Genomic DNA, 72,089 nt, shown 5'->3' with positions numbered 1-72,089 from the left:
GGCGTTCAAACGCCAGGATAGTGGGGAGGAGGTAAAAATCATTCTTCTTCATATTTTTTCATTCTAATTTTAAAATTCCATGTTTTTAATTCATGATTTTTTGCATAAACATGTTAAGAACCTTGATTTCGAAAATCCCTCTTTAAAAAAATATCAAATGTATCTTAATCCATAAGCACCAAGCCTCTTTGCAAATTCAATCCAACTCTTTTCAAATCCTATTTTCAAAACAAATCAAATTTTTTTCCAACTAATATCTTTTTCAAATCTTCACATTATCTTTTTCAAAATCTAGATTTATCTTTTTCAAAAATTTTTCATATATTTTCAATTTTAAACTATATCCTCTCTTATCATATCTTCTATCTTATCTTTTCCAAATCAATCTTTTTATCATATCTTTATCTCTTTTTTCGAAAACCCACCCTCCCTCCCTTTAAATTTGGGTTCGGCCTCCCTCCCCTTCCATCAACAATTGCACCTAGCTCTCCTTCTATCCCTCTCCTTTCTTTTCTTTTGCTTGAGGACAAGCAAACCTCTAAGTTTGGTGTATTTATCCGCGATTACTAAGATCATGGCTCCTAAAGGAAAACAACCCACTCCAAGAGGCAAGAAAGAGAGCATTCCAAAACCACTTTGGAATCAAGAGAAGTTCTTATCTAAAGAACATTCAGACCATTATAACAAAATAATGGGTCTGAGATCAGTGATCCCAGAAGTTAGATTCGATCTGAAAGAAGATGAATATCCGGAGATCCAGGAGCAAATTCAAATCAGGAACTGGGAAGTCCTAGCTAATCCTGAAACGAAAGTAGGGAGGAACATGGTTCAGGAGTTCTATGCTAATATGTGGCAAATTGACAAGCAGAAACTATCTGGGAATGCTTTCTATGACTATCGAACCGTGGTCAGAGGAAAGATTGTTCATACCCACCCTGACAGGATCAGGGAGATCTTAAAGCTACCTCAGCTGAAAGATGATCCAGACTCCTTCAACAGGAGAATGATGAGAACAGACAAGGGCCTGGATAAGATTCTAGAGGACATATGTATCCCTGGAGCCAGGTGGACCACCAACACAAAGGGTGTCCCAAATCAACTCAAGAGAGAAGATCTCAAACCAGTCGCCAGAGGATGGCTGGACTTCATTGGGCATTCTCTGTTGCCCACTAGCAACCGTTCTGAAGTCACCATTAAAAGAGCAGTGATGATCCATTGCATTATGATGGGAAAAGAAGTGGAAGTTCATCAGCTAATCTCAGCTGAACTCTACAAAATTGCTAACAAAAACTCTAAAGAGGCCAGGTTGGCTTATCCAAGCGTGATTTCTCTGCTCTGCAAGGACGCCGGAGTAAGGATGGGAATAACTGAGTATATCTCAGTTGAGAAACCAATCACCAAAGCATCAATGGAAAAACAACAAGCACAGGATGACCCCACCAAGAAGAAAACACAGGAATTTCTCCCAGAAATCCCTCAATCTGAATACTGGGAGTATCTTGAGACGTTTGTTACCAAGATACGGGAAGCTATGGAACAAATAATAAAAGAACAGAAAGAACACAGTCAAATTCTTACCTATATGTTTAAAGAACAAGAGGAGCAAGGGCGTGACTTAAGGGAATTGAAGCGCCAGAAGTTATCTCTTGAAAGACCAAGCACCCCAAGCACCCCACGGATTAGAGGAACATCCACTTCCCAGAACAAAGGTTGTTAAATTCCAGTTTCTGCTTTAACTCTGTGATAGTGTCATTATAGAAGTTCACCTTAGGAGTCATATAGTAGTAATTAGTATCTATTTTGATTTTATCTCCAATTAAGCCATAGTTTATTTTTCTCATCATCAGTAAACATGAATAAAATAGTAGATCTTTTAAATAAGAGGCAATAAAATTTCGAGTTTTTAAGGAGAAATTCTAATTAGTTACATGTGGTGGCAATACTTTCTGTCTTCTGAATGAATGCTTGAACAGTGCATATGTCTTTTGAATTTGTTGTTCAAGACTGTTAAATATGTTGGCTCTTGAAAGAATGATGAACATGAGACATGTTATTGATAATCTGAAAAATCATAAAAATGATTCTTGAAGCAAGAAAAAGCAGCAAAAAAAAAAGCCAATAACCCTTAAAACCAAAAGGCAAGGGTAATAAAAAGGATCCCAAGGCTTTGAGCATCAGTGGATAGGAGGGCCTAAGGGAATAGAATCCTGGCCTAAGCGGCTAAATCAAGCTGTCCCTAAACATGTGCTTATGGCGTGAAGGTGTCAAGTGAAAACTTGAAACTGAGCGGTTAAAGTCAAGGTCCAAAGCAGAAAGAAGAGTTTGCTTAAGAACTCTGGACACCTCTAATTGGGGACTTTAGCAAAGCTGAGTCACAATCTAAAAGGTTCACCCAATTATATGTCTGTGGCATTTATGTATCCGGTGGTAATACTGGAAAACAAAGTGCTTAGGGCCACGGCCAAGACTCATGAAATAGTTGTGTTCAAGAATCATCATACTAAAATAGGAGAATCAATAACACTATCTGAATTCTAAGTTCCTATAGATGCCAATCACTCTAAGCTTCAATGGATAAAGTGAGATGCCAAAACTGTTCGGAAGCAAAAAGCTACTAGTCCCGCTCATCTAATTAGAATCTGAGCTTCACTCAAAACTCTGAGATATTATTGCTTCTCAACCTATTAGTCTTCTATTTTATTTGTCTAGTTGCTTGAGGACAAGCAACAGTTTAAGTTTGGTGTTGTGATGAGCGGATATTTTATACGCTTTTTGGGGTTAATTTCATATAGTTTTTAGTATATTCTAGTTAGTTTTTAGTTTATTTCCATTAGATTTTAGGAAAAATTCATATTTCTGGACTTTACTATGAGTTGTGTGTTTTTCTATAATTTCAGGTATTTTTCTGGCTGGAATTGAGGGAGCTGAGCAAAAATCTGATTCAGGCTGAAAAAGGACTGCTGATGCTGTTGGATTGTGACCTCTCTGCACTCAAAGTGAATTTTCTGGAGCTACAAAACTCGAAATGGCGCGCTTCCAATTGCTTTGGAAAGTAGCCATCCAGGGCTTTCCAGCAATATATAATAGTCCATACTTTGCTCAAGGATAGACGACGTAAACTGGCGTTCAACGCCAATTCTCTGCCCAATTCTGGCGTCCAGCGCCAGAAAAGGATTAAAAGTTGGAGTTCAACGCCAGAAATGGATCCAAACCTGGTGTTGAACGCCCAAAACAGCCTTATGCACGTGAATTGTTTAAGTCTCAGCCCAGCACACACCAAGTGGGCCCCAGAAGTGGATCTCTGCACCATCTGTCATAGTCTACTCACTTTTTGTAAACCTAGGCTACTAGTTTAGTATTTAAACAACTTTTAGAAACTTATTTAGCATCTCATGACATTTTTAGACCTGAACTTTGTACTCTTTGACGGCATGAGTCTCTAAACTCCATTGTTGGGGGTGAGGAGCTCTGCTGTGTCTCAATGAATTAATGCAAGTATTTCTGTTCTCTATTCAAACATGCGTGTTCCTATCTAAGATATCCATTCGCGCCTAACTATGGAGAAGGTGATGATTATTGACACTCATCACCTTTCTCAATCCACGAATGTGTGTCTGACAATCACCTCCGTATTGAATGAATATCTCTTAGATTCCTTAATTAGAATCTCCGTGGTATAAGCTAGATTGATGGCGGCATTCATGAGAATCCGGAAAGTCTAAACCTTGTCTGTGGTATTCAGAGTAGGATTCAGGGATTGAATGACTGTGACGAGCTTCAAACTCGCGAGTGCTGGGCGTAGTGACAGACGCAAAAGGAGGGTGAATCCTATTCCAGCATGATCGGGAACCTCAGATGATTAGCCGTGCTGTGACAGAGCATTTGGACCATTTTCGCAAGAGGAGGGGATGTAACCATTGACAACGGTGATGCCCCAACACAGCTTGCCATAGAAGGACGTGCGTGCGTGAATCAGAGGACAGAGGAAAGCAGAGATTCAGAAGACAAAGCATCTCCAAAACTCAAACATATTCTCCATTACTGCATAACAAGTAACCTTTAACCCATGCTCTCTTGTTTATTCGCAATTCAACTGATAAATACAATTGACTTCCTGACTAAGAATTGCAAGATAACCATAGATTGCTTCAAACCAACAATCTCCGTGGGATTCGACCCTTACTCACGTAAGGTATTACTTGGACGACCCAGTGCACTTGCTGGTTAGTGGTACGAGTTGTGAAAAGTGTGATTCACAATTTGTGCACTAGTATGAAAGGCTTAGTGCCTTCTTGTTGAAAAATCAATTTCAAAGGGGAACCAACCGATACAACTTTATTTTTAAAAGTATAAAATGATGATATTCTTCTTGTTCAAGTTTATGTGGATGATATAGTGTTTGGATCGGCCAATGAATCTTTGTGTGAAGAGTTTGGAAAACTCATGACTAGTGAGTTTGAAATGAGTTTAATGGGAGAACTAACATTCTTTCTTGGTCTCCAAATTAAACAAACTCCTAGTGACATTTTTATTCACCAAAGAAAATATGCTAAAGAATTAATCAAGAAATTTGGCCTAGAAAATTCCAAACCTATGGGAACTCCAATGCATCCAAATACTAAACTTGAAAAAGATGAGAACGATAAAGATGTGGATGAAACACGGTATAGAGGAATGATTGGCTCACTCATGTATCTTACATCCTCTAGACCGGATATTGTTCAAAGTGTGGGTGTATGTTCAAGATTTCAATTTCACCCAAAAGAATTCCATCTTTCAACCGTAAAAAGAATCATTAGATACATTAAGGAAACTTGTGATTATGGCTTATGGTATCCTAAAACTGATGACTTTTGTGCAGTAGGGTTTTGTGATGCAGATTACGCGGGAGATCGGGTGGATAGAAGGAGCACATCTAGAATGTGTTGCTTCCTTGGAAGCTCACTTAACATGTGGTCAAGAAAGAAACAAGCCATAGTTGCTCTATCCACAGCCGAAGCTGAATATATATCTGCCTCTGCATGTTGTTCACAGTTAATTTGGTTAAAAACTCAGTTGGAGGATTACAAATTGAAAATCAATAGCATACCCTTATTTTGTGACAATATGAGTGCAATAAACATTTCAAAAAATCCTGTTTTACACTCTAGAACCTAGCACATTGAGGTGAGATATCATTTTATTAGAGAAGATGTGCAAAAGGGAACTATTGATATTCAATTTGTAAAATCCGAAGAACAGCTTGCAGACATTTTTTCTAAACCCTTGTGTGAAGATAGATTCTGCTCTCTAAGAAACAGTTTGGGAATGTTAAAATTAAATTCTGTTGATAATTTGTGATTTTTCTGATTCTGTGTGGTTTTGTCTCGTAGGTAAGGAGGAGGCAAATTTGAGGACGTGATGAGCAGGCCATGATACAGGGGGAGATTGAACTGATGTTTATGATCTTGGGCCCCACCAAATCTTCTTTGACCTTATCCATGACTCTGGCCATTTTGAATTCCTCTTTGTTTTAAAAATAATACTTTTTGGGAAGTTGTCATATCATATCTTGTAGGAAGGAGTTCTTGTGAAATCATAATCTTTTCTTCCACCTTTTTCCTTGATTCTAGGAATTAATTTTTTTTAATTTTAAAATCTTTCCTTGTTGATAACCGCACCATTTAATAGTCCAGTACTCACTTAACCATCTCTCTCCATTCAGCATTAAATGCTCCTATAACCTCCCACCTCTCTCCAATCTCGTCAGCCACTCCTTCGTCTTCCCTCTCCTCACGCCACTCTCATAATATGAAAAAGAAGGTGGCTCCTAAAAGAAGTAGCCGAATTTCACTCCCCAAAAATCCTCCATTTTCTTCTTCTCCTCAAACACATACTCACATTCACATACACTCTACTTTTTCTTCATTTCCTTCATCCTCTTCTAAGCAAACCAAAACCATGAGGAGAATGATTATTGCCCAGAAAACTTCATCTCGAAAGAAGATTGGAAAGGATAAAGAACCGGTTGTAGAAGAAGAAGAGGAGTCCCAATATTCTCTACCTCATTCACCACCAAGGAAATCAACCCCTCACCCCTCTGGCCGCAATTCTCAACGCTCAAAAGGGTTCTCTCTGCGCAACACACGGGAACCGCCAAACTTGGAATCTCTGGATTTCAAAAACAAGTTCAACAAGGGTCATTCTCATTTTGATTCGGGCAGATTTAACTCATGTGCTGCGTATGAGTTTCACAATCAAGTTCTGGCTAAACGTCACCTATGTGACTCTTACATAGTAAATTTGGAAGCACTGACTGCAAAAGGCATCAACTTTGCCACTCTGTTTGATAACCTGAAGTGGACTCCTTTATTCCATATTCAGAAGCCTGTTTATCCATCCCTGGTTTGCGAATTCTATGTGAACATGGTATATCTTGACGGAGCAATCCACTCATATGTCAAGAGGGTTCACTTATCTCTGAACAGAGAAACCATAAGCGCTGCATTGGGATACACTGATGAAGGAGCAAATGCCTACATGACTGGAAAGTGAGATTCACAGGTTGGGATCACAAATCAGATTGCTCTAAATCGAACCCGTGAAAATTTCTCTGTTCTGGATGGGACAATTTTGATGCATAAAGCTCTTGGACCTGTAAGAGCGCTCCTTCACAGAATCATCAATCATATCTTAATGCCTCAAAGTGGTTCCTTCCAAAGAGTAACTGTTTGTGATACTTTAGTTCTTTTTGCAATCCTTACTTCCTCTCTTATTTCATTTGCTTATTTGATGGTGCGACACATGTGAGATTGTGTGCGTAGTGACAAAATGGCTAATCTGCCTTATGGCATTTTTCTTACATGCATATTTGAACATTTTCATGTTGATTTAACTAATGAGCATGTAGAAAATAAGGTTTCCACTATCAAAGGAGAAGGAGTCTCTGGATCCGTGAAAAGTACCAAAGGAAAACGCTCCATGCCCTCTGAACCATCAGAAAGTGATCTTGAAAGTCGTCCCACTGAGCCTACAAAGGTTGCTGATTCCATCAAGAACGTTCTAACTGAATTTTCAAACATTTCAAATCTGATGGTTCGCTCATACAAAGAAGCCCGCAAACAAGCATATGAGAATGAGAAGGCTTGGAGAAAGTGCCATGAGCGAATTAATCTGCTGCTTGATAGCTTTAAAAAAGGACTTGGGTGATGCAGATGACGACAACCAATCCCTCGACTCTGACATTAATCTTTCTGGTGCTTGATTCAGTTGAACTGCTAGTTTCTATAAACTCTGTTTCTTTTTTATGTTTTCTTGTTTTGAGTACTGTATAACTGTTAAGTTGAATACTCTGGACCTTTATGTTTTAGTTTAAACAAATATTATGCATTTTGGTATACTGTTCTTCACTGTTCTGCAAGTTTTTCCATTGATGATAAAAGGGGAAGGAAAGTTGGAAAAAATTGAAAAACAGGGGCTGAAATCAATTTGATTCATGATTACCCTTGTGCATATGTTCCAATTATGTTTTATGATATATGCTTGATCATGTTTTGAATTTGGCTGTGACATTTTGATTTATCATGTGCTGATTTTTTGGCTGTGATAGTTTGATTAAAGCTCTGATAATTTTTTGAATCTACCAATTTTATGAAGTTTGGATGTTGACTGTTTATCTTAGAAAAGGCTTCATAGATCTTGAATTATTATTTTATTTGGCAAAATTTTTCTTGGCAGGAAATAGTTTTTACAAGAATTAATTTGTTTGAAGTATGTTGAGTCTTGATTATATGTAGAAATGTATTCTGAAGGTACTCAAGCATGCTTTACTTTATTTGTTTTTATTGAGCAGAAAATCATTAGATGATAACAAATCAGATTGTGATTATCATGTTACTTCTGCTAAAAAATCAAGCAGTTCAACACTTTTAACATTCCATATGTTGAATAAATTGTAGCTTTAAGCTTGATTTAAGAATGTTACATGTAATGCTTCCTTTAATAAAATGACACATATTAAAGGGGAGCTTTGTAACAATTAAAAAGGGGGAGGATTCAAAATTTTCAAAGGGAGTACTCTTAATCCTTACTCTTTTCAATTCAATTTTTAATAATGTTTGTCATCAAGGGGGAAATTGATGAGTTTGGAGAACTCCAAATTAATTTGATGATGATCAAACATTATTAAAATAATTAATTACAAAATTATTAATTTAAATTTCAATTCATATTTGTTAATTAATAATTTTGTTACTTGTAGAATTTGTAACTGGGCATAAAGAAAAATGACAAGCCCAATGTGAAGTCAAAATTCAGCCTTTGGTATAAAATATTTTAAAAATGTGGCTGAATTATTATTGTGTTATTTAGGCCAGATCTTGTTGAACAAGCCCAAATCAAATTTTTGGTGAAAGACCAACAAGCTTGGTCCGAAATTGGAAAAGAGAGAAAGCAAAGGTTGCATGCTTTCAACGGATCCCACTTTCATCATTTGATGAATTTTAAATATTGATTAAATGAATTTAATGCAGACATTGAAAATAGGAAAGAGAAAGTGAAAATTGATTTGATGGCCTTTAATGTATTACACGTTACTAGACATGGGTTTTGGAAACTTAATTCATTTTAATTTCCTTTCTTAATTCCTTTGAAATCTTTTCTACATTCTCTCTCTTCTCTTTCTTCTCTATTCGGTTGTCACTTCACAGGAAAGATAGAAGCAAAAGCAAGCTATCAGAAGAAGGAAGAAAAAGCTAGGCACAAGCAAGAAGCCATTGTGATGATGGCATTAAGAAAAAGAAGATCCATAGTAGGGTGTAGCTGAGATCTTTGTCACTTATAATAAGAAGTGGTGAGGAAGTCTCAAACTCTCCATACCTGAAAATGAAAGAGATCCAACTCGGTCAGAGAAGAAGATCTCAGAGGCGTGGCTCGTCTCTACTTTGTGGTTACCCATCACAGAAGGTAGCTAGAGAGGCTACGTGAAGGAGGAAGCAAAAGTGGAGAAGGAGGAGCTGTCAAGCATCAAGGACTCATCAAGGGTCAGGAATCCTTCTTGGGGAGCAAGTCAAGATGGAAGGCCCAGATTGATGAAGCTTGGTGAGATGGTATGAGAAAGAGGTATTTGCATGATGAATTTTACATTCGGTTCTCTCTTTTCTCTCTCTAGCTGAACCGGTTTGTTGTTGAAAAAGAAGAAGTTTAACTCAGTTCAACCGTTTCAACATTGTAGGCTTCTCCTTCTATAATAAGGGTGAACAGCCAAGGCTTGAAGTAAGGAGAAAAGAGTGAAAACACAGAGTTTTCATAACTACCCAAACTAACAGAAGTTCTTCTCCTTCAATATTTTTCATGTTGTATTTTTCTGTTTAGTTTTGTCTGTCTTGAGTCTCATGGAAAAAGGCAAACAGTGAGGTTTGTATGAAAAATCCATAAAGCGGAAAAAGGCAGAGTATAAAAAATTAAAAGAAAAAGTCATAAATGTCCAAGAGGTCCTTTGTACATCTGTGTTGTGTTTCATGATTCTGTGGGAATCTCTTTGCAAGTTGGGTTAGCACTTAGCAGTTGAAAGCTTGATAGGTGACCAAGTTAAGTTCAAGATTGGGAATAAATTCTGGACTTGTCCCGGATAGAAAGGGTAGTTCTTAGGGAGAATTGGTATCTATAATCTGTTTGATTATAATAAAATTCCATCATTGTTGTGATAGAGACTAGATGTAGATTACACTGCACTTAGCAGCTGAACCAGGATACTTCTGAGTGTGATTCTCTCTTTCTCTTCTACTCAATTTCTGATTCTATTCGAAGGAGACAAAATTAAAAAATATCTCCTCATTGATTACGAGACAAAAAAAATATATCTTTTAACTAATAACGAGACAAAAAATAAAAATATCTCCTAAAACAATTTAAAAAAATAACAAGAATTACTCAACCAAAAAAAAACTAAAATTCAACTAAAAAAAAACTAAAATTCAATCCTCTTCTCTTAGGTACTGATAAACTATCACTTTATAATATCAAATCACTTTATAATATCAAATGATAAATACTTTATATTTCTGAATCAATAATAAAATTTAACAATTCATTATGCAAAATTTAACAACAGTACTCGTGTACTATTAACTATATAATGATGTATTTATCTATAAAAAAATCGCAGAAATAACATTTAAACTAAATTTCATTTTAAACTAAATTTCTCCTGCTTCGTTAACTATTAATATTCGAAAAGACATGGCGTATTTATCGATTACTGTTATAGAAAATCTATTTAGTACTGGTTGTTTTTTCAAAATGATTGGAACCTAACTATCACTTTTCCTTATCACTTTATTCTATGGTGAAAATTCAGTCGACACTCAAATCAAATCATCTAACGACTCTCAAGTATCAACTTTACGAGGTCAAGTTTACCTGAATTTTCACCTAATTCTATATATTTTATTGATGTTGTTTTCCCTCCACTAAGGGTGTCGCAAAACAATGTGTACCAAACAAACGACATTGACCCAAAACTCCATTCATACTCCATAGTGTATAGAACAACATACTCAATAAGGGATAAGCCATTAGCTACTTTTACAATTTACAAACAAAAGCCTACCAAAGCAAAAAGGTTGGATTTAAGTTAGCAGAAAATGTTGCAAATACCTAAGACCATCTTGAACACTAATATACCTCCAATCCACAACACTCAAAATCCCCACACTCACCTTATTCACCTTCACCTTCCCATTACTCCTCTTTTCACCGCACGTTAATCCCACGTTCATATCCGCCACCACTGCGCTCCCCACCGCACTCGAGCAACACCCTGGAGCTGGAAGCTCCTTCGAGAACCACCCCTCCGCACCAGCCACAAAATTAATTTTCCCCTTACAGCTCATCATGGTGAAAACCTCTCTCCACCCTTTCAATATCACGTTCCACGTGATCTTCACCTCCTTCACGCTTTCCTCAACCGCCGCACCATCGGAGCCAAAGCCAACAGCGAAGCGAAACACGCCCGGGGGATCCATAACCAGCGACTCGCCGGGTTTTGTCACGGAGAAGACGCTGGAATCGGCCGAGGAAATTGAGACGGCGAAAACGAGGTCTGCGAGGGAGAGCTTCAGCTTTGTGGGATTCTTGCGGCGGCGCTTGACAGCGGAGTGGCCTATTCCGAACAGACGGCGGCATGAAACGGCATCTGCAGAAGAAGACGGAAGGTTCGAGAGAGAAGGAAAATGGGCGGTGAGGAATGGTATCCAGAGGTGGTCGGAAGACATTGAAGACGACCATGAGTTTGAGACGCAGGAAGCTATGGCGAGGGTTTTGGGGTCAAGGTATTGAGCGACGAGAACAAGGACCTCCCATGGCGGTGGTGATAGCGTTGCAGAAGGAGGATTATCCATTTGGGGTTCTGAAGGGATGAGTTCCTGAATTTACATAGATGGAATGTTATATATTTGGTAAGCAAAGGGCTGAGTTACGGTGGCACGTGGCAGGCGTGGGTGCTACGCATGGCTCTGTTGTGCCACGACAGACTGGGTGTCGGGCCTTTCATGCCGTCGCCGAAACACACGTTCCTAAGTGAGCTTTTTCGGTGGTTCCCACTACGTTTTTCACCGAATTGCTGAAACATTGGAAATTTGCATATTGACCCCAAACCATATTTAACTTATTTGCGAAATGTACCACCAGAAGGCGCTGCGTGATGGAGAAGATATCTGCGTCGCCTGCGTGGTAAGACTGGGAATTACATTGTTGCTGGACTCGGTTACATTATCATTATATCATTATATCATTGTCATTATGTCAATATGATCTTTGCTTTCAAGTTTTAACAAGTTTTCCCAGGCATGTTATCTGAAAGGTGTAGGAGGTTAGTGCGTGCAATGTATTATATCTTCGGGGTTGGTTTGGGGATTTTTTTTATTTTAATAAATTAAATAAATATAATAATTATTACCAAAATCCGTCAATCTCTCGTATCTCGTTTATACTGTAAATGAAATAGTTTTGCACATATCTCGTTTACCATGTAAACGAGATAAGACACGTGAACGTGATACGTGTATATCTTTTTTATACTGTAAATGAGATACATGCAAGCTTATCTCGTTTACACTGTAAACTAGAAAAGACTGGAAAACGGCTTTAAATACATGTTGTTCACAGCGTTGACTGTGTCACAATTTAAACTTTTCAACTACTTTCTCCTCTCTGTTGTCCCTTTCTAATCATATTATCGATAAATACGACGATGGTGCGCACAATTAGTCACTACAAGGTTTTTGTTTATTTGTGGCAGTTTTTTTTTCTTATTTGTGGAGGTTTATAACTCCCACCAAATGATTTGTGGGAGTTTTTAAAACCCCTAAAATTTGAGGTGCCACGAGATCTTTTGTGGGAGTTTTGTGTTTGTTTAGTGGGGGTTTTATATTGGACTTTTGTGGCAGTTTTAAATCACTTTTGTGGCACTTTAAAACCTCCACAAATTAATTTTTTAATTTAACAAAAATTAACTATTTTGTGAGATTTTCAAAAAAATTCTATAATTATTTATTTATTTTTAATTTCAAATATTCATTAATCTCATTTCATTTATATATTCTCAAATTAGTAATTTATTTTTTAATATCAAAATTTAAAATTATAAATTAAAACAAAAAAAAACTTTAATATATGTCATCTGTACTTATTTTATATATTTATTTAATCATTAATTAAATAAAAATTTTTAAAATAAGTCTTTGTTCAGCATGAATATCCCAGAATTTCATTCTACTATTAAATTATATTCAAAAGATATCCCAGAATTTCATTCTACTATTAAATTATATTCAAAAGACAAGAAGAAAAATTTAGTTAAATATGACTAACATAACAAGTATGAAAAGAGGTTCAGTTTAGTTCTTCGTTAATGGATATTCTGATCTAACTCCAAAGTCTATGTTACATGAACTAAGCCATAGCAATTTTAGAAGAACTGAATTAGAGTTAGAATCATAGAAAAATGATAATTGATATTGAAATTATTAAGTAAATAACAACTATAGAGTAAACCATATTACTCCAATTAGCTGTAACTGAACAAATCTAAAAATTGTTCTTGAGAAGAGAATATAGAAAAAAGAATGAAAAATACTGAACCAAAACTTTTAGTACTTTTTTGGATCAATAACAACCAAGATAATCATTATAATCATCGTGAAAAAAAAAACTTTCATCTAGGAAAAACCTTCACCGAATTCACAAACTCTGCATCGGAAATCGCGGAATCCTCGAATTGGTTCGCATCATCTTGTTCGGCTGGGGCAGGGAGGTTAAGATCTATGAAACTCTCTCTTCCAAGTTTTGAGGAACTAGTGGTGGCAACTAAAAACAAGTCCAACGAGGACCACCAATGCTGTTCCCTCCAACAAAGCAGAGGAAATTATAAGAGATAATCATTGGTTAACATTTATATGCATAAGAAAAATTGGTGAAGAGTGAATTGCAACAAATTTTTTATTTCAGCATTTTTCGAGTAACTAAATATTTTAATCATAGATAAGCCTAACAATATTTAATAAATTAAATAATATATCTCAGGATTAAATTTTGTTAATGACGAACAAACCCATTTCATATTCTAAATTAAGTCACAATCTATAGTTATGTGGCAGGTATTAGTATAAAAAGGGAAAAATTGTGAACAATTGAATGATTTTCAAAGAGTATCCAAAAGAAACTCTAATAATTAAGACAGCAAAAAAATTATACACTTTTCCATGAGTTCCCTGATATAATGTCCAGCATTACTAGTTGGCTTATTTACCGTCCATCATTTAGGATTCAAGTTTCACAAAAAGTTAAATCCCATGTATGATATGCATATGGTTAACTTATCCTATTAATAGGCGACCAGGGTCAACGGATTCGAACATTGTTGGTAATATTATTTCTAGATCTATGTAAATAATGCATTTGGTGGAGCTCAAATGCTTGGGCAGCCCTTAATTTTTGGGTATAACTTCCCTCAAAATTTTATTTTAACATGTAAACTTGGCATCTTTCATTCTTCTCCCTACTGATTACACACAGAAGATATTAAAATCTTAAAGGTACTTTAGAGGGATGAGGCAAGCAAGCAGCACCGAAAATTAAGCAAAACTCTGCTGTGGAACTTTTTCTCCTGTTCACATGCAAGTATCCAAAACAAATGATGATGAAACCTAGAAAAAATCACATCTATACTGGTTTCTACTTTCAAATAAAATGTCAAGCATTCACAATCGTTGTATTTCATTAATTTACAAAACTGAAGGGAGAATATAGTTTACATACCTATGACTAGCTGTCTCAACATAATGTGTCTCTGGTACAGTAGGAAGTGAAGGGTTTTCATAACCATTTCTTCCCATACTTTCCACATCTGCTTTGTTTACCAAATCCGGTGTTGCAACCAAGTCATGTAACTAACACAAAATAAACACAAATCTTATATTCATATTAGAACCAATAGCACATTAACTTATAAAAAATAAACACAAATCTTATATTCATACTAGACAGCTAAATGCACTAAAAGAAATCAAATCCAAAGCAAATGTTAATTTAGCTTTTGGAAAGAAGATTATAAAGACTAACCGTGACTGATTTTTCCTAAAGAAGTGGACATTGATATCACAATCATATTCTGAAAAAATAGGACCAAAATTGATATATTAAACAAATAAACCACTATTAGTCTTCTTGAGACAGATACCAAAGAAGAAGAATATGGTGGTACCTACCGCATGAGCAATTCTTAATAGGACTTCATGTGAAGCTCTGCCAGTAAGAACTTTCTTCAAAGCATAAAAATGGTACAACAAGATGAATTCACCAAAGCATAAAAATGGTACAACAAGACTGAAATGCCAAATGAATATCCATAATTCTCACTATAATACAGGACTAAACAGTTAACAGAGAAAGCCAAAGAACAATACCATTCCAGAATGCACTGAAAATGAAACTCATGCTTGCAACTTGTCACCTGCAGGAAGGGTGAAAGAAACCAGCATGATCAAAAGATTCAAACAAAAGTCATCCAAAGAAATGAACACATGATAAAAAAATTAGGGTCATACGGTAGAAGGATCACTGTCACAGAAGGCTTCAAGACAGATGCTGCAAGAATTGTCACAAGCATCCTGAATTTAACCCTCTACAAAAGCAGCAGCTGAAGTCAAATGCGCCTCAGACTTGCCGCTATCTTCAATTCCAGGAGATCCCTACAAAAACAACACCATCCAAAAAATCCCCAAAATCAGAACACAACTAATAAAAAAATGACACATAAAGCTACCCCTCCCTCAAAACAGATTAAACATCAGATAAGAATTATGAATAAGCAACAGCAACAGCACACAACATAGCAATCTCAAATTCAAATGAATCAAATAATCCTCAGAAGTAATCGAATCAAATTGAGGATCGGAGCTGAATTCTAAACAGTAAAGTTGTTAAGACAAGTAACAAATGTTCTTCTTTTTGTTTGCAACCAAATAATCAGGGAAATCAGGAAAATCTAATATGGTGTTACCTCCATAACAAATTTCGAGCAAGATTATTGGATGCCAATGCTGCTAAATCGATATGCAAGTAAGAGAAACCCTAGCTGCTTCCACCGAATTACAAAGAGAGAGAGTATTATTTTGCCAAAACTTAAAATCTACTGGCATGAAACAAAACAGCTTCAATGATCAATCATCGTGTCTTCCCTGCCTCGTTTCCAATACTCCTTTATCAACACAAATGAAAAAGAATTAAAAAAAATACAGAACAAGAGGGGATACCAGTGAAAAAGTTGTAACAGAACTGAGGAGAAGAGACAGAAAAAAATTTATTGTTAACAAAGAAGAAATATCATCAAATTAATAGGGAAGAAGAAGAAAAAGAAGTACCAGTGGCAGTTCAAAGGAGAAATTGGAGTGAGAGAAAGCGCAGTTGAAGAAGAAGCTCGGGAGTGAACAGATCTGAAAATGCGTTGTACTACGGCAAATACGGTGGCATCGACACGAGAAACTATTGCGGCAACGGCGGCAAAAACTGCAGTGGCAACCGTGATAGCAACGAAAATATAGAGAGACAGATCTGAAAACACGTTGATAAAATAGGTGGCTCAATCCAGAAAGTTTCTACTACGACGGACACGACAATGGTAATGGCGGCGGCGGCGAAAACGGCAGCAGGAACGGCGGCAAAAATGGTGGTAGAGAATTTAGGGTTTCAGCCGTTCTCTCCTCCACTAACCAGTCTCTCGTTTATGCGAAAATAGGAAATGATGTTTTTGGAGAGAATTTTGTATTTTAATTTTATATTAATTATTAGTGGAGGTTTTTTAAATTGCCATAAATAAATTATATTGTAGAGATTTTTAAAAACCTCCACTAAAATACTCCCAAAATTATATATTAATTTTGTAGTGGGTAACGAGGAGACATCATCAGGCTAAACGAGACTTCGCATTACGCCGAGATAATCGACTTTACGGTTAGTTCTGTTATGTTGAATTTTATGCAATTCCATATAGATATATGTGTGTATGTAGTCGCCAAGAACTAGAATATAGTTTGTATCGTTAAGAATAGGTCACTGGTGAAAATTTGAAACTCTATTTTATTTCACTTGTGTTAAGTTGTTACTACATAATTATTAGTTTGGAACTCTATTTTATTTCTTATAGTTTCGCTAAATTTATAATTAGATTTTTATATTTTTTTTTAATTTAGTTGTTATACTACTTTTATTTTTATAATTAGATTTTTTTATATCAAATATATTAAAATTAACAGAATAATATTTTTCTCAAAAATATGTAATTAAAGATCTAATTATGTTCTTATTTATAAGGAAAATTTACCATAATAAATAAAGTGGCTTTCAATATTACCAATATACACAATTTGTAAAACGGATACCAAAATGTAATTTTTCCGTAAACTATGTAAACCGGGACAGGGGACCCGCAGTTTACAAATACACGTAAACCGCTACAGGGGTGTTGCGGTTTACGTTCTAGGCCAAAATAAACATAATCCGTGATAAGGGTGTCGCAGTTTATGTGTGAATGAGTAGTGTGCATAAACCACGATAGAAATCCAGCGGTTTATGCGTTAGTATAAATACGCTTCAGGGTATCGCGGATTATTCATTTGTGGTTGTTTCAAGGTTTTTAGAGAGAGAAGGAGAGGCTTTCTAAAGAGAGAAAGAGAGAAAAGTGTAGGTTGGTTGAGCTTGTTCAGGCCGGGACAATGGCGGAGGAACGCAGTCTTTACAGGCTCAACGATGTTGCGCACGCTGCTGGCAGCATAAACGAAGAGGTTAGTTTGGTTATTTTTAGTTAATGTATTTCGTATAATATTTTTCCAAGGCTTGTGATTTAGGTATTATTAATTTAAATTAAAGTCTTGAATCATTTATGCAGGTTTTGTTGAATTTTGTGATTAGAAAGTAGGAACTGTATATTACTATTTAGACTTTAATATTGTATTTTTTGTGTTAGATTACTTTAAATTAGTGTTGGATTTTTTATTTGTTTGGTTTCTTCTGTCACATGCTCCAGCCGACTAGGTGTATTTATAGTGTCCGGAGGCAGCAGAACATGCCTCTGCATGACAGGATCATACCCTATCTGGAGAGGGCTGGTTTGTATTACCTGGCGAGACTCAACACGAGGTGGTTCTGGTTGGACGACCCCTTAGTCAATGCTTTCATTGAGAGGTAGCGTCCTGAGACGCATACCTTTCATATGCCTTTTGGAGAGTGCACTATCACGCTGTAGGATGTAGCATACCAGCTGGGGCTGCCTGTGTATGGTTTACCTGTATCCGGGTGCCTTACAGATTTTGAGAAGCTTATGGAAGAAGGCAAACCGGCGTGGGAGTGGTTTCAGGAATTGTTTGGCGAGCTTCCACCACAGAATAAGGTAAAGCAGTATACAGTCCACTTCACCTGGTTTCATGAGAGGTTCAGGGTGCTGCCGGATGATGCTACAGAGGACACCGTACGCATATATGCACGGGCTTATATTATGATGCTACTTTCCACTCAATTGTTCAGTGACAAGAGCGAAAATTGGGTTCATATACGGTGGTTGCCCTTTCTGGCGAGACTTGATGATATGGGCAGTTATAGTTGGGGGTCGGCAGCATTGGCTTGGCTATATCGTTGCATGTGTCGGGTGGCCAACAGAAATGTGACAAACTTGGCAGGCCCCCTACATCTACTGTAGTCATAGATTTTCTGGCGGTTTCCTAGCTTCAGGCCACTGGGATTCGATGCCTATTGGCTTCCAGGTATACATATATGCACAGTTAGACTTGAACTGTAACTTTTTTTTATTATGGTGTTAACTAGGTCATTAGCAATTTATACATGTGTATAACATTGTATTCGTTCAGGTGGGCCACCTACTTACTGACATCCGACCGCAATGAGGAGAAAGTTATCTAGTGTCGCCTTTCGTTGGACCGCTTAGGTGATCGAGATGTAAGTTTATTCATTTTGTTTCCATTTTTATCTAGTAATTAACTATATATTTATTAGTTAATGGACTAACGGAGTGTTCTGTCAATGTTTGTAGATTGTTTGGAAGCCTTATGCTTCTCTCGACGTGATGGTTGTTATTCATCCAGAGATTCTTATAGAGGAGCAAAGTCGGTTATGGCGCACATGTACTTGCTTGATATACTTCGTCGTCATTGAGTGGCACCAGGTGGATAGGATGCTGCCACAACTGGGTGGCGTTTAGCACGAGCCTGAGCCGGCCTCGAATATAGACTGGCTCTATGCCAAGGATGGGAGGGGTGGGGACAGATGGTTCTCGACCTACTATCAGGTATGGCACCTTAGTTGGCAGAACAGGGTTGATTCTATTCTGAGTATCCCCTGGGTGCCTGATCCTGGGCCGTCGGCAGACTTTCTAATATGGTGGTACAGAGTGGCCCATAGGTTTCTGTCACCGGATTCCTTAATTGCCGATCCTAGGGCGGAGGAGATAAGTCAGGATGTTGTTTAGAGAGGTTCGTCACAGGCGCCTTCTAGGGTTCCGATGCCGGACGTGCCTGATAACATGCGCGTGGAGAGGCGACGACACATTGGTACCCGGGCTACAGACCGGGAGTGGCGATGGCTGGATGAGATGATTCAGGATGACACAGCTGGTGGCAACGGAGTAGGACATGCCGATCACCGTGCCCGGCGTGGCCGTCCTCAGCGTCGGGGTAGTGCATCAGGGGTTGCATCTGGTGGTCCTGGTGATAGACATACTGAGCAGGCAGGGGCGGGGTCCCAGGAGGTTCCTTTTACACATGTTTCGAGCTTGCAGATATACCATGAGATCCATGGACAGATGTATGATGACCTGACGGGGCCGACTTTCACAATGGATATGGACGATCAGGTCGGCAGTTCACAGTTCTATTCTGACTTTGCATATCTCATCCGGGATGACGACCCTCTGCATTTTCAGCACCAGACCCCACAGAATCAGGTGCCGGAGTACCAGCCCCAGATGGACGTTGTGCAGCGGTACTGCCCAGATATGGAGCAGATTCAGCGGTACCAGTCACAGATGTCTGACCCTCAGGGGTACCAGCTCCAACCACAGTTTCATGTAGACCTGAATGAGCTTGCTAGCAGCCCATATGACAGTTGGTTCAGCATGGGAGGGACTGATGTCACGAAAACTTGTCTCTCAACAAATTTTCACCGGTAAGTGCACCAGATTGTCGTCAAGTAAAAACTCACTATAGAGTGAGGTCGAATCCCACAGGGATTGGTTGGTTGATCAACGTTAATCGGAAAAATGTTCTAGTTGAGCTAAATCAGATTTGAAATTGGAATTGCAGAAAGTAAAATTGGCGGGAAACTTAAATTGCAAGAAATGTAAATGAACAAAATATAAATGATTGAATTAAATGACAGAAAGTAAATTGCAAGTAATTAAAGTGCAGAAACTTAAATTGCAAGAAATTAAAAGGGAATGGGGATTGACCATCAAAATAAAAGGCAAAATGTAAAGAGAATGGGTGGATCAAAGTAGGAAATTCATTGGGTTTCAGGAGATATTGAATTCTCCGGATCACATCATTTTCATCTCTCCCTCAATCAATGCATTCATTGACTTTGCTTGGCAATCTTAGATGATTGGATTCCAATGTCTTGGGTCACCAATCTCTCTAAGCTTGAACAATTGTCCAATGTCTTGATTTAATTGCTTATGAGAAGAGATAAAATTTGGTCACTGATTATACCACACAAATTCATAGATCAAAGTATTGGTAGGATTACATGTCACGATATCCATCCAACCCCCAATCTAATCCAATGTGAGAAAGCATTTCTAGCATGAATTCTTCATCCCTCTCTCAAGGATCAGAGGAATTCCAATTATGAATAGCTTCTCTGTCAAGACAATTATCCAATTGAATTAAGATCGAAAGCTTTCTAACAAAATCAAGAGAAAAGATAGAAGAAGAAGATGAAAACTATTATTGATCCATTGAATTACAATAGAGCTCCCTAACCCAACGAAGGGGGTTTAGTTGTTCATAACTCTTAGAATGGAAAGTGAAATAAAAAAGTACAATGCAGAATTGAAAAGTGAAAAAGTGCAGAGAAAAGTAAAATTGGGCAGAGTTTCAGTACTCTCTGTGTCAACCCCCCGTCTAACTTAAACACTAAGCTATTTATACACTTTCTTTAATTCATCTTCAAGTCATCTGAATTGGGCTTTTGGCCATTGTTGAAGTTGATTGGATTGGCTCCTAATGCTGTTGAGGATAGAAAGGTGCTCAATTGTGCAATTCTGATATCAAAGTTGGGGTTAACGTTTGAGAGCAAATGTTGAGTCAAACGTTCTTTAGAAAAAAATGGATTCTGGTTGCTGCAATCAACGTTTGACTCAACATTGGGTGCCAATGTTCGCTTGTCCATGCGTACGCGTGGTATACGCGTACGCGTGGATGAGCCACTTTACCCCTTCACGCGTTTGCGTGGCCTATGCGTGTGCGAGTTTGGGACCAGAATGCACATCCATGCGTGCGCGTCACCTATTCGTGCGCGTGGATGCAAATTCCCCAATTCTAATTTTTGAAAGGCTATCGAAGACGTTGGCCCCAGCGTTGGAGTGGCAACATTCCCTCCAACGCTGGCCTATCCATGCGTACACGACACCTACGCGTGCGCGTGGATTGTCAAAATTCACGCTCACGCGTACGCATCATGTACGCATGCGCGTCGATGCACCTTTCCAAATTCAAGAATTGGACCACATATCGCGAACATTGGACTTGACGTTGGACTACAAATGCTCCCTCCAACGTTGGCCTATCCACGCGTGTGCGTGGATACCGTTTTCTAAAATCCCAAATTTGACTGCTATAATGCGTACGTTTGCCCCAACGTTGGAGTGGCAACGTTCCCTCCAACGTTAGTCTATCCACGCATACGCGTCGCACTCAATTTTTCTAATTTCCAAAAAGCTCTTTGTATCAGATAGCGTTGGATGTAACGTTGGTTCACCAACGTTCCCTCCAACGTGGGTATCAGAATTATACAGCAGATTCCCCTGCTTCTTTTCTCTTCATCGTTTGAGACAACGTTGGTGGTCCAACTTGGCCACCAATGTTGCTTTCTCTTTTTCCTTCAATGGCCATTTCTTCAACTTCTTTTCATGCTTTTCTTCACCTATCATCAACCAATACATGCATCAAAGCCTTGCTAAAATCATGAGGGATTATATCATTCTTAGCACACAAACAATTAAGGCATAAACCTCATGAAACTGTATCAAATTAATCATGTTTGAATGAATTAAGGTGTAGATGAACTTTTAATCCAAATGCTTACTTATAGCTCAAGAAAGTGCATAAAATCTACTAAAAACAAAAGAAAAAGGCTAGTGAAACTAGCCTAAGATGCCTTGGCATCACAACACCAAACTTTAATCTTGATTGTACCCAAGCAAGCAATGAATTATGGAAAGCATGAATGAAACAGAATGTAATACATGTTCAGATTAGCAAATAATAGAAGATGATTCATGGGGTTTTATGCAGAAAATGTTGTAGCTCACTTTTATTGATTCCTAGGTGAGAATTGTCTCTTTTAGTGCCAACTATCATACTGCTATGACTTCTTATTATTCACTCAGCCTTTGTAATTAATTTCTTTGTTTTTCTTTTTGCTGTGAACTTATTCTTTAATTGCAGCAGCTCAGTATCATATTTTTGAGGCAACTCTTTAAGGTAGGCTTTCAGTCAACAATCCTGAACCAGTTGGTTCAAAGTGCTACGTGTTGAAACACTCCTAAGGTCTTAATTACCCAAGTCTCTCCTCAGCACATATCCACTACAGGCACATGGTTTGCTTATCCACTCTTTAGGCCTTGGTGTCCAGCACCTCTTTGGGTTGCTAAATGTTTTGTGACAAGGTTACTCTTGACTGTGAATTTCCAATTGACAATCCCAGGTTAGTTAACCCAAGTTGTCAAGTGATGAAGCACTCCTATGAACTTACTCATTTAAGCATATCCTTGCACAAAAACACCACAGACACATGCCTTAAGATCAAACTATTGGTGCCTAGCTTTTGTCCTTTATTTCTTTCTTTTTTGTTCTTTCTTCCAAGGGTTTTAATTGCTAAGCTTCATAGACAGCAACCAAGTTTACACTAAAGAGAGACACTCTACCTTTCATTAGTTATTAGTGAGCTAGCTACACCATTATACATACATACCACCACTCAATCTTGTTCTGTTCCTTACTAAACTAACAAATTCACTTCCTGTTTCAATATTTCTTATATTTAATTAAAACAAGGAGACAAACATACATTCAAGCATGTTGCAATTAACCCAAGCACTTAAACTAAAGCACTTATTTGAATTTTAAAGAAATCAGACGCAGGTATGCTATTCTGCAGGGGTACATTCAAACTTCCAATTTAAGCAATTCAAAGTGAAAGCAGTTAAGTGACAATACAACCTCTTGGAATCTTTTTTCTTGTTCATCATCTTCTCTTTGTCCTTAGATGATGGTGCATAGCCTTCCCAAAAGCTTGATTGTCTTCCTGCAAAACTATTGGAAGTTGCTTGTTCCCCAAGCACTTGAGAAATGGTAAGTCTGTATGTATACTTGTGAAATTCTGGACCTAAGTTGGTGTGTGAACACCAAACTTAGTTCCTTTCTTACTTCTATATGTAGCAAAGTGAATACATTCATGCAACATCAAGTGCTTTTATTAGAAAGTAAACTATGAACTGAAAATAAAAAATTTGTCAAGTAATTTCTCTGATTGTTTGGACTTCTGCTGAGAGATGTAATGTGCTCTTAGTGAGATCTATGGTGGATCACTAAACTTAGAATTGAACTTCACCCTTTGAATACCTTTGGTGTGCAACACCAAACTTAACTCCTTACAATGCAGAGAAATCTTCTTGGCTCTTTTATTGACAAGCTATGAAAAGAAAATTACCTTCGGTTGGGTTGCCTCCCAACAAGCGCTCTTTTAACGTCACTAGCTTGACAATTGGCTCTCTCAGTTGAGTCTGTACTTCATCTTGGGCCTTTCCCTCATGTCACCCAAATAGTGCTTGAGCCTTTGTCCATTTATAGTGAAGTTTCCTGTGATTTCTCATCCATGATTTCTATATGTCCATAAGGAGAAACCTTGGTGACAAGGAAAGGTCCTGACCACCTTGACTTTAGCTTTCCAGGAAATAGCTTTAGCTTGGAATTGTAGAGGAGTACTCTCTGCCCTTCTTCAAAGCTTCTTGGTGCCACCTTGAGGTCATGTCTTTCTTTTGCCTTTTCCTTGTAAATTTTTGCATTTTCATAGGCCTGGGATCTGAACTCTTCTAGTTCTTGCAGTTGCAAAAACCTTCTTTCACCAGCATCATTATTATTGAAGTTCAGTAACTTGAGAGCCCAGAATACTTTGTGCTCAAGCTCCAATGGCAAATGACAAGCTGATGAGCGGACAATTTATACACTTTTTGGCATTATTTTTACATAGTTTTCAGTATGATTTAGTTAGTTTTTAATATATTTTTATTAGTTTTTAAATAAAAATCACATTTCTGGACTTTACTATGAGTTTGTATGTTTTTCTGTGATTTCAGGTAATTTTTGGCTGAAATTGAGGGACCTGAGCAAATATATGATTCTGAGGCTGAAAAAAGATTGCAGATGCTGTTGGATTCTGACCTCCCTGCACTCAAAGTGAATTTTCTGGAGCTACAGAAACCCAAATGGCGCGCAATCAATTGCGTTGGAAAGTAGACATCTAGGGCTTTCCAGAAATATATAATAGTTTATACTTGCCCAAGTTTAGATGATGCAAACTGGCGTTTAATGCCAGTTTTCTGCCCTATTCTGGCGTTAAACGCCAGAAACAAGTTGCAAAGCAGAGTTAAATGCTAGAAACAAGTTACAAACTGGCGTTCAACTCCAAGAAAGACCTCTACATGTGAAAGTTTCAATGCTCAGCCCAAGCACACACTAAGTGGGCCTGAAAGTAGATTTCTGCATCATTTACTCATTTCTGTAAACCCTAGTAACTAGTTTAGTATAAATAGGAATTTTTACTATTGTATTTATATCTCTGGATAGTCTTTGAATAATTTTGTGTTCTGAGATCATGTTTAGGGGGCTGGCCATTCGGCCATACCTGGACCTTGTTCTTATGTATTTTCAACGGTAGAGTTTCTACACACCATAGATTAAGGTGTGGAGCTCTGCTGTTCCTCATGAATTAATGCAAAGTACTATTATTTTTCTATTCAACACAAGCCTATTTCTTCTCTAAGATATTCATTCACACACAAGAACATAATGAATCTGATGATTATGTGGCGCTCATCACCATTCTCACTTATGAACGTGTGCCTGACAAACACTTCCATTCTACATGAAAGCAAGCTTGAATGCATATCTCTTAGCCTCTTGATCTACGATCAGAGTCTTCGTGGTATAGACTAGAATTATTGGCGGCCATTCCTGAGATCCGGAAAGTCTAAACCTTGTCTGTGGTATTCCGAGTAGGATCTGGAAAGGGATGGCTGTGACGAGCTTCAAACTCGCAAGTGCTAGGCGTAGTGACAGACGCAAAAGGATTACTAGATCCTATTCTATCATGATCGAGAACCGATAGATGATTAGCCGTGCAGTGACAGCGCATTTGGACCATTTTCACTGAGAGGACGGGATGTAGCCATTGACAACGGTGATGCCCAATATACAGCTTGCCATGGAAAGGAGTATGAATGATTGGATGACGACAGTAGGAAAGCAAAGATTCAGAGGGAGCAAAGCATCTCTATACGCTTATCTGAAACTCTCACCAATGAATTACATAAGTATCTCTATCCTATTCTATATTTTATTTATATTTTAATTATCTTAAATCCCATAAACATTTGAATCTGCCTGACTGAGATTTGCAAGATGACCATAGCTTGCTTCAAGCCGACAATCTCCGTGGGATCAACCCTTACTCACGTAAGGTATTACTTGGACGACCCAGTGCACTTGCTGGTTAGTTGTGCGGAGTTGTGAAAAGTGTGAATCACAATTTCATGCACCAAGTTTTTGGTGCCGTTGCCGGGGATTGTTCGAGTTTGAACAACTGACGGTTTATCTTGTTGCATAGATTAGGTAATTTTATTTTAATTTTAAGCCTTTTATTTTTGTTCTTTTTATTTTCAAAAAATTTTCAAAAAAAATAAATTATTCTATGTTCTTCAGAATTTTTAAGAATGAATTCTAGAGTTTCAGATGATGCTTTTATCATCACAGGGGTCTGTTGATTCCCATCAATTTGGCTGTTGTATGTAATGTCCTGCTGAAGCTTGTTTTGCCCTGTCTAATCTCTTTAGACTGAAGCTTTAGACTAACATTGCATGATTCCTAGAATCTTTATTAAAAATTTTGAGTTTCTTATTTTATTTTTCCAAATATTTTTCGAAAAATTCAAAAAAATTTTAACAAAATCATAAAACCAAAAATATTTTGTGTTTCTTGTTTGAGTCTAGTGTCAAATTTTAAGTTTGGTGTCAATTGCATTCTTCTTATTTTCGAAAATTCATCATATGTTCTTCATGATCTTCAAGTTGTTCTTGATGAATTTCCTTGTTTGATCTTTGCATTTTCATGTTTTGTGTCTTTTCTTGTTTTTCATATGCATTTTCAATTTGTTAGTGTCTAAAGTTTGAAAATTTCTAATTTTGGTGTCTTGCATGTTTTTCTTTTCTTAAAAATTTTTAAAAATAAGTCTTGATGTTCATCTTGATCTTCAAAGTGTTCTTGGTATTCATCTTGGCATTCAAAGTGTTCTTGCATGCATTAGTTGTTTTGATTCATAATTTTCATGTTTTGTTTCAATTTTGTGTTTTTCTCTTTCTTCATTAAAAATTCAAAAATAAAAAAATATCTTTCCCTTATTTTGCTCATAATTTTCAAAAATTTGAATTGATTTAGTCATAAAGTTTTAAAATTCAATTGTTTCTTATTTGTCAAGTCAATTTTCAATTTAAAAATTCTATTTTTTTCAAATCTTTTTCAAAAATCAAATCTTTTTCATTTTTTTCCAATATTTTCGAAAATTTTAAATTTTGATTTTCAAAATCTTTTTCTTAACTTTATTTCATATTTTCGAAAATCTCACTGACATTTAATGTTTTAATTCAAAAATTTTTCAAGTTGTTACTTGCCTATTAAGAAAGGTTCAATCTTTAAATTCTAGAATCATATCTTTTAATTTCTTATTAGTCAAGTAATCAACTTTAATTTCAAAAATCAAATCTTTTTAAATTTCTTTTCAAATTTTTTCTTTCAAATTAAATTTTCAATCATATCTTTTTCAAAATCAATTTCAAAATCCTTTCTAACTTCTTATCTTTTCAAAAATTGATTTTCAAATCTTTTTCAATTAACTACTTGACTTTTTGTTTGATTTTAAAAGTTTTCTATTTCAATCATATCTTTTTCAAAACTCCTAACTACTTTTCTCTCTCCAATTTTCGAAAATCACTAACCTTTTTTTAATTCTTTTTAATTAACTAATTGTTTTAAATTTCAATTTTATTTTATTTCTTTTTATATTTTCGAATTTTAATTAATTAATTTAATAAAAACAAAAATATTTTCCTTTTATTTTAATTTGAGATTCGAATTCTTCATCTTCTCTCTTCTCCATTCTACTCTCCTATTCTTCTTCTCTTCTACTTACATAAAGGAATCTCTATACTGTGACATAGAGGATTCCTCTTCTTTCTGTTCTCTTCTTTTTCATATGAGAAGGAACATGGATAAAGACATTTTTATTGAAGTTGATCTTGAACCTGAAAGGATTCTTAAGAGGAAACTAAGAGAAGCTAAGGCACAACCCTCTGGAGAGGACCTGACAGAAATTTTCGAACAAGAAGGAGACATGGCTGAACCTAATAACAATGGTGGAGATGTTAGGAAGATGCTTGGTGACTTTATTGCACTCTCTTCTAACTTCTATGGAAGAAGCATCTCACTTCCTGCAATTGGAGCAAACAACTTTGAGCTTAAGCCTCAATTAGTTTCTCTAATGCAGGAGAACTGCAAGTTTTATGGACTTCCAATGGAAGATCCTTATCAGTTTTTAGCTAAATTCTTGCAAATCTGTGACACTGTCAAGACCAATGGAATTGATCCCGAGGTCTACAGGCTTATGCTTTTCCCTTTTTCTGTAGGAGACAGAGCTAGAACATGGTTGGATTCACAACCTAAGGAAAGCCTGAACTCTTGGAAAAAGCTGGTCGGTGCTTTCCTGGCCAAATTCTTTCCACCTCAAAAGATGAGCAAGGTTAGAGTGAAAATCCAAACCTTCAAACAGAAGGAAGGTGAGTCCTTCTATGAAGCTTGGGAAAGATATAAGCAATTGATCAAAAGGTGTCCTACTGACATGCTTCCAGAATGGAGCATCATATGTATATTCTATGATGGTCTATCTGAGTTGTCAAAAATGTCATTGGACCATTCTGCAGGAGAATCTCTTCATCTGAAAACCCCTGTAGGAGCTCAGGAACTCATTAAAATGGTTGCAAATAACCAGTTCACGTACACCTCTGAGAGGAGTCCTGTGAACCATGGGACGCCTCAGAAGAAGGGAGTTCTTGAAATTGATACTCTGAATGCCATATTGGCTCAGAACAAAATATTGACTCAGCAAGTCAATATGATTTCTCAGAGTCTGAATGGATTGCAAGCTGCATTCAATAGTACTAAAGAAGCATCTTCTGAAGAAGAAGCTTATGATCCTGAGAACCCTGCAATGGCAGAGGTGAATTACATGGGAGAACCCTATGGAAACACATATAATCCTTCATGGAGAAATCATTCAAATTTCTCATGGAAGGACCAACAGAAGCCTCAACAAGGCTTTAACAATAATGGTGGAAGAAATAGGTTTAGCAATAGCAAGCCTTTTCCATCATCTTCTCAGCAACAGACAGAGAATTCTGAACAGAGCCATTCTGACCTGGCAATCATGGTCTCTGATCTATCCAAGACCATACTAATTTTCATGAATGAAATAAGGTCCTCCATTAGAAATTTGGAGGCACATGTGGGTCAGCTGAGTAAGAAGATTACTGAAGCTCCTCCCAGTACTCTCCCAAGCAATATAGAAGAAAATCCCAAGAGAGAGTGCAAGGCCATAACCATGACCAACATGGCCGAACCTGGAGAGAGTGAGGAGGACGTGAGTCCCAGTGAGAAAAGCCTCATGGGACGTCCTCTGGACAGAGGAGAGTTGGTCCTTCAGTTGAATGAGGACTACCTTGTATTCAAGACTCAAGGTTCTCCTTCTATAACCATGGAGAGGAAGCATGAAAAGCTTCTCTCAATCCAGAGTCAAACAAAACCCCCACATTCAAACTCTAAGTTTGGTGTTAGAAGGGCACAACCAAACTCTAAGTTTGGTGTTGAGAGGCCCCAACCATGCTCTGATTATCTGTGAGACTCCATGAGAGCTCACTGTCAAGCTATTGACATTAAAGAAGTGCTTATTGGGAGGCAACCCAATGTTATTTAATTATATCTATTTATTTTCTATTGTTATTTTATGTCTTCTGTAGGTTGATGATCATGTGAAGTCACAAAAACAACTAAAAAATCAAAAACAGAATGAAAAACAACATTAAAAATAGCTCACCCTGGAGGAAGAGCTTACTGGCGTTTAAACGCCAGTAAGAAGCATCAGACTGGCGTTTAACGCCAGAAAGAAGCATCAAGCTGGCGTTAAACGCCAGAAACAAGCTACAGACTGGCGTTCAACGCCAGAAACAAGCATCAAGTTGGCGTTTAACGCCAAGAAAGGGAGAAAAGCTGGTGTTAAACGCCAGAAACAAGCAGCAATCTGGTGTTAAACGCCAGGATTGCACTCTAAGGGCATTTACACCCCTAAATGGAGCAGGGATGATAAGTCCTTGACCCCTTAGGATCTGTGGACCCCACAGAATCCCCACCTACCCCACCTCTCTTCTTCTCTCCTCCTCACACATTTCCATAACACTCTTCCCCAAAATAACCTCCACCAATCATCTCCATTACTCCTCCAAAACCATCATACAACCCACCTACACCCACCCACTCAAATTCAAACCATCACTCCTTCCTTTTCACACATCATAACCACCTACAACCCCCTTGGCTGAACCACTCACACCTCTCCATCTCATCTATTTTCTTCTTCTTCTACTCCCTCTTCTCTTCTTTTGCTCGAGGATGAGCAAACTTTCTAAGTTTGGTGTGGTAAAAGCGTTGCTTTTTGTTTTTCCATAACCATTTATGACACCTAAGGCCAGAGAAACCTCTAGAAAGAGGAAAGGGAAGGCAAAAGCTTCCACCTCTGAGTCATGGAAGATGGAGAGATTCATCTCAAAAGCTCATCACTAAGAAAAGGATGGAGCAAACAAGAGAACCCACTTATGGACCTCAACAAAAGCATGAGCAAATTCCCCATCATGAAATCCCTGAGATACCTCAAGGGATGCACTTTCCTCCACAAAACTATTGGGAGCAAATTAACACCTCCCTAGGATAATTAAGTTCCAACATGGGACAACTAAGGGTGGAGCACCAAGAGCATTCCATCCTCCTTCATGAAATTAGAGAAGACCAAAGAGCCATGAGGGAGGAGCAACAAAGGCAAGGAAGAGACATAGAGGAGCTCAAGCGTTCCATTGGATCTTCAAGAGGAAGAACTAGCCGCCATCACTAAGGTGGACCCGTTCCTTAATCTCCTTGTCTATTTATTTTTCTGTTTTTTGAAAATTATGCTTTATGTTTTATTTATGTTTGTGTTTTATTACATGATCATTATTGTCTAGTGTCTATGTCTTAAAGCTATGAATGTCCTATGAATCCATCACCTTTCTTAAATGAAAAATGTTTTAGCCACAAAAGAACAAGAAGTACATGATTTCGAATTCATCCTTGAAATTAGTTTAATTATTTCGATGTGGTGGCAATACTTTTTGTTTTCTGAATGAATGCTTGAACAGTGCATATGTCTTTTGAATTTGTTGTTTATGAATGTTAAAATTGTTGGCTCTTGAAAGAATGAGGAAAAAGGAGAAATGTTATTGATAATCTGAAAAATCATAAAATTGATTCTTGAAGCAAGAAAAAGTAGTGAATACAAAAGCTTGCGAAAAAAAATGGGAGAAAAGAAAAATGGCAAAAAAAAAAGAAAGAAAAAGAAAAAGCAAGCAGAAAAAGCCAAAAGCTCTTAAAACCAAAAGGCAAGAGCAAAAAGCCAATAACCCTTTCAACCAAAAGGCAAGGGTAAAAAGGATCTAAGGCTTTGAGCATCAGTGGATAGGAGGGCCCAAGGGAATAAAATCCTGGCCTAAGCGGCTAAACCAAGCTGTCCCTAACCATGTGCTTGTGGCGTGAAGGTGTCAAGTGAAAACTTGAGACTGAGCGGTTAAAGTCGAGGTCCAAAGCAAAACGAGTGTGCTTAAGAACCCTGGACACCTCTAACTGGGGACTCTAACAAAGCTGAGTCACAATCTGAAAAGGTTCACCCAGTTATGTGTTTGTGGCATTTATGTATCCGGTGGTAATACTTGAAAACAAAGTGCTTAGGGCCACGGCCAAGACTCATAAAATAGCTATGTTCAAGAATCAACATACTGAACTAGGAGAATCAATAACACTATCTAAATTCTGAGTTCCTATAGATGCCAATCATTCTGAACTTCAAGGGATAAAGTGAGATGCCAAAACTGTTCAAAGGCAAAAAACTACTAGTCCCACTCATTTAATTGGAGCTAAGTTTCATTGATATTTTGGAATTTATAGTATATTCTCTTCTTTTTATCCTATTTGATTTTTAGTTGCTTGGGGACAAGCAACAATTTAAGTTTGGTGTTGTGATGAGCGGATAATTTATACGCTTTTTGGCATTATTTTTACATAGTTTTCAGTATGATTTAGTTAGTTTTTAATATATTTTTATTATTTTTTAAATAAAAATTACATTTCTAGACTTTACTATGAGTTTGTGTGTTTTTCTATGATTTCAGGTAATTTCTGGCTGAAATTGAGGGACCTGAGCAAAAATCTGATTCTGAGGCTGAAAAAGGACTGCAGATGCTGTTGGATTCTGACCTCCCTGCACTCAAAGTGGATTTTCTGGAGTTACAAAAACCCAAATGGTGCGCTCTCAATTACGTTGGAAAGTAGACATCCAAGGCTTTCCAGAAATATATAATAGTCCATACTTTGCTCAAGTTTAGACGATGCAAACTGGCGTTTAACGCCAGCTTTCTGCCCTATTCTGGCGTTAAACGCCAGAAACAAGTTGCAAAGTAGAGTTAAACGCTAGAAACAAGTTACAAACTGGCATTCAACTCCAAAGAAGACCTCTACATGTGAAAGCTTCAATGCTCAGCCCAAGCACACACCAAGTGGGCCCGGAAGTAGATTTCTGCATCATTTACTCATTTCTGTAAACCCTAGTAACTAGTTTAGTATAAATAGGACTTTTTACTATTGTATTTACATCTCTGGATAGTCTTTGAATAATTTTGTGTTCTGAGATCACGTTTAGGGGGCTGGCCATTCGGCCATGCCTGGACCTTGTTCTTATGTATTTTCAACGGTAGAGTTTCTACACACCATAGATTAAGGTGTGGAGCTCTGCTGTTCCTCATGAATTAATGTAAAGTACTATTATTTTTCTATTCAACTCAAGCCTATTTCTTTTCTAAGATATTCATTCGCACACAAGAACATGATGAATGTGATGATTATGTGACGCTCATCACCATTCTCACTTATGAACGCGTGCTTGACAAACATTTCCGTTCTACGTGAAAGCAAGCTTGAATGCATATCTCTTAGCCTCCTGATCTACGATCAGAGTCTTCGTGGTATAGGCTAGAATTATTGGCGGCCATTCCTGAGATCCAGAAAGTCTAAACCTTGTCTGTGGTATTCTGAGTAGGATCTGGGAAGGGATGGCTGTGACGAGTTTCAAACTCGCAAGTGCTAGGCATAGTGACAGACGCAAAAGGATTACTGGATCCTATTCTAGCATGATCGAGAACCGACAGATGATTAGCCGTGCGGTGACAGTTCATTTGGACCATTTTCACTGAGAGGACAGGATGTAGCCATTGACAATGGTGATGCCCAATATACAGCTTGCCATGGAAAGGAGTATGAATGATTGGATGACGACAGTAGGAAAGCAGAGATTCAGAGGGAGCAAAGCATCTCCATACGCTTATCTAAAACTCTCACCAATGAATTGCATAAGTATCTCTATCCTATTCTATATTTTATTTATATTTTAATTATCTTAAATTCCATAACCATTTGAATCTGCCTGACTGAGATTTGCAAGATGACAATAGCTTGCTTCAAGCCGACAATCTCCGTGGGATCGACCCTTACTCACGTAAGGTATTACTTGGACGACCCAGTGCACTTGCTGGTTAGTTGTGCGGAGTTGTGAAAAGTGTGAATCACAATTTCGTGCACCACAAGCCTTCCCAAACACCAATTGATATGGAGACATCCCAATTGGTGTTTTGAAGGCTGTCTTATAGGCCCAAAGAGCATCGTCCAACTTTTTGGACCAATCTTTTCTTGAAGCTCCCACAATCTTTTCCAAGATTCTTTTTAACTCTCTGTTGGATATCTCTGTCTGTCCACTTGTTTAGGGATGGTAAGGTGTGGCAACTTTGTGCTTTACTCCATAGCTCAGGAGGAGACTTTTTAATGGTCTGTTACAAAAATGGTTTCCTCCATCACTGATAAGCGCTCTAGGCACCCTAAATCGACTAAAGATGTTCTTTTTGAGAAAGTTCATCACTACCTTATTATCATTTGTTGGAGTTGCAATGGCTTCTACCCATTTTGATACATGATCCACTGCCACCAAGATATATTTATTTGAGTATGAAGTTGGGAATGGTCCCATGAAATCAATTCCCCACACATCAAATAATTCAAGTTCTAAGATGAATTGCTGTGGCATTTCATTTCTTTTGGGTAGGTTCCCTGCTCTTTGGCATTCATTGTAGTGCTGTACCAATTCTTTTGCATCCTTGAAGATAGTGAGCCAAAAGAATCCATATTGTAGTACTTTGGTTGCATTCCTTTCTCCTCCAAAATGTCCTCCATAGCAAGAACCATGACAATTCCATAAGACTTCCCTTCCCTCTTCCTCTGAAATGCATTTTCTAAGTATTCCATCTGAACATTTCTTGAAGAGGTATGGTTCATCCCAAATGAAATACTTGGCATCATTAATAAGCTTTCTCTTCTGATGTTTGTTAAATTCTGGAGGCACTTCCCCAGTGGCCTTAAAATTTGCAATATCTGCAAACCATGGTGCCTTGTGAACCAACATTAGTTGCTCATCAGGAAAACACTCATTTATATTCAAGCTCTGTGTGCTTCGTTCTTCACAGGGAATCCTTGACAAGTGATCTGCCACCTTGTTCTCCACTCCTTTCTTGTCTTTAATCTCAATGTTAAACTCCTGCAGCAACAAGACCCACCTTATCAGCCTTGGTTTTGATTATTGCTTGGCAAGTAAATATTTCAATGCTGCATGATCAGTAAAAACAATCACTTTAGATCCAATGAGATATGATCTAAACTTATCAAATGCAAATACTATTGCTAATAGTTCCTTTTCAGTAGTTGTGTAGTTCATTTGGGTTTCATTTAGAACCTTGATGGCATAGTATATAACATGAACTAAGTTGCATTTCCTCTGTCCTAACACTGCCCCAATAGCAATATCTGATGTATCACACATCAGTTCAAAGGGTAAATCCCAGTTAGGTGGGGCAATGATAGGTGCTGAGGAAAGCTTTTTCTTCAAAGTTTCAAAAGCCAGCATGCAATCCTGATCAAATACAAAAGGTGTATCAGAGACAAGTAAGTTACTCAAAGGCTTGGCTATTTTTGAAAAATCTCTGATAAACCTTTTGTAAAATCCAACATGTCCTAAAAAATTCCTAATTGCCTTGACATTACTAGGTGGAGGTAACTTCTCAATTAATTCCACCTTAGCTCTGTCTACCTCAATGCCTTTGTTAGAGACTTTATGACCAAGGACTATTCCCTCTGTCACCATAAAATGGCATTTCTTTCAGTTTAAAACCAAGTTGGTCTCTTGGCATCTCTTTAGCACCAAGGCGAGGTGATGTAGGCAATTAGGAAAGGAATCCTCAAATACTGAAAGTCGTTCATAAAGACTTCAATGAATTTTTCAATCATGTCTGAAAAGATAGACAGCATGCATCTTTGAAAAGTTGTTGGTGCATTGCACAATCCAAATGGCATGCATCTGTAAGAAAATATTCCATATGGACAAGTGAAGGATGTTTTCTCCTGGTCTCTTGGATCAACTACTATTTAATTGTATCCTGAATAGCCATCCAAGAAACAATAATATGCATGTCCTGCAAGCCTTTCTAGCATCTGGTCCATGAAAGGGAATGGGAAGTGATCTTTTCTTGTAGCTTCATTAAGCTTTCTATAATCAATGCACATCCTCCATCCTGTGACAGTTCTTGTAAGGATGAGTTCATTCTTTTCATTGGGTACTACAGTGATACCTCCCTTCTTAGGAACCACTTGGACAAGACTCACCCATGGGCTATCTGAAATTGGGTAGATCACTCCTGCCTGCCAAAGCTTCATAACCTCCTTTTGCACCACTTCTTTCATGACTGGATTCAATCTTCTCTAGGCTTGAATGGAGGGCTTAGCATCTTCTTCTAATAGGATCTTATGCATACATATGGATGAGCTTATCCCTTTCAAATCAGCAAGGGTCCATCCAATGGCATCTTGGTGCTTTTGCAGCACCTTGATTTACTCATCCTCCTATTCTTGACTAAGAGCAGAATTGATGATTACTGGGTAACTTTCATCACTTCCCAAGTATGCATACTTCAGAGTGGGAGGTAATGCTTTCAGTTCTAGTTTAGGTGCTCCTTTCTCTTCTTTCTTTCCCTATGGTGCACTTGGGATGGATGCCTCAGCTGATTGGATTTCTGCAACCTCAATGTCTAGTGTAGAATCCTCTTTTGTCACTTCTTCAAGTGTTTCTTCAAATGTTTCTTGCGCCACAATTTCCACTGCATCCAACCTTATACACTCTCCTAGTGACTCCTGTGGATAGCTCATGGCCTTGAACATATTAAACACCATTTTCTCATCATGAAACCTAAGGGTAAGTTCACCCTTTTGGACATCAATGATGGCTCCAGTAGTGGCTAAAAATGGCCTTCCCAAGATTATTGAAGCTTTGGCTTCTTCCTCTATATCCAACACCACAAAGTTAGCAGGGAAGATGAAGTCTCCCATCTTCACCAACAAATCTTCTACTATTCCATGAGGGAAATTGAATGATCGGTCTGCCAATTGGAGAGCCATTCTTGTTGGTTTGGCTTCCTCAATCTTCATTCTTTTCATCATTGTTAAGGACATCAAATTTATGCTGGCTCCCAAATCACATAAGGCTTTCTCAACTGTGATTTCTCCTATGATGCAAGAAATTTGAAAGCTCTCTGGGTCCTTCAATTTTTGAGGCAGTTTGTGTTGGATGATAGCACTACATTCTTCAGTTAACACCACAGTTTCATCATTCCTCCAACTTCTCTTCTTGGTCATTAATTCCTTCAGGAACTTAGCATAGAATGGCATCTGCTCTAATACTTCAGCAAAAGGAATATTGATCTGTAGTTTCTTAAAAATCTCCAAAAATATGGAGAATTGGCTGTCCTTTGCATTCTTCATCAATCGTTGAGGGTAAGGAGCTTTTGGGACATATGGCCTTAGGACTTCTTTTTCTTCTGGTGGATTGGAAGCAGGTGTTTGTGCCTCTTCCTTGTCACTTAAGCTTCTCTCTTCTCCCTTCTCTTGGGTTTCTTTGGATGCCTCCTTCAATTCCTTTCCACTCTTGAGTGTAATGGCTTTGCATTCCTCCTTTGAGCTTGCCTTGATGACATTACAAGGGTTATGGCTCGGGACTTGCTTGGATAGGTATCCAATTTGTGCCTCAAGTTTCTGAATAGCAGAGTTTCTGAATGGCAGCATCTTGATTTTGTAGGTTGGACCTCACCTCCTCCTTGAAATTTTTCATGTCTTAAGACTCCTTGCAAAGATTTGCAAGCATAGCTTCAATCCTGGATAGTTTGTCCTCTGGTGGTGGATTGGGAATTGGTTGCTGAGGCTGATTGGCTTAGGCTTGATATGGTGGCTGAGAAGAATTGTTGCATGGGTGTTGATATGATCTTGGATTGGATTATTGATATGTGTACTGGTTGGGATTATGAGGTTTGTGATCTTGGCCTTGATTTTGTTGGTTCCTCCACCCAAAGTTTGGGTGATTCTTCCAACCAGGGTTATAGGTCTTGGAATATGGATCATGGGTTTGTCTGGATGAATTTCCAATGTAGTTAGCTTGTTCCCAGTCAACTCCTTCCTTTGTGTTCAACTCTGCTTGAGGTGATGGTTGAGTATGGATAGCTGCAACTTGATTCTTGTCCATTTGCTTTGTTGAATCAGCTAGTTCCTTGGTGATCATTTTATTCTGGGCCAAGATTATATCCATGTGGTTTAATTCCATAACTCCTCTGTTGTTGCTTCGGTTTGAGGCATAGAAATACTCATTATCAGCCACTGTTTCTATGACATCAATGGCTTCCTCTATGTTCTTCTTCTTGTTGAGGGATCCTCCAGATGAGTGGTCTACAGCTTTCTTTGATTCATAGGAAAGCCCTTCATAAAAGATATGCAGTTGCACCCATTCATTGAACATGTTAGGGGGACACTTCCTTGTCAAATCCTTGAATCTCTCCCATACTTTATACAAAGTTTCACCATCTTGTTGCCTGAAAGTCTGCACCTCAGTCCTCAGTTTATTTACTCTTTGAAGAGGGTAGAATCTTGCTAAGAATCTGTTCACCACATCTTCTCATGTTGTCAAGCTTTCCTTGGAAAATGATTCTAGCCATTTGGATGCTTTATCCCTTAGAGAAAAGGGAAACAGTAGCAATCTATAGGTGTCAAGATGAACACCATTAGATTTTACTGTATCACAGATCCTTAGGAATGTAGAGAGATATTGATTGGGGTCCTCTTGGGCACTTCCTCCGAAAGAACAATTATTTTGGACGAGAGTGATGAGTTGAGGCTTCAATTCGAAGTTATTAGCATGGATGGTTGGCTTTTGGATGCTGCTCCCACAATTCCCAGGATTGGGATTAATGTAGGAGCCTAGCACCCTCCTTTCTTGCGGAGCATGGTTGGCTGCACCTTCTCTGGCATGATTATGTAATTCTCCCTGATGATGAGTCTCCATATCATCCTCCATATTTATATCCAAATCCTCATCTTCTTCCTCTATACCAATAGCCTTCTTTCCTCTTGATTCCCTTCTTAATCTAAGAAAGGTCCTCTCCGGTTCACTATCAAAAGAGGTTGAAGTCTCCCCTCTTCTACCTGTCATACAATCAGCAGATACAGGCAGAAGCAAGTGTAGAATTCACAAAAACAATTTATAGTTAGCTTGGTTAAGGCAATTAATTAAATGGTTAGTGGGTTACCTTGCTAAAAAGTAAAGAATTTGCTGGAAAGTAAAGAAATGAAGAGAAATTGATAAAATTGCAGAAAGTAAAAAAGAATAAACAACTGAAATTGAAATTCAATTAACAAAAGAAAAGAAAAATGCTCAATCTAGTTATCCTCCAATTTAGTAATTGTCAATACAAAACCAATCCCTGGCAAGGACGCGATAAACTTGATGTCACAAAAACTTGTCTCTCAACAAATTTCTACCGGCAAGTGCACCGGATTGTCGTCAAGTGAAAACTCACTATAGAGTGAGGTCGAATCCCACAGGGATTGGTTGGTTGATCAATGTTAATCGGAAGAATGTTCTAGTTGAGCTAAATCAGATTTGAAATTGGGATTGCAAAAAGTAAAATTGGCGAAAAACTTAAATTGCAAGAAATGTAAATGAACAAAATATAAATGATTGAATTAAATGACAGAAAGTAAATTGCAAGTAATTAAAGTGCAGAAACTTAAATTGCAATAAATTAAAAGGAAATGGGGATTGAGCATCAAAATAAAAGGCAAAATGTAAAGAGAATGGGTATATCAGAGTAGGAAATTCATTGGGTTTCAGGAGATATTGAATTCTCCGGATCACATCATTTTCATCTCTTCCTCAATCAATGCATTCATTGACTTTGCTTGGCAATCTTAGATGATTGGATTCCAATGTCTTGGCTCACCAATCTCTAAGCTTGAACAATTGCCCAATGTCTTAATTTAATTGCTCATGAGAAGAGATGAAGTTCGGTCACTGATTATACCACACAAATTCATAGATCAAAGTATTGGTAGGATTACATATCACGATATCCATCCAACCCCCAATCTAATCCAATGTGAGAAAGCATTTCTAGCATGAATTCCTCAACCCTCTCTCAAGGATCAGAGGAATTCCAATTATGAATAGCTTCTCTATCAAGACAACTATCCAATTGAATTAAGATCGAAAGCTTTCTAACAAAATCAAGAGAAAAGATAGAAGAAGAAGATGAAAACTATTATTGATCCATTGAATTACAATAGAGCTCCCTAACCCAATGAAAAGGGTTTAGTTGTTCATAGCTCTTAGAATGGAAAGTGAAATAAAAAAGTACATTGCAGAATTAAAAAGTGAAAAAGTGCAGAGAAAGTAAAATTGGACAGAGTTTCAGTACTCTCTGTGTCAACCCCCCCGTCTAACTTAAACTCTAAGCTATTTATACACTTTCTTTAATTCATCTTCAAGTCATCTGAATTGGGCTTTTGGCCTTTGTTGAAGTTGATTGGATTGGCTCCCAATGCTGTTGAGGATAGAAAGGTGCTCAATTGTGCAATTCTGATATCAACGTTGGTCTATCCACGCGTGCACGTGGATTATCAAAATTCCACTATCCACGCGTGCGCGTCGCCCACGCGTACTGGTCGCACTCAATTTTTCTAATTTCCAAAAAGCTCTTTGTATCACATAGTGTTGGAGGTAACGTTGGTTCACCAATGTTCCCTCCAACGTGGGTATCAGAATTATTCAGCAAATTCCCCTGTTTCTTTCCTCTTCATCATTTGAGACAACGTTGGTTGTCCAACTTGGCCACCAACGTTGCTTTCCCTTTTTCCTTCAATGGCCATTTATTCAACTTCTTTTCATGCTTTACTTCACCTGTCATCAACCAATACATGCATCAAAGCCTTGCTAAAATCATGAGGGATTGTATCATTCTTAGCACACAAGCATTTAAGGCATAAACCTCATGAAACTGCATCAAATTAATCATGTTTGAATGAATTAAGGTGTAGATAAACTTTTAATCCAAATGCTTACTTATAGCTCAAGAAAGTGCATAAAATCTACTAAAAACAAAAGAAAAAGGCTAGTGAAACTAGCCTAAGATGCCTTGGCATCAGGGACGCCTCCATCTGCATATGGTGTGGGCATTCCCGTCGATCCTCTAGCATAACAGTGCCAGAGGCCAGCCAGAGTGAGACGGGCTGCTCGATGTGGTACAGGGTCGCATCTCCTAGGCGCATTCGGGGATGACTCTCACGAGGAGGATGAAGACAGGGAGGAGCCATAGCTGTTTATTTTATGTTTTCATTGATGATACCTATGTATGTTTGATTTGTCGTGTACTTTTGTATTATGTGATGGTACTTAGTTTATTTCCATGGACTTACGTATGAGTTACATATGTTTTTATTTACCATGGACTTAGTTTATTTTATGTTTCTGCACACTGCTCATTCACGCCTAAACCACTAGACCCCTGTCACGGTTTATGCACACTACTCATTCACACATAAACCGCGACACCCCTATTGCAGATTATGTTAATTTTGGCCTAGAACGTAAACCGCGACACCCCTGTAGCGGTTTATGTGTATTTCTAAACCGCGGGTCCCCTGTCGCAGTTTACATAGTTTATGGGAAAAATGTATTTTGGTATTCGTTTTGCAAATTGTGTATATTGGTAATATTGGAAGTCACTTTATTTATTATGGTAAATTTCCCTAATTATAAATATTTTTAATTTACAAAAAAATATTTATTTAACTTTAACACACACACACACACACACACACACACACATCTTTTATTATAGGTGTTTCCTTTATCAAACATGGTGCTAAGCTCATTGAATCAAAACTTGTCGATTGCTACTCTCCATTACAGGACCCTGGCCTCATGCTGATTGATGAGCGGATAATTTATACCCTTTTTGGCATTATTTTTACATAGTTTTTAGCATATTTTAGTTACTTTTTATTATATTTTTATTAGTTTTTATGAAAAAATCATATTTCTAGACTTTACTATGAGTTTGTGTATTTTTCTGTGATTTCAGGTATTTTCTGGCTGAAATTGAGGGACCTGAGCAAAAATCTAATTCAGAGGCTGAAAAAGGACTGCACATGTTGTTGGATTCTGACCCTCCTGCACTCGAAGTGAATTTTATGGAGCTACAGAAGCCTAATTGGCATGTCCTCAATTGCGTTGGAAAGTAGACATCTTGGGCTTTTCAGCAATGTATAATAGTCCATACTTTGCCCGAGATTTGATGGCTCAAACTGGCGTTCAAACGCCCACCAAAGACCCTTTTCTGGAGTAAAATGCCAGAACTGGCACCAGAACTAGAGTTAAACGCCCAAACTGGCACCCAAGCTGGTGTTTAACTCCAAGAATGGCCTATTCAGGTGTAAAGCTCAATGCTCAGCCGAAGCACACACCAAGTGGGCCCCGAAAGTGGATTTCTGCACTATCTGCACTTAGTTACTTATTTTCTGTAAACCCTAGTAACTAGTTTAGTATAAATAGCACTTTTTACTGTTGTATTCGGAGTTTTTTGGTCTCTAGCTTATGCCATTATTCACGTTTGGAGGCTGGCCATTCAGCCATGCCTAGACCTTTTTCTCTTATGTATTTTTAATGGTGGAGTTTCTACACCTCATAGATTAAGGTGCGGAGCTCTGCTGTTCTTCATGAATTAATGCAAGTACTATTGTTTCTCTTTCAATTCACGCCTACTTCTTCTCCAAGATATACTCTTGTACTTAATTCAGTTAAGTCAGAATGAAGGGGTGACCCGTGACAATCACCCATTATCTTCGTTACTCACTTAGCCAAGATCCGCGTGCCTAACAACCACAAGCGGTCTACATGATGTTCAACGTAGTCATTGGACAACAGTAGTAGTATATTCTCTTGGGTCTCTAATTCACGATTCGCATCGTCTCTCCTGACAACAGAGAATCCGAATCTGCGATTAGAACCTTCGTGGTATAGGCTAGAACCATTTGCAGCATTCCTGAGATCCGGAAAGTCTAAACCTTGTCTGTGGTATTCCGAGTAGGATCTGGGAAGGGATGATTGTGACGAACTTCAAACTTGCAAATGTTGGATGCAGTGACAGTGTGCAAAAGGATAAGGTCCAACAGATGATTAGCCGTGCGGTAGCTGTACATGGTATTTTTCATCCGAGACGAGAAATCCGACAGTTGATTAGTCGTGCAGAGATCATACTTGGTATTTTTCATCCGAGAGGATCATACAGCTTGCCATGGAAGGGAGCACACATGATTGGAAGAAGACAATAGGAAAACAGAGGTTCAGAAGCAACAAAGCATCTCCAAACGCTTATCTGAAATTCCCACCAATGAATTACATAAGTATCTTTATTTTATTTTATGTTTTATTTATCTTTTAATTATCAAAACCTCATAACCATTTGAATCCGCCTGAGTAAGATTTATAAGATGACCATAGCTTGCTTCAAAGCGACAATCTCCATGGGATCGACCCTTACTCACGTAAGGTTTATTACTTAGACGACCCAGTGCACTTACTGGTTAGTTGTGCGGAGTTGTGAAAAGTGTGAATCACAATTTCGTGCACCAAGTTTTTGGCGCTGTTGCCGGGGATTGTTCGAGTTTGGACAACTGACGGTTCATCTTGTTGCTTAGATTAGGTAATTTTATTTTATGTTTAAACTTTTATTTTTATTTTCGAAAAAAAATATATATATTTAGTTTTCGAAAAATTCAAAAAAAAATTTTTAAGAATGAATTCTAGACCTTCTTGAGATATGTTGAAGCCTGGCTGGCTTTTAAGCCAGGTCTAATCTTTTGGACCGAGGTTTTCACTTTCCATTGTAGAAAGGACATGTCTGTATCTGTTATGCTAAAGCTTGGCTGGCCATTTGGCCATGTCTAATTCTATTGGACCGAAGCTTTAGGCTAACAGTGCATGAATCCTGGAATTCTTATTAAAAATTTTGAATTTCCTTCTTTTCTTTTTCCAAAATAATTTCGAGAAAAATACAAAAAAAATTAATAAAATCATAAAAACAAAAAAAAATTTGTGTTCCTTGTTTGAGTCTTGTGTCAAATTTTAAGTTTGGTGTCAATTTCATTTTTTTAATTTTCTTAAAATTTTCGAAAATTCATCATATGTTCTTCTTTGATCTTCAAGTTGTTCTTGATGATTTTCCTTGTTTGATCTTTAATTTTTCTTGTTTTGTGTCTTTTCTTATTTTTCTTGTGCATTTTCGAATTCATAGTGTCTAAACATTAAAAATTTCTAAGTTTGGTGTCTTGCATGTCTTTCTTTTCTTAAAAACTTTTAAAAATATGTTCTTGATGTTCATCATGATCTTCACATTGTCCTTGGTGCTCATCTTGATATTCAAAGTGTTCTTGCATGCATTATTTGTTTTGATCTTAAATTCTTATGTCTTGTGTCATTTTGTTGTTTTTCTCTTTCTTCACTAATTCAAAAAATCAAAAATAATATCTTTCTCTTATTTTACTCATAAATTTCAAAATTTTGGGTTGATTTAGTCAAAATTTTTAAATTTAATTGTTTTTTCTTAGTCAAGTCAAAATTTCAAATTAAAAATTCTATCTTTTCAAATCTTTTTCAAAAACAAATCTTTTTCATTTTTCTTCTTAATATCTTTGAATTTCTTAAATAAATTTTTCAAAATCCTTTTCTTATTTCTATTTCATGTCTTCGAAATTGTTGCTAACATTTAATGTTTGGATTCAAAAATTTCAAGTTTGTTACTTTCTTGTTAAGAAAGGTTCAATCTTTAAATTCTAGAATCATATCTTTTAGTTTCTTGTTAGTCAAGTCATCAACTTTAATTTTTAAAATCAAATCTTTTTAAATTTCTTTTTCAAATCTCTTTCAAAATAAATTTCAATTATATCTTTTTCAAAATTTAATTTCAAAATATTTTTCTAACTTCTTATCTTTTCAAAGTTTATTTTCAAATCTTTTTTTTTTCAATTAACCACTTGACTTGTTTGTTTGATTTTAAAAGTTTACTATTTCTTATCTTTTTGAAAATTACTTAACTACTTTTTCACTTCTCATTTTCGAAAATCACTAACCACTTTTTCAAAATTCTTTTTAATTAACTAATTATTTTAAATTCTAATTTTATTTTATTTCTTTTCTTAAATTTCAAATCCTAACTAATAATTAAAATAAAAACAAAAATATTTTTTCTTTTCTTTTAATTAATATTCGAATTCCCTTTATCTCTCTATTTATTTTATTTATTTACTAACACTTCTCTTCCACTCATAATTCGAACCTTCTCCCTCTCTGTGTATGAATTCCTCTTATTCCCTCTCTACCTCATTCTTCTATTCTTCCATCCTTCTACTCACATAAAGGAATCTCTATACTGTGACATAGAGGATTCCTCTTCTTTTCTATTCTCTTCTTTTTCATATGAGCAGGAACAAGGATAAGGACATTCTTGTTGAAGCTGATCCTGAACCTGAAAGGACTCTGAAGAGGAAGTTAAGAGAAGCTAAAGCATAACACTCTGAAGAGGACCTTACAGAAATTTTCGAAAAAGAAGAAGACATGGCAGCCGAAAACAACAACAATGGTGGAGATGCAAGGAAGATGCTGGTGACTTTACTGCACCAACTTCTGACTTCTATGGAAGAAGCATCTCAATTCCTGCAATTGAAGTAAACAACTTTGAGCTTAAGCCTCAGTTAGTTTCTCTAATGCAGCAGAATTGCAAGTTTCATGGACTTCCTTTGGAAGATTCTCATCAGTTCTTAGCTGAATTCTTGTAAATCTGTAACACTGTTAAGACCAATGGGGTTAATCCCGAGGTCTACAGGCTTATGCTGTTCCCCTTTGCTGTAAGAGACAGAGCTAGGATATGGTTGGACTCACAACCTAAAGAAAGCCTGAACTCTTAGGAAAAGTTGGTCAATGCTTTCTTGGCCAAATTCTTTCCACCTCAAAAGTTGAGCAAGCTCAGAATGGAAGTCCAAACCTTCAGACAAAAGGAAGGTGAATCCCTCTATGAAGCTTGGAAAAGATACAAGCAATTGATCAGAAGGTGTCCTTCTGACATACTTTCAGAATGGAGCATCTTATGATATTCTATGATGGTCTGTCTGAATTGTCCAAGATGTCATTGGACCACTAAACTCTGAAATTACTTAACACACATATCAAGGCATCTAATGGTAATAAGAGATGATTAATATTAGCAATTTAAAGGCCCAGGAAACATGTTTTCAATCATAGCACAAAATTAGGAAGGAAAACGTAAAACTATGCAAATAGTATGAATAAGTGGGTAAAGAGTTTATAAAAATCACTCAATTGAGCACAAGATAAACCATAAAATAGTGGTTTATCAACCACTCTGCTGGTGGATCCCTTCATCTGAAGAAAACACCTGCAGAAGCCCAGGAACTCATTGAAATGGCTGTAAATAACTAGTTCATGTATACTTCTGAAAGAAATCTTGTGAATAATGGGATGACTCAGAAAAAGGAGTTCTTGATATTGATACTCTGAATGCCATATTGGCTCAAAACAAAATATTGACTCAGCAAGTCAATATGATTTCTCAGAATCTGACTGGAATGCAAGCTGCATCTGGCAGTGCTAAAGAAGCCTCCTCTGAAGGAAAAGCTTATGACCCTGAGAATCCTGGAATGGAAGATGTGAATTACATGGGAGACTCCTATGGACCTATAATCCTTCATGGAGGAATCATCCTAATTTCTCATGGAAGGATCAGCAGAAGCCTAACCAAGGCTTCAATAATAATAATGATGGGAGAAATAGGTTTGGCAATAGCATGCCTTTTCCATCATCTTCTGAGCAACAGATAGAGAATTCTAAGTAGAGCCTCTCTGACTTAGCAATCATAGTCTCTGATCTATCTAAGACCACTCTCAGTTTCATGACTGAAACAAGGTCCTCCATTAGAAATTTGGAGGCACAAGTGGGTCAGCTGAGTAAAAGAGTTACTGAATTCCCTCCTAGTACTCTCCCAAGCAATACAGAAGAGAATCCAAAGAGAGAGTGCAAGGCCATCAATATACCCAAAGTGGCCGAACCTATAGAGGAGGGAAAGGCAGTGATTTCCAGTGAGGAAGACCTCAATGGACGTCCACTGACCCCTAAGGAGTTCCCTCATGAGGAACTAAAGGAATCTGAGGCTCATATAGAGACCATAGAGATTCCACTGAACTTACTATTACCATTCATGAGCTCTGATGAGTATTCTTCCTCTGAAGAGGATGAAGATATTGTTGAAGAGCAAGTAGCTTGGTATCTAGGAGCAATCATGAACCTGAATGCCTTGGTTCAACAGAAATTACCTCAGAAGAAACCGGATCCCGAAAAGTTCTTAATACCTTGTACCATATGCACCATGACCTTTGAGAAGGCTCTGTGTGACCTGAGGTCAGGAATAAACCTCATGCCACTCTCTGTAATGGAGAAACTAGGGATCTTTGAGGTACAAGTTGTAAGAATCTCATTAGAGATGGCAGATAAATCAATAAAATAGGCTTATGGACTTGTTGAGGATGTCTTAGTGAAGGTTGAAGGCCTGTACATCCCTGCTGATTTCATAATCCTAGATACTGAGAAGGATGAGGATGAATCCATTATTCTTGGAAGACCCTTCCTAGCCATAGCAAGAGCTGTGATTGATGTGGATAGATGAGAGTTGGTCCTACAATTAAATGATGACTACCTTGTGTTTAAGGCTCAAGGATCTTCTTCTGTAACCATGGAGAGGAAGCATGAAAAGCTTCGCTTAATACAGAGTCAAATAGAGCCCAAAACATTCAACTTCTAAGTTTGGTGTTGAGAAGCCACCATTAAGCTCTGAGTCTCTGTGAAGCTCTCTAAGAGCTCACTATCAAGCTATTGACATTAAAGAAGCGCTTATTGGGAGGCAACCCAATGTTATTTAATTATATTTATTTTTATAGAGATTTGTTTTCCATTGTCATGTTATGTTTTCTTTAGGTTGATGATCATGTGAAGTCATAAAAATAGCTGCAGAATTAAAGCGAAATAAAAAACAGCATCAAAAATAGCACACCCTGGAGGACAGGCTTACTGGCGTTTAAACGCCAGTAAGGATAGCAGAATGGCCGTTTAACGCCCAGTCTGGTAGCATTCTGGACGTTAAACGCCAGAATTGGCAGACAGACTGGCATTTAACGCCAGAAAAGAATGTTTGGTGTCTGGCTGGTGTTAAACGCCAGAATTAGCAGGCAGACTGGCGTTTAACGCCAGAAAAGGGTGTCTGGTGTCTGGTTGGCGTTAAACGCCAGAATTGACAGACAGACTGGCGTTTAACGCTAGAAAAGGGTGTCTAGTGGGCGTTAAACACTAGAAATGGGCATCAGCCTGGCGTTTAACGCCAGAAAAGGTAGCAGAGTTAGCGTTAAACGCCAGAAATGGCACACAGAGGGCGTTTAAATGCCAGAATGGTGCAAAGAGCAGAATTCTTTGACACCTCAGGATCTGTGGACTCCACAGGATCCCCACCTACCCCAACTCACTCTTTCTCCTCTTCACACCTCTCCATAACACTCTTCCACAAATACCCTTGACCAATCCCATCAATACCTCTTCCCCAAATACCATTCACCTATCAAATCTTACCCTCTTCCCCATAATCTCTTCACCACTCACATCCATCCATCATAAAACCTCATCTACCTCACCATTCAAATTCAAAATATTTCCCTCCCAAATCCAATCCCCTCTTACATGAACTCCATCTCTCTCTTACCCTATAAATACCCCTCCTCACCACCTTCCATTTCACACATCATACACACTCCTACCCCCTTGGCCGAATTCAACACACACCTCCATCTCCTTCATTTCTTCTTTTTCTCCTTCTTTCTTTCTTCTTTTGCTCAAGGACGAGCAAACATTTTAAGTTTGGTGTGGGAAAAAGCTCTGCTTTTTATTTTTCCATAACTATTAATGGCACCTAAGGCCGGAGAAACTTCTAGAAAGAGGAAAGGGAAGGCAATTACTTCCACCTCCGAGTCATGGGAGATGGAGAGATTCATCTCAAAGGTCCATCAAGACCACTTCTATGAAGTTGTGGCCAAGAAAAGGGTGATCCCCGAAGTCCCCTTCATGCTCAAAAATAGTGAATATCCGGAGATCCGACGTGAGATTCAAAGAAGAGGTTAGGAAGCTCTCACCAACCCCATCCAACAAGTTAGAATCTTAATGGTTCAAGAGTTCTATGCTAATGCATGGACCACTAAGAACCATGATCAAAGTGTGAACCCGAACCCAAAGAATGGCTCACAATGGTTCGGAGGAAATACTTGGATTTCAGTCCAGAAACTGTGAGGCTGGCATTCAACTTGCCAATGATGCAAAGAGATCCTCACCCTTTCACTAGAAGGGTCAACTTTGATCAAAGGTTGGACCAAGTCCTCATGAACATCTGTGTGGAAGGAGCTCAATGGAAGAGAGACTCAAGAGGCAGGTCGGTTCAATTGAGAAGGCCTGACCTCAAACCCGTGGCTAAAAGATGGTTGGAGTTCATCCAATGCTCTATCATTCCTACTAGCAACCGGTCTGAAGTTACTGTGGACCGGGCTATCATGATCCATAGTATCATGATTGGAGAGGAAGTAGAAGTTCATGAGATCATACCTCTAGATCTCTACAAGGTGGCAGACAAGTCCTCCACTTTGGCAAGGTTAGCCTTCCCTCATCTCATCTGTAATCTATGCAATTCAGGTGGAATTATCATAGAGGAAGACATCCTCATTGAAGAGGATAAACCCATCACTAAAAAGAGGATGGAGCAAACAAGAGAGCCCACTCATGGACCTCAATAAGAACATGAGGAAGTCCCTCATTAAGAAATCCCTGAGATGCCTCAAGGGATACACTTTCCTCCACAAAACTATTGGGAGCAACTCAATACTTCTTTAGGAGAATTGAGTTCCAACATGGGGCAACTAAGGATGGAGTACCAAGAGCACTCCATCATCCTCCATGAAATCAGAGAGGATCAAAAGGCCATGAGAGAGGAGCAACAAAGGCAAGGAAGAGACATAGAGGAGCTCAAGCACTCCATAAGATCTTCAAGAGGAAAAACTAGCCGCTATCACTAAGGTGGACCCGTTCTTTAATTTTCTTGTTCTTATTTTTCTGTTTTTCGGTTTCTATGCTTTATGTTTTGTCTATGTTTGTGTCTTTATTACATGATCATAAGTGTCTAGTGTCTATGTCTTAAAGCTATGAATGTCCTATGAATCCTTCACCTTTCTTAAATGAAAAATATTTTTAATTGCAAAAGAACAAGAAGTACATGAATTTCGAATTCTATCTTGAAATTAGCTTAATTATTTTGATGTGGTGGTAATACTTTTTCTTTTCTGAATGAATGCTTGAACAGTGCATATTTTTTATAGTGAAGTTTATGAATGTTAAAATTGTTGGCTCTTGAAAGAATAATGAAAAAGGAGAAATGTTATTGATAATCTAAAAAATCATAAAATTGATTCTTGAAGCAAGAAAAAGCAGTGAAAAGCAAAAGCTTGTGAAAAAAAGTGGCGAAAAAATGAAAAAAAAAAAAGAAAAAGAAAAAGCAAGCAGAAAAAGCCAATAACCCTTTAAACCAAAAGGCAAGGGTAAAAAAAAAGGATCCAAGGCTTTGAGCATTAATGGATAGGAGGGCCTGATAAACCCTATTTTTAGGGTTTATCTTGTATTGAATTTAGAGTATTTTGATGACCTTTTCTCGCATTTAACCTATGAATTAGCATGGTTTTGTTATCTCTCCCGTATTTGTGCTTAAGTGTAAAAACATGCTTTTTAGGCCTTATTTTGATGAATTTTGATTTCTCCTTGATTCCATAAGGTGCCTTGATGTGTTTGCTAGTAATTCTAGGATTGAAATAGGCCAGGCATGGATCAAAGGAAGCAAGAAAGGAAGCATGCAAGTGGAGAGAAGCAAAAAAAGCCAAAGAATTGATCACGGCCAAGAACGCGCACGCGCACAAGGCGCTCGCGCGCACATTGCGGAATCAGCCAGGTACGCGCACGCGTACCGTGCGCGTACGCGTCGATGTCTGCACATGACTTCATTAAGGCAACACGTGCCTGGTGATTTTTGAGGGGTTTCTGAACCCATTTTTTGGCGCCAATTGCTGATAGAAAGGAATAAAAGGATCAAGGATTAAAGGGGAGAAATAATAAGGAGATTAGAAGTTAGTCATAGCTTTAGTTTAGAGTAGTTTTAGAGAGAGAAGCTCTCACTTCTCTCTAGGATTAGGATTAGGTTAGGGTTAATCTCTCTTCTTAGATCTAGGTTTAATTCATGTCTTAATTCAATTCTCCTTTGCCAATTCTTAATCTTCTCCTCTTCCTCTCTCTAGTTATGTACTTTAATTCTTGTGATTCTTCACTTTGTTTTGGATAGATTGTTGTTTCTTTTATTCCCTTTTAATAATGCAATTTGAGGTAGTTCATGATAATTGTGATTTCCTTGATTGTTGTTGTTAATTCCTTGTATTCAATTGTAGTTAGAATTCATTCTTGTTGTGATTTGCTATACTTTTCCTTTGTGCCTTCCGAGTGTTTGATGAAATGCTTGGTATAGATTTTGTTTCTCTTGGCCTAGGTAGAGTGATTAGTGACTCTTGAGTCATCTAATTCTTTTGTTGATTGATAATTAGAGATTGCTAATTGATTTGAATGCCTCTAAAGCTAGTCTTTCCTTTAGGAGTTGATTAGGTCTTGAGGAATCAAATTGATTCATCCACTTGACTTTCCTCCATGGTTAGGGGTTAACTAAGTGGGAGCAATGAACAATTCTCATCACAATTGAGGAGGATAACTAGGATAGGATTTCTAGTTCTCGTATCTTGCCAAGAGCTTTGTTAGTTGTTAGTTTATTTCCTTTGCCATTTATGTTTCTTGTACAAAATCTTAAAACCCCAAAATAACTCACAACCAATAACAAACCACTTCATTACAAGTCCTAGGGAGAACGACCCGAGGTTCGAATACTTCGGTTTATAAATTTAGGGGTTTGTTTTAGTGACAAACAACTTTTTGTATGAAAGGATCATTGCTTGGTTTAGAAACTATACTTCACAACGAGACTTTATTAGATAAATTCTAAACCATCAAGAATCCGTTCATCAAAATGGCGCCGTTGCCGGGGACTTGCAATGGTGTTATGTTATTGGTTATTGTATATATGTGAATAGTGTGAATATCTTGTTTTTTTCTTTATTTGCTAGTTTTTGTTAGTTTTATTTTGCTTTTCCACTATGAATTCTCACCTTGGCTATGAGTTTGGTTCTAATTGTGTTGTAGGAAATATGAACTTCAATGATGACACTCATTATGGATGGAACCAACAAAGATGGGAGGAGCCTCAAGGAATTGATCACTCCTATTAGCAACAACCTCCGGACACTTATAGGTATAATTACCGTCCTAATACATGTCAATTCAATGGCTATGGTGACTCCTTTTGTGATGATCAAGCACCATCATCATATGCCTATGAATCTCATCCTCAACATGAACCTCAACCATTCTCACAAGCCTTTCATCACCAAACACCACCCTATGATCCATATCCATCATATAACCAATCATCCATACCATATTTTTATGGCCATTATGAGCAAGAACCTCTAGAATCACCACAACCATATTAAGATTACTCCCAAGAACCACCTCAATACTCACCATCTCCATACCTTTACCAAAAAGAATTACCTTCCTACTATGAACCCTCCCTCCAAGATGATGAACCTTCCTACCCACCCCAAGCCCCAATAGACGATCCTCTCACTTTGTTACTTCAAGAACAAGAAGCTATGAAGCAGGATACACTTGAGTTTGTGACCAATTTGACCAAGGTGATGCACACTTTAGCCCACCAATGTTTGAATACTCGAGGTGCTTCCGTAGCCACATGTGGAACTGCGAAAGAAGAGCAAAGCATGAAGGAGAGATTGGAAACTCCGGTAGGGGATGAGAAATGCCATTTTGTATTGGAGCAACTAGAGGAAGCTACAATTATTGAAGAAAAGGAAGAAGTGGTTGAAGATTTAGGAGATGTTAAAAGTCCAAGGGAATGTAGCACCATGGAGCACTCTTCCAAGGAGCTTGATATTGATGTTGAAGAGGGTGCGCAACCTCTAAGGCACACCGTCGTTGGAAACTTGGAAGAAGTTTATCAAGAGATGGATTCAATCATGGATGAATTTCTCTCTACAATGGAATCTTCTCCCATTGGACACGGAGTTGAAATTATAGAAGAATGTGCACACCCTCCCATACCCTTGATGAGCAATGAAGAAGAGAGTGAATCGGAAGAGAGCTACCAAGAGGAAAAAGTTGAATTGGTGTATATCGAAATTGAAGAATATGGAGAGGTTGATCAAGAGATTGATTCATTCATCAATGAATTCCTATCCAAAATTGAATCACCTCCCATTGGGCATGAAACTGAAATTCTTGAAGACAACACCAAGCCAAGTAAAAGGGAAATGGTTGAAATTAAAGAAATTTGTCAAGAGGTGGAAATACACAAAGAAGAGTACAAGGAAGCAGACCTTGCATTGTCTAGGTGTGGGGAGGTACCCCTTCCCAACTTACCATCCAATACAACATTTAAGTGGGTAAAATCTCTATCTCTAGACTTTAAGTTCCCACTTGAATATGGTTTGATTGAGAATAATGGACAACTTAGAGCTCTTTGTGGACTTAAAGGAAAAAGAGAATTGTGTAATGGTTGCAAGTTAGGAATTAGGCTCATTAAGGTCAAGGTTTCAAGGCATAGGAATGATGATTGGAAGAATACCCCTTTGCATGGGTCTCAAAGGAAGGCTGGGTATATTAAAGAGAATTCTATGTCTCAATCACCCGGATGGAAGAATCATGACAATCAACTAGAAGATGGGTGTGAGAATAAGATATGGGATCCTGGATCGAAGCATGTCAATCAACTATGGGGACTCATATCCTGGGTAGAACTTTGCCCAAGCTTGACGAAAATGGTTGGAAATTCTGTCAACCAATTGAGAAGCAAGGATCCTTGGAGATTCAAGGATGAGTACAAACATAAGCCACCATGACAATAAGCTCTTCAAAATGTCCAACTTAAGGACTTAAACTAAAAGTGCTAGGTGGGAGACACCCCCACCATGGTAAACTCTTTCCATTCTCTTTTAAATTTGCCTAATAAGTGATTTGAGTTGCCATTGTAGGTAGATGTTTCACATAATTTGTTTGTACAACTTAATTGTTAGCTTAGTCACGTGTATGTTGTGTTTAGTAGTAGATGAATAATATCAAACTGCATTTTTTTGAATTGTATGATGGTTGATTGAATAAAGAGTTGCGAGCAGTATAGGGAGCACCTGAGCATAATTTTCTGCATGAAAAAAAAAGGGGGGGGTGGGGAGGACGCGCGCGCACACCATACGCGCACGCATCTCTGAGCGGATGCATCATCACCCATATTCCAGAAAGTTGGGCCTCTCTTAGGCCAGCGTTGTGCCTCAAGCCCAATTCCTTCCACGCTGACGCGCACTACGTGCGTGCGCGTCCATACAACTATAGGGAAACGCACGCGTACGCGCACCTGCTGCGTACGCATCGATCCGCTGCTACAACTTCTGGGCCAATATCCAGAGAGTTGCGCTGGATCTGGGCCAACTTTAAGCCCCCAGCTCAACTCAACTCACGCGAACGCACGCTGTACGCATCCGCACCCCTCTCTGCTTCGCTGTCCACGCGTTGGCGTATTTCACGCCTCCGCACCCAACCAATAAGTTTAAGCCATCCACGCGAACGCGCACAGTGCGCTCGCGCGTCGATGCGTCTTAGCATCCTCTAAGCCAAAGGACCCGAGAGTTGTGCCAACTCTGGGCCCCTTTTATGCCTTCAGCCCAACACATCCGCGCCGACGCGCACCTTGCGCGTCCGCGCCCATCCCGATTCCTTCATCTACGCGTAAGCGCATATGGCGCTCCCGCACCGTTCTTCCATTTCTTCCACCCACGTGAACGCGCACAGTGCGCGCACGCGTGGATTCGAATTTTCACTTACCCCAAAGACGCGAAGCCCTAGCGCATTCGCGCATCACAACCTTTCCACCAGCAACGTTCCATTTTCTTTCTCCCACCATTCAACACCCCTTTCCCCCCCGCCAGCAAACTTCTCGCAATGACCATCACCTCCGGCGAGCACCCCAATCCCGTCGCCGCCGCCGACTACCACCACCGTGCCGTCTTTTCTCTCTTCTCTCATTTTTTCTTTCTTTTCTCTTTCACTGCCCCTCTGCTCTCTGCTTCTCGCTGCCTCTGTGCAACCAGCGCCGCCGCGACCACCATTGCCGCCGGTGCAACCCAACAGCCGCGCTGCTCCGGCCAGTTCTTCCTCTCACCACCTCACTTCACTTTTTTTTTCTTCCTTTTTCTCCGTTCAATCTCTGCACCTAGGTTCCTCCTCTCCTCTGTTTTATTTTGTTTCACTGCTTTTTGTTCATTACGTTAGTGCAGTTAGAATTAGCCTAGTTAGTTAGTTTAGTTTGATTTAGGTGGTTAGCGAATCTGGGCTGAGTAGTGGATTTAGGCATTGTTTGATTTTCTGTTGCTATATGAAACTGCTCTGTTCTGCTGCATTGCCATGTGTTCATGTATTCTGTTAATGCTGCTCATTTGTGATGAATTGGTGAAGGAATTGTTGATTGCAGCAACTGCTTATACCCTTTGTGCTGTTTGAATTGTTTTGTTGTTAAGCTATTGACTGTCTGCTGCTTCTATATGAACTCACATATGATTTTGTGTTCTTCATTGTTGTTGAATTCATATGGAGCCTGCTTCGACTGTTAAGTTTGGGGAAAAAAGCCAATTTGCTGCTGAAATGCTGCCGGATTTTCATTAACCACAGTTTTCTTTGTGCTGATCTTGTTTGATGGATGTAACAGCCCCTAGCTGATGAATTCTGTTCAATTAGAGCGCTGTTGCTTAAATGGTTTTTGAAACTCCTTAAGAACAAGTTCTTTGGTCATGCTTTTCGTATTCTTGCTTGCTAGTCATGCCGATTTGCTTCCTTGCATTGCATAGTTGAGTAAGCTTTTCAATTGACCATTGCTTGTTATTCATGCCTCTTTTACATCAACACACAAGTTGAAGATTTTTCCACGTTTCTCTCGACTTGTGACATTGATGTATCATTGGATTTATTGTTGAATGCCTTTTGATTGGTTCACTCCTTGATGAATTGATTCTACCAACATAAATTCATATGATTTTAGTGATCTTCACATTGATTGATGGTATGTTTCATATTAGTTGCTTTCTAGCAATATCATACTTCATCATCAATGACTTGTTGCAATTCATGATTGTGAACGTGCTTACAGCATTGTTTTGTTCACTCTTTTCAAATTGAGATAGTAATTACCATATCACTAATTTTCAAACTGATTTCTAACTCTAACTCGTTTAACCAACTAACTTCTTTTGGTTTTCAACCTAACTCTTTATGTCATTCTTTTGGATATGGTGCTTTCTGAACTCAATTAATGAATAATGTGCAAGACATGGTTTGCATTCTTGGTTTGAAGTTCGATTTGAATTCTGTATTCTGTTGCTTGCATTCCAAGAAACCTTCTTCCTTTATTCACTTCATGAATATGCTTTGCTTTGAGTGATTTGTATCTACTTGGCTATAGGCTTATGTTATATTATCTATATTTTCAGGATGTCGGATAAAGGAAAGGCTATAGCCACTGCTTCCAAAAAGAGAAAGCGCTCCAAGACCTCTACACCCTCACCATATGCTAACTATGCTAAGAATCCGCTGAATGATGAGGAGAAAGAAAATCAGTTACTTCCATCCACTGATCCAACCAAGTTTCCAAATCTCTACTGCGAGCTACGCCTTTCCCGTTATGCAAAGAAAAATCTGAATATTGAGAAGAAGCTGAATCTTCCCAATGATGTGAGGCGTGCCATAAACGCCCGTATTTCTGAGCTGGGCTTGGATTTTGTCCATAGGGACTTGGGACGGATTAACATCTTGTCGGTCAAGGAATTTTACTGTAACTTCTTCCGACAAAACTTGGATTCAGTATACTTGAGGGGTAGAGAGATTATGATCACTGAGGATGCCTTACAGGATGCACTGCTCTGCAGAGTTGGTACTCCTGAGACTTGTGCCTACCAGCAGGCAGAGGTAGCTCTCCTCTCCATGACTTTTGACTATGAGGCGCTTAGGCACGTGATCGCTACACCAGATGCTTCCTGGGTGATGGATTCGAGCAACACAAAGCCCAAGGGCATGCTATTTGCATATCTGACTAGGGAGGCTAGGACTTGGCAACAAATATTTGCCCATTATGTCTTCCCTACCACTCACTTTTCAGAGATTCCGATGGATATGCTAGTCTTGATTGGGTGTGTCATGGAGGGGAAGGAGGTATATTTTCCCCGACTGATGGCATAGCATGTGGAGAGCTCATATTCGCGGCTTGTTACCGTTCCCGACACTGGTTACTAGCTTAGCTGAGCTAGCTGATGTCCCGTGGGAGGACAATGACATGACACCACCACCTCCAGATGACGATGACAAGGAAGTCACTATTCCCTGGGGTGTATGGGTGCACGAGAAGCCCCCATCTAGCCGCCGTTCTCGAGCTAGAGCGGCAGTCGAGGCAGCTATACCATCTTCTTCGACAGCAGCCCCACCTCCTTCAGCACCTGAGCCCACTTACCTACTGGTCCAGCGTCTGTTTCGGTTTTTGGAGCGCGAGAGGCTCCATGTCAGACGCCGACTGGATCGGATGGATCAGGCACTCATCTCCCTTGGCGCTGAGTTACCTCCACTTCCAGACTCTCCGGCCTCCGATGAGCAGGATCATCAGGAGGAGGATGCGGATGAGCCAATTCAGCAGGATGCACCTCCAGCTGCTCCTGACACTACAGAGATTCCACAGACCCATGAGGAGCTGGTTCCACAGCCTCAGACAGATTCCGCAGCTACCGTTGTACCTTCCACTGATCCTCCGGTTTAGCATCGAGGACGATGCTTGGTCTTAAGTGTGGGGAGGTCACCGGTAGCATCATTAGAGGACCGGTGAACATTTTGGCTGTTTGGCTGCTTTCCTAGTTATCTTACTTTGCATACCTTTTGTATATATTTGATGCATTTTTAGTTTATTTGGATACTCTTACTATTTTGGTTCGTTTTGGATACCCCTACTGCTTATTTTGGATTTTAGATATTTTGGATGCTTTTGGATATTTTAGATACTTTAGATGCTAGATTCCATACTTTTATACTTTTTCATATTTCTCTTTTTAGCTTATGGTTGTGATTAGAAACCATGTTGGGAATTGTGAAAACTTAGTCACCCTTTTTGCATAGGAAATTGGTTTTAAGTGAAAAAGAAAAGGGTAAACTAAGGAAAATTTTTGAATTTTTCAATCACAACAATGCTTAGTCAAATATTGAGATTTTCAAGAATTTTAATTATAGGACATATGGCACCAACCCAATTGATTGAAGAAAACTTTTGGTGCAACTTGCTTGAATTTCATACTTTGTGAAGCATGTATTGAGCTTAGAACACAAGCTTGTGAGACTTGAGCCTATTGATGTGGTTACATTTTATAACCACTTATATGCCATTCTTGTGTGCAATTGTTCTCTTTCTATGATTGTGATCCTTGATTTGCTTGATTCTATATGTCCATTTATTCTTTGTATTCATGCATTTGTATGATTGAGGTCATTATTTCATTAGCCCACTTACCCAATTAGCCTACCTTTTTACTCTCCATTGTTAGCCAATTTTGAGCCTATGCTTAACCAACTTATTCTCATTTTAGCACATTATAAGCCCAAGGCGAAAAACCAATGAAAAGTCCTTGTGTGGATCTTTGATTAGCCTAGGCTAGTGAGAGTGTTTATTACTCAAAGTTGGTGAGGCTTGGGAACATTGGATGGGATAAAAAGGGGTAGTTGATGAGCAGATAATTTATACGCTTTTTGACATTGTTTTTAGTATGTTTTTAGTAGGATCTAGTTACTTTTAGGGATGTTTTCATTAGTTTTTATGTTAAATTCACATTTCTGGACTTTACTATGAGTTTGTGTGTTTTTCTGTGATTTCAGATATTTTCTGGCTGAAATTGAGGGACTTGAGCAAAAATCAGATTCAGAAGTTGAAGAAGGACGGCTGATGTTGTTGGATTCTGACCTTCCTGCACTCAAAGTGGATTTTTAGGAGCTACAGAACTCAAAATGGTGCGCTTCCAATTGCGTTAGAAAGTAGACATCCAAGGCTTTCCAGCAATATATAATAGTTTATACTTTGGCCAAGAATAGACGATGTAAACTGGCGTTCAACGCCAGCTTTCTACCCAAATCTGGCGTCCAGCGCCAGTAAAGGAGCCAAAACCAGAGTTGAACGCCCAAACTGGCACAAAAACTGGCATTCAACTCCAAGAAGGACCTCTACACGTGCAACACTTAAAGCCCAGCCCAAGCACACACCAAGTGGGCCCCGGAAGTGGATTTATGCATCAATTACTTACTCATGTAAACCCTAGTAGCTAATTTATTATAAATAAGACCTTTTACTATTGTATTAGACATCTTTGGTCTCAGTTTTAATCCATTATTCATCTTAGGAGACTATTGATCACGTTTTAGGGGGCTGGCCATCTCGGCCATGCCTGGACCTTTCACTTATGTATTTTCAACGGTAGAGTTTCTACACTCCATAGATTAAGGTGTGGAGCTCTGCTGTTCCTCAAAGATTAATGCAAAGTACTACTGTTTTCTATTCAATTCATCTTATTTCGCTTCTAAGATATCCATTCGCACCCAAGAATGTGATGAAGGTGATGATTATGTGTGACGCTCATCACCATTCTCCCCTATGAACACGTGCCTGACAAACACTTCCGTTCTACATGAAATAAGCTAGAATGAATATCTCTTAGATCTCTTAACCGGAATATTCGTGGCGTAAGCTAGAATGATGGCGGCATTCAAGAGAGTCCGGAAAGTCTAAACCTTGTCTGTGGTATTCCGAGTAGGATTCAATGATTGAATGACTGTGACGAGCTTCAAACTCGCAATTGCTGGGCGTTAGTGACAGACGCAAAAGGAGGGTGAATCCTATTCCAGCATGATCGAGAACCGACAGATGATTAGCCGTGCTGTGACAGAGCATGTGAGCATATTTTTCACTGAGAGGAGGGAATGTAGCCACTGACAACGGTGATGCGCTTGCATAAAGCCAGCCATGGAAAGGAGTAAGACTGATTGGATGAAGATAGCAGGAAAGCAGAGGTTCAGAGGAACGAAAGCATCTCCATTCGCTTATCTGAAATTCCTACCAATGAATTACATAAGTATCTCTATCCCTATTTTATTATATAATATTCGAAAACACCATTATCACTTTATATCTGCCTGACTGAGATTTACAAGGTGACCATAGCTTGCTTCATACCAACAATCTCCGTGGGATTCGACCCTTACTCACGTAAGGTATTACTTAGACGACCCAGTGCACTTGCTGGTTAGTTGTATCGAAGTTGTGAACCATGGTATTGGCACCATGTTCTTGGCGCCATTGCCAGAGAAAGAAAGAGCCATGAATTCTACATACTTAAAGCGTAATCACGATTGCGCGTACCAAGTTGCTCACGTTGCCAGGGATTGTTTGAGCCTGGACATCACAATTTCGTGCACCAAGTTTTTGGCGCCGTTGCCGGGGATTGTTCGAGTTTGGACAACTGACGGTTCATCTTGTTGCTCAGATTAGGTAATTTTCTTTTTATTTTCTTTTCAAAAATTTTTTCAAAAATATTTCAAAATTTTCTCACCTGTTTTCGAAAAAAATTTTAGATTCAAAATTTTTAAGAATGAATTCTAGTGTTTCATGAAGCATGTAAAGCTTGGCTGGCTGAAAAGCCATGTCTAAATTTATTTGGACTGAGGCTTGCAATTTGTTATTAAGAGCAATATACTCTGGTGTTAAATGCTGAAGCTTGGCTGGCCATTGGCCATGTCTAGTGTTTTGGACTGGAGCTTTCATTGAAAGCTTGGCTGGCTAGTGAGCCATGTCTAATTCTTGGACTGAAGCTTTAGACTAAGAATACAAGATTCCTGGAATTCATGTTAAAAATTTTGGAATCCTTATTTTTTCTTTTTCATATAATTTTTGAAAAAAAAATTCAAAAAAATTAGAAAATCATAAAAAGCAAAAATATTTTTCTGTTTCTTGTTTGAGTCTTGTGTCATATCATAAGTTTGGTGTCAATTGCATATGCATCTTGCATTTTTCGAAAATTCATGCATTCATAGTGTTCTTCATGATCTTCAAGTTGTTCTTGGTAAGTCTTCTTGTTTGATCTTGATGATTTTTTGCTTTGTGTCTTTTCTTGTTTTTCATATGCATTCTTGAATTCTTAGTGTCTAAGCATTAAAGAATTCTAAGTTTGGTGTCTTGCGTGTTTTCTTTGCATTAAAAATTTTTCAAAAATGTGTTCTTGATGTTCATCATGATCTTCATAGTGTTCTTGGTGTTCATCTTGACATTCATAGCATTCTTGCATGCATCACATGTTTTGATCTAAAAATTTCATGTATTGCATCTTTTTAGTGTTTTTCTCTCTCATCATAAAAATTTCAAAAATAAAAAAAAAATATCTTTCCCTTTTTCTCTCTCATCAAATTCGAAAATTTGAGTTGACTTTTTCAAAAATTTTTAAAATCAAGTTGTTTCTTATAAGTCAAATCAAATTTTCAATTTGAAAATCTTATCTTTTTCAAAATCTTTTTCAAAAATCAAATCTTTTTCAAAATTTTTGGTTATTTTCGAAAATTCTAAAAATATTTTTCAAAAATCTTTTTCTTATTTTTATACCAAATTTTCGAAAATAACAATAACAATTAATGTTTTGATTCAAAAATTTGAAGTTTGTTACTTGCTTGTTAAGAAAGATTCAAACTTTAAGTTCTAGAATCATATCTTGTGATTTCTTGTGAATCAAGTCATTAATTGAGATTTTAAAAATCAAATATTTTTCAAAACTAATTTCTAAAATATCTTCTTATCTTACCTTTTTCAAAAAGTTGGTTTCAAAATATCTTTTCTAACCTCCTAACTTCTTATCTTTTCAAAATTTGTTTCAACTAACTAACTAACTTTTTGTTTGTTTCTTAACTTTTTCAAAACTACCTAACTAACTCTCTCTCTCTAATTTTCGAAAATATCTTCCCTCTTTTTCAAAAATTTCTTTTTAAATAACTAATTATTTTTATTTTATTCTTGATTTTAAAAATTTTCGAAAAATACTAACACTTTTCAAAAACCATTTTTGAAAATCACTAACTCTTTTTCAAAAATATTTTTCGAAAATTCTCCCTCTCCCATCTTATTCTATTTATTTATTCATCTACTAACATCTCATCTCACATCTCTGCCATCCTCACAGTTGTGTTTCTTCCATTATATTACATTCTTTGTCTTCCCCTCTTCTTCTACTCACACAGGGACCCCTATACTGTGGTATAAAGGATCCATATTATTATTATTATTTTTTCTGTGCCCTCTTCTTTGTCATATGAGCAGGAGCAAGGACAAGAATATTCTTGTTGACGCAGATCCGGAACCTGAAAGGACTCTGAAGAGAAAATTAAGAGAAGCTAAATTACAACAATCCAGAAATAACCTTTCAGAAATTTTTGAACAGGAAGAGGAGATGGCAGCCGAAAATAATAATAATGTAAGGAAGATGCTTGGTGACTTTACTGCACCTAATTCCAATTTACATGGAAGAAGCATCTCCATTCCTGCCATTGGAGCAAACAACTTTGAGCTGAAACCTCAATTAGTTTCTCTGATGCAGCAGAACTGCAAGTTTCATGGACTTCCATCTGAAGATCCTTTTCAGTTCTTAACTGAATTCTTGCAGATATGTGATACTGTTAAGACTAATGGAGTAGATCCTGAAGTCTACAGGCTCATGCTTTTCCCTTTTGCTGTAAGAGACAGAGCTAGATTATGGTTGGATTCTCAACCCAAAGACAGCCTGAACTCTTGGGATAAGCTGGTCACGGCTTTCTTAGCCAAGTACTTTCCTCCTCAAAAGCTGAGCAAGCTTAAAGCTGATGTTCAAACCGTCAGACAGAAAGAAGGTGAATCCCTCTATGAAGCTTGGGAAAGATACAAACAGTTGACCAAAAAGTGTCCTTCGGACATGCTTTCAGAATGGACCATCCTGGATATATTCTATGATGGTTTATCTGAGCTATCAAAGATGTCACTGGACACTTCTGCAGGTGGATCCATTCACCTAAAGAAAACGCCTGCAGAAGCTCAAGAACTCATTGACATGGTTGCTAATAACCAGTTCATGTACACTTCTGAAAGGAATCCTGTGAGTAATGGGACGCCTATGAAGAAGGGAGTTCTTGAAGTTGATACTCTGAATGCCATATTGGCTCAGAACAAAATATTGACTCAGCAAGTCAATATGATCTCTCAGAGTCTGAATGGAGTGCAAGCTGCATCCAACAGTACTCAAGAGGCTTCTCATGAAGAAGAAGCTTATGATCCTGAGAACCCTGCAATAGCAGAGGTGAATTACTTAGGTGAACCTTATGGAAACACCTATAACTCATCATGGAGAAATCATCCAAATTTCTCATGGAAGGATCAAAAGCCTCAACAAGGCTTTAATAATGGTGGAAGAAACAGGTTTAACAATAATAAACCTTTTCCATCATCCACTCAGCAACAGACAGAGAACTCTGAACAAAATGCTTCTAATTTAGCAAATCTAGTCTCTGATCTATCCAAGGCCACTGTGAGTTTCATGAATGAAACAAGGTCTTCCATTAGAAATCTGGAAGCACAAGTGGGCCAGCTGAGTAAAAGGATCACTGAAATCCCTCCTAGTACTCTCCCAAGCAATACAGAAGAGAATCCAAAGGGAGAGTGCAAGGCCATTGACATAAGCATCATGGCCGAACCTATGAGGAGAGGAGAGGACGTAAATCCCAAGGAGGAAGACCTCCTGGGATGTCCAGTGACCAATAAGGAGCTTTCCTCTGAGGAACCAAAGGACTCTGAGGCTCATCTAGAGACCATAGAGATTCCATTGTACCTCCTTATGCCCTTCATGAGCTCTGATGAGTATTCCTCTTCTGAAGAGAATGAGGATGTTACTGAAGAGCAAACTGCCAAGTTTCTTGGTGCAATCATGAAGCTAAATGCCAAATTATTTGGCATTGATACTTGGGAAGTTGAACCTCCCTTGTTCATCAATGAACTAAGTGATCTGGATCAACTGACATTGCCTCAGAAGAGACAGGATCCTGGAAAGTTCATAATACCCTGCACCATAGGCACCATGATCTTTAAGGCTCTGTGTGACCTTGGTTCAGGAATAAACCTCATGCCCCTCTCTGTAATAGAGAAACTGGGAATCTATGGGATGCAAGCTACTAAAATCTCATTAGAGATGGCAGACAGTTCAAGAAAACAGCCATATGGACAAGTAGAGGACGTGTTAGTAAAGGTTGAAGGCCTTTACATCCCTGCTGATTTCATAGTCCTGGATACTGGAAAGGAAGAGGATGAATCCATCATCCTAGGAAGACCTTTCCTGGCCACAGCAAGAGCTGTGATTGATGTTGACAGAGGTGAAATAGTCCTTCAATGGAATGAGAACTCCCTTGTGTTCAAAACTCAAGGATCTCCCTCTGCAACAATGGAGAGGAAGCAGAAAAAGTTTCTCTCAAAGCAGAGTCAACCAGAGCCCCCACAGTCAAACTCTAAGTTTGGTGTTGGGAGGCCACAACCAAACTCTAAGTTTGGTGTTGAACTCCCATATCCAAACTCTAAGTTTGGTGTTGGAGAGTCTCAACAAAGCTCTGCACATCTGTGAGGCTCCATGAGAGCCCACTGTCAAGCTATTGACATTAAAGAAGCGCTTGTTGGGAGGCAACCCAATTTTTATTTATCTAACTATATCTTTCTTAGTTATATGTCTTTGTAGGTTCATGATCATGTGGAGTCACAAAATAAATATAAAAATTGAAAACAGAATCAAAAACAGCAGAAGAAAAATCACACCCTGGAGGAGCATCTGTCTGGCGTTCAGCGCCAGAACAGAGCATGGTTCTGGCGCTGAACGCCCAAAATGGGCAGCTTCTGGGTCTGAACGCCAGAACAGGCATGGTTCTGGCGTTCAACGCCAGAAATGGCACACAAATGGGCGTTGAACGCCCAAAATGGCCACCAACCTGGCGCTGAACGCCCAGAGTTGTGTGCAAAGGCATTTTTACATGCCTAATGGGTGCATGGATGTAAATCCTTGAACACCTAAGGATCTGTGGACCCCACAGGATCCACTCAGGATCTGTGGACCCCACAGGATCCACTTAGGATCTGTGGACCCCACAGGATCCCCACCTACCTCCACTCACTTCTTCTCACCACTCTCTTTCACACAACCCCATAAACACTCTTCCCCAAAAACCCTTCACCAATCACCTCAAACTCTCTTCCCCATCACCTCTTCACCACTCACATCCATCCACTCTTCCCCATAAACCTACCTCATAAACTCCACCTACCTTCAATACCCACCCAAACCCACCCATATGGCCGAACCAATACCCCCCCTCCCTTCCCTATATAAAGCCCTCCATTCTTCATCAAATTCACACAACACACCCCTCTACACCCTTCTTGGCCGAGACACTCCCCACTCTCCCTCTCCTCCATTTCTTCTTCTTCTTCATCCATTCTTTCTTCTCTTGCTCGAGGGCGAGCAAAATTCTAAGTTTGGTGTGGTAAAAGCATAAGCTTTTTGTTTTTCCATTACCATTGATGGCACCTAAGACCGGAAAATCCTCTAGAAAGGGGAAAGGGAAGACAAGAGCTTCCACATCCGAGTCATGGGAGATGAAAAGGTTCATCTCCAAAGCCTATCAAGACCACTTCTATGATGTTGTGGCCAAGAAGAAGGTGATCCCTGAGGTCCCTTTCAAACTCAAAAGAAATGAGTATCCGGAGATCCGACATGAAATTCAAAGAAGAGGTTGGGAAGTTCTAACAAATCTCATCCAACAAGTCGGCATCCTAATGGTTCAAGAGTTCTATGCTAATGCATGGATCACCAAGAACCATGATCAAAGTAGGAACCCGGATCCAAAGAACTATGTTACAATGGTTCGGGGGAAATACTTAGATTTTAGTCCGGAGAATGTGAGGTTGGCGTTTAACTTGCCCATGATGCAAGGAGATGAACGCCCCTACACTAGAAGGGTCAACTTTAATCAAAGGTTGGACCAAGTCCTTATGGACATATGTGTAGAAGGAGCTCAATGGAAGATTGACTCCAAAGGCAAGCTAGTTCAACTAAGAAGATTGGACCTCAAGCCTATAGCTAGAGGATGGTTGGAGTTCATTCAATGCTCAATCATTCCCACTAGCAACCGGTCTGAAGTTACTATAGACCAGGCCATCATGATCCATAGCATCATGATTGGAGAAGAGGTGGAAGTTCATGAGATTATACCTCAAGAACTCTACAAGGTGGCTGACAAGTCCTCCACTATGGCAAGGTTAGCCTTTCCTCACCTCATCTGCCACCTATGCAATTCGGCTGGGATTGACATAGAGGGAGATATCCTCATCAAAGAGGACAAGCCCATCACTAAGAAAAAGATGGAGCAAGCAAGAGATCCCATTCATGGAGCTCAAGAGGCGTATGAAGCTCATCACCATGAGACCCCGGAAATGCCTCAAATGCACTTTCCTCCACAAAACTATTGGGAGCAAATCAACACCTCCCTAGGAGAATTGAGTTCCAATATGGGACAACTAAGGGTGGAACATCAAGAGCACTCCATCATGCTTCATGAAATTAGAGAAGATCAAAAAGCAATGAGGGAGGAGCAACAAAGACAAGGAAGAGACATAGAAGAGCTCAAGGACATCATTGGTTCCTCAAGAAGGAAACGCCACCATCACTAAGGTGGATTCATTCCTTGTTCTTGCTTTCTCTGTTTTTCGTTTTCTATGTTATATGCTTATCTATGTTTGTGTCTTCATTACATGATCATTAGTAGTTAGTAACTATGTCTTAAAAGTTATGAATGTCCTATGAATCCATCACCTATCTTAAATGAAAAATGTTTTAATTCAAAAGAACAAGAAGTACATGAGTTTCGAATTTATCCTTGAACTTAGTTTAATTATATTGATGTGGTGACAATGCTTCTTGTTTTCTGAATGTATGCTTGAACAGTGCATATGTCTTTTGAAGTTGTTGTTTAAGAATGTTAAATATGTTGGCTCTTGAAAGAATGATGACTAGGAGACATGTTATTTGATAATCTGAAAAATCATAAAAATGATTCTTGAAGCAAGAAAAAGCAGCAAAGAACAAAGCTTGCAGAAAAAAAAAAGAGAGAAATAGGCGAAAAAAAATAGAAAGAAAAAGAAAAAGCAAGCAGAAAAAGACAAAAGCTCTTAAAACCAAGAGGTAAGAGCAAAAAGCCAATAACCCTTAAAACCAAAAGGCAAGGGTAAATAAAAAGGATCCCAAGGCTTTGAGCATCAGTGGATAGGAGGGCCTAAAGGAATAAAATCCTAGTCTAAGCGGCTAAACCAAGCTGTCCCTAACCATGTGCTTGTGGCGTGTAGGTGTCAACTGAAAACTTGAGACTGAGCGGTTAAAGTCAAGGTCCAAAGCAAAAAAAAAAAGAGTGTGCTTAAGAACCCTGGACACCTCTAATTGGGGACTTTAGCAAAGCTGAGTCACAATCTGAAAAGGTTCACCCAATTATGTGTCTGTGGCATTTATGTATCCGGTAGTAATACTGGAAAACAAAGTGCTTAGGGCCACGGCCAAGACTCATAAAGAAGCTGTGTTCAAGAATCATCATACTGAACTAGGAGAGTCAATAACACTATTCGAAATCTGAAGTTCCTATAGATGCCAATCATTCTAAACTTCAATGGATAAAGTGAGATGCCAAAACTATTCAAGAGGCAAAAAGCTATAAGTCCCGCTCATATGATTGAAGCTATGTTTCATTGATAGTTTGGAATTTATAGTATATTCTCTTCTTTTTATCATAATTGATTTTCAGTTGCTTGGGGACAAGCAACAATTTAAGTTTGGTGTTGTGATGAGCGGATAATTTATACGCTTTTTGACATTGTTTTTAGTATGTTTTTAGTAGGATCTAGTTACTTTTAGAGATGTTTTCATTAGTTTTTATGTTAAATTCACATTTCTGGACTTTACTATGAGTTTGTGTGTTTTAAAGTGATTTTAGGTATTTTCTGGCTGAAATTGAGGGACTTGAGCAAAAATCAGATTCAGAGGTTGAAGAAGGACTGCTGATGCTGTTGGATTCTGACCTCCCTTCACTCAAAATGGATTTTCTGGAGCTACAGAACTCGAAATGGCGCGCTTCCAATTGCGTTGGAAAGTAGACATCCAGCGCTTTCCAGAAATATATAATAGTCGATACTTTGGTCAAGAATAGATGACGTAAACTGGCTTTCAACGCCAGCTTTCTACCCAAATCTGGCGTCCAGCGCCAGTAAAGGAGCCAAAACCAGAGTTGAACGCCCAAACTGGCACAAAAACTGGCGTTCAACTCCAAGAAGGACCTCTACACGTGCAACACTTAAAGCCCAGCCCAAGCACACACCAAGTGGGCCCCGGAAGTGGATTTATGCATCAATTACTTACTCATGTAAACCCTAGTAGCTAGTTTATTATAAATAGGACCTTTTACTATTGTATTAGACATCTTTGGTCTCAGTTTTAATCCATTATTCATCTTAGGAGACTATTGATCACGTTTTAGGGGGCTGGCCTTCTCGGCCATGCCTGGACCTTTCACTTATGTATTTTCAACGGTAGAGTTTCTACACTCCATAGATTAAGGTGTGGAGCTCTGCTGTTCCTCAAAGATTAATGCAAAGTACTACTGTTTTCTATTCAATTCATCTTATTTCGCTTCTAAGATATCCATTCGCACCCAAGAACGTGATGAAAGTGATGATTATGTGTGACGCTCATCACCATTCTCCCCTATGAACACGCGCCTGACAAACACTTCCGTTCTACATAAAATAAGCTAGAATGAATATCTCTTAGATCTCTTAACCGGAATCTTCGTGGCGTAAGCTAGAATGATGGCGGCATTCAAGAGAGTCCGGAAAGTCTAAACCTTGTCTGTGGTATTCCGAGTAGGATTCAATGATTGAATGACTGTGACGAGCTTCAAACTCGCGATTGCTGGGCGTTAGTGACAGACGCAAAAGGAGGGTGAATCCTATTCCAGCATGATCGAGAACCGACAGATGATTAGCCGTGCTGTGACAGAGCATGTGAGCATATTTTTCACTGAGAGGAGGGGATGTAGCCACTGACAACGGTGATGCCCTTGCATAAAGCCAGCCATGGAAAGGAGTAAGACTGATTGGATGAAGATAGCAGGAAAGCAGAGGTTCAGAGGAACGAAAGCATATCCATTCGCTTATCTGAAATTCCTACCAATGAATTACATAAGTATCTCTATCCCTATTTTATTATATAATATTCGAAAACACCGTTATCACTTTATATCTGCCTGATTGAGATTTACAAGGTGACCATAGCTTGCTTCATACCAACAATCTCCGTGGGATTCGACCTTTACTCACGTAAGGTATTACTTGGACGACCCAGTGCACTTGCTGGTTAGTTGTATCGAAGTTGTGAACCATGGTATTGGCACCATGTTCTTGGCGCCATTGCCAGGGAAAGAAAGAGCCATGAATTCTACATACTTAAAGCGTAATCACGATTGCGCGTACCAAGTTGCTCATGTTGCCAGGGATTGTTTGAGCCTGGACATCACAATTTCGTGCACCAGTAGTACACTTCCATATTTAGGAATTGGGAACATACTCATGTATTGAGTGAATGTATAAAACCTTATGCAATTGATGTCCTCGTACAAAGTATAAAAAAAGAAAAAAAAGAAAAAAAAAAGAGAAGAGAAAAATAAAATGAAAAAATAAAAGGGGACAAAATGCCCCAAGGTGAAGTTCAACAAAAAGGGAATCAATGCATAAGTGTTATGAATCAAGAAATAAGATGCATGAATATGTAAAAAAAAAAAAAAGGTGAAGAATGGGTAGTTAGAGTATTTTGAATCTGTATAGGTTATTATATAGTTAGGTGGGAAAGTCTATACTAATCAAAGATCTAAACTCTAGCCCACTTAACCATAAATGATTCTACCTTGACCCTAACCCCATTACAACCTAAATGAAAGACCTCATGATGAATCTATGCATATATTGAATAAGTGTTGATTGTTATAAGAAAATCAAACTTTGGAAAGCTTGACTAGAAGAGAATTGAGTGAATCAACCCTTAAACACTTGAGTGAATAGAGCGGATACACATCCGGTGAGGGTTCAAAAGTTCAAGTACATGTGTTCACCCATATTATTTATATTCTTGCAAGCTTGGACTCTCCTTTGATAATTCAATACAATTGTGGTTTGGGCTTAATTCCTATTGCCTAGCTATTGTGCTTATACATGTCTCTTAGGAATTGATTTGTTTGAACTAAGCATTTCCATTTGCTTTAGGTAATTGCATATAGATAGAACTCATATAGTTTAATTGCATTTAATAAATGTCATACCCCTTAGTTCCTTCTTATTTTAGCATGAGGACATGCTAAGGTTTAAGTGTGGGGAGGTTGATAAACCCCATTTTTAGGATTTATCTTGTATTGCATTTAGAGTATTTTGATGACCTTTTCTCGCATTTAACCTATGAATTAGCATGGTTTTGTTATCTCTCCCGTATTTGTGCTTAAGTGTAAAAACATGCTTTTTAGGCCTTATTTTGATGAATTTTGATTTCTCCTTGATTCCATAAGGTGCCTTGATGTGTTTGCTAGTAATTCCAGGATTGAAATAGGCCAGGCATGGATCAAAGGAAGCAAGGAAGGAAGCATGCAAGTGGAGAGAAGCACAAAAAGCCAAAGAATCGATCACGGCCAAGCACGCGCACGCGCACAAGGCGCTCGCGCGCACATTGCGGAATCAGCCAGGTACGCGCACGCGTATCGTGCGCGTACGCATCGATGTCTGCACATGACTTCATTAAGGCAACACGTGCCTGGCGATTTTTGAGGGGTTTCTGAACCCATTTTTTGGCGCCAATTGATGATAGAAAGGAATAAAAGGATCAAGGATTAAAGGGGAGAAATAATAAGAAGATTAGAAGTTAGTCATAGCTTTAGTTTAGAGTAGTTTTAGAGAGAGAAGCTCTCACTTCTCTCTAGGATTAGGATTAGGTTAGGGTTAATCTCTCTTCTTAGATCTAGGTTTAATTCATGTCTTAATTCAATTCTCCTTTGCCAATTCTTAATCTTCTCCTCTTCCTCTCTCTAGTTATGTACTTTAATTCTTGTGATTCTTCACTTTGTTTTGGATAGATTGTTGTTTCTTTTATTCCCTTTTAATAATGCAATTTGAGGTAGTTCATGATAATTGTGATTTTCTTGATTGTTGTTGTTAATTCCTTGTATTCAATTGTAGTTAGAATTCATTCTTGTTGTGATTTGCTATACTTTTCCTTTGTGCCTTCCGAGTGTTTGATGAAATGCTTGGTATAGATTTTGTTTTTCTTGGCCTAGGTAGAGTGATTAGTGACTCTTGAGTCATCTAATTCTTTTGTTGATTGATAATTAGAGATTGCTAATTGATTTGAATGCCTCTAAAGCTAGTCTTTCCTTTAGGAGTTGATTAGGTCTTGAGGAATCAAATTGATTCATCCACTTGACTTTCCTCCATGGTTAGGGGTTAACTAAGTGGGAGCAATGAACAATTCTCATCACAATTGAGGAGGATAACTAGGATAGGATTTCTAGTTCTCGTATCTTGCCAAGAGCTTTGTTAGTTGTTAGTTTATTTCCTTTGCCATTTATGTTTCTTGTACGAAATCTTAAAACCCCAAAATAACTCACAACCAATAACAAACCACTTCATTACAAGTCCTAGGGAGAACGACCCGAGGTTCGAATACTTCGGTTTATAAATTTAGGGGTTTGTTTTAGTGACAAACAACTTTTTGTATGAAAGGATCATTGCTTGGTTTAGAAACTATACTTCACAACGAGACTTCATTAGATACATTCTAAACCATCAAGAATCCGTTCATCAGGGCCCAAAGGAATAAAATCCTGGCCTAAACGGCTAAACCAAGCTGTCCCTAACCATGTGCTTGTGGCGTGAAAGTGTCAAGTGAAAAGCTTGAGACTGAGCGGTTAAAGTCGTGGTCCAAAGCAAAAAAAAAAGAGTGTGCTTAATAGCTCTGGGCACCTCTAACTGGGGACTCTAGCAAAGTTGAGTCATAATCTGAAAAGGTTCACCCAGTTATGTGTCTGGGACATTTATGTATCCAGTGGTAATACTGGAAAACAAAATGCTTAGGGTCACGGCCAAGACTCATAAAGTAGCTGTGTTCAAGAATCAACATACTGAACTAAGAGAATCAATAACACTATCTGAATTCTGAGTTCCTATGGATGCCAATCATTCTAAACTTCAGAGGATAAAGTGAGATGCTAAAACTATTCAGAAGCAAAAAGCTACTAGCCCCGCTCATCTAATTAAAACTAATCTTCCGTGATAATTTTGGAATTTATTGTATATTGTCTTCTTTTTATCCTATTTTGTTTTTAGTTGCTTGGGGACAAGCAACAATTTAAGTTTGGTGTTGTGATGAGCGCATAATTTATACCCTTTTTGGCATTGTTTCTACATAGTTTTTAGCATGTTTTAGTTACTTTTTATTATATTTTTATTAGTTTTTATGCAAAAATTATATTTCTGGACTTTACTACGAGTTTGTGTATTTTTCTGTGATTTCAGGTATTTTGTGGCTGAAATTGAGGGACCTGAGCAAAAATCTGATTCAGAGGCTGAAAAAGGACTGCAGATACTGTTGGATTCTGACCCTCCTACACTCGAAGTAGATTTTCTGGAGCTACAGAAGCCTAATTGGTGCACTCTTAATTGCGTTGGAAAGTAGACATCTTGGGCTTTCCTGTAATATATAATAGTCCATACT

The 72,089-nt window shown here is 38.4% G+C and overlaps 3 protein-coding genes, 3 non-coding genes and 1 pseudogene across 6 annotated transcripts; 2 read left to right on the top strand and 5 right to left on the bottom strand.

The window, feature by feature from the left end:
* Positions 1–10,470: 10,470 nt before the first annotated feature.
* LOC107628378 (putative F-box protein At5g04010) lies at positions 10,471–11,415 on the bottom strand. Its single transcript, XM_016331074.3, has one exon. The coding sequence runs from the start codon at positions 11,376–11,378 to the stop codon at positions 10,608–10,610; it is 771 nt and encodes a 256-aa protein (XP_016186560.1). The 5' UTR covers positions 11,379–11,415; the 3' UTR covers positions 10,471–10,607.
* A 7,633-nt stretch (positions 11,416–19,048) lies between these two features.
* Positions 19,049–19,714, top strand: LOC148574627 (uncharacterized). The gene has a single exon (XM_088505925.1). The coding sequence runs from the start codon at positions 19,049–19,051 to the stop codon at positions 19,712–19,714; it is 666 nt and encodes a 221-aa protein (XP_088362051.1).
* A 3,895-nt stretch (positions 19,715–23,609) lies between these two features.
* On the bottom strand, positions 23,610–36,602 carry LOC148574625 (uncharacterized). The gene is made up of 5 exons (XM_088505924.1): positions 35,838–36,602; positions 35,541–35,693; positions 34,168–34,401; positions 33,577–34,029; positions 23,610–23,918 (listed from the first exon to the last, which is right to left on the bottom strand). Exons 1-5 carry the CDS (start codon positions 36,600–36,602, stop codon positions 23,610–23,612), a joined length of 1,914 nt encoding a protein of 637 aa, XP_088362050.1.
* On the bottom strand, positions 27,832–27,940 carry LOC148574626 (small nucleolar RNA R71). The gene has a single exon (XR_015906166.1). It is a non-coding gene; the product is annotated as a small nucleolar RNA R71 (small nucleolar RNA).
* Positions 36,603–36,810: 208 nt separating the features above from the next.
* On the bottom strand, positions 36,811–38,016 carry LOC148574623 (uncharacterized; annotated as a pseudogene).
* Positions 37,321–37,428, top strand: LOC148574624 (small nucleolar RNA R71). The gene has a single exon (XR_015906697.1). It is a non-coding gene; the product is annotated as a small nucleolar RNA R71 (small nucleolar RNA).
* Positions 38,017–44,879: 6,863 nt separating the features above from the next.
* On the bottom strand, positions 44,880–44,983 carry LOC148574622 (small nucleolar RNA R71). Its single transcript, XR_015905973.1, has one exon. It is a non-coding gene; the product is annotated as a small nucleolar RNA R71 (small nucleolar RNA).
* Between the last annotated feature and the right edge of the window lie 27,106 nt (positions 44,984–72,089).

The sequence above is a fragment of the Arachis ipaensis genome, chromosome B2 (assembly GCF_059453495.1).
Source record: "Arachis ipaensis isolate K30076 ecotype BB chromosome B2, ASM5945349v1, whole genome shotgun sequence".
NCBI classification, from domain to species: Eukaryota; Viridiplantae; Streptophyta; class Magnoliopsida; order Fabales; family Fabaceae; genus Arachis; species Arachis ipaensis.
The sequence above is the reverse complement of the archived record's forward strand: the minus strand, read 5'-3'. Positions and strand labels throughout refer to the sequence as shown.

Bases quoted from the DNA above. Each gene is read 5' to 3' on its own strand.
- LOC107628378 (XM_016331074.3), bottom strand. From the start codon at position 11,378: ATGGATAATCCTCCTTCTGCAACGCTATCACCACCGCCATGGGAGGTC.
- LOC148574627 (XM_088505925.1), top strand. From the start codon at position 19,049: ATGCCGGACGTGCCTGATAACATGCGCGTGGAGAGGCGACGACACATT.
- LOC148574625 (XM_088505924.1), bottom strand. From the start codon at position 36,602: ATGCTGCCATTCAGAAACTCTGCTATTCAGAAACTTGAGGCACAAATT. The intron at 35,694-35,837 runs GTGTTGGATATA...AATATGTTCAAG, and splicing joins TCTTCCCTGCTAACTTTGTG to GCCATGAGCTATCCACAGGA. The intron at 34,030-34,167 runs GTATTTGCATTT...TTGTTGCTGCAG, and splicing joins AAAAGGAACTATTAGCAATA to GAGTTTAACATTGAGATTAA.